Source organism: Macrobrachium rosenbergii, chromosome 52 (assembly GCF_040412425.1).
Source record: "Macrobrachium rosenbergii isolate ZJJX-2024 chromosome 52, ASM4041242v1, whole genome shotgun sequence".
In the NCBI taxonomy this organism is placed as follows: domain Eukaryota; kingdom Metazoa; phylum Arthropoda; class Malacostraca; order Decapoda; family Palaemonidae; genus Macrobrachium; species Macrobrachium rosenbergii.
Genome location: NC_089792.1, coordinates 28,415,034 through 28,487,122, shown reverse-complemented (window position 1 = coordinate 28,487,122; position 72,089 = coordinate 28,415,034). Strand labels below are relative to the sequence as shown.

Here is a 72,089-nt window from a genome sequence, read left to right as displayed (position 1 = left end):
TAAGGGACTGACTCTCTTCAGAAACAAGTTTCTCTCGGTGGAAACCGATTCGCATTCTCCTGTGGGATCTTGCGTTTTTGGGGCCGCGAGAGGCGGCCTCTCGAGGCCATGCCCATTTTGCCAGTCTTGGAAGTCTGCATCTAAGACTGGTTCTGTGCTTGGCTCTTTCGATCTATTAGGAAACAAAGCAGCCGCTCCCGATTTATGGAAGTCTCGTGGGTAGCTTGAATTTATGAATCACGAGCACTCTCCTTCACGAGGCACAGGATGAATCGAGACACCCAGGCGTCTCTGCCCACCCAGAGAGAGCCCAGAAAGTGCCTGGGCGGGTTTCATGAGACCCAGGTGTCTGCTGCAGGATAGGACACCCGGAACCTTTTTGGAGTGCCTCAAAGGAGTTTAGCCAGATGTTCATGGCGATACTGCCCGCCAGCTGCTTGTTGCTCGGCGGGCCTGGTTCATGCTCTCGAACTTTAGGGTTCCAGACATGCAAGCCTCCCAGTCTGCCGCAGACACAGCTGGATTCTTGGTTTTTTTCCGAACCTTCTTGTTCGAGGGCCTTTGCCTTGAAGGAAAGTGCTTTTAGAGTCTTCTTCCCCGTGTGGCAAACTTAGTTGATTATTGGGTTCTCCAGCATCTTACTGGAGGACAGGTCCGGCCTGCCCAGTTATGATTGTGTTCGAGAGGCGCGACGGACAGACAGAGGCTCCGATGTATTTGCTCGGAGTTTGGCTGCCTGGCGTGCTTTGGGTATTGGACTGGCTCAGTATAACCAGGTAGCCAAGGAGGGTTTCATGGGATCTGTCAAGGTCTCCCTCCAAGGGGGAACAGGAGTTTCACGATTTGGAAACAGTGATGGTCTTCCTCTTCAGGTTGCATGCCCTGTGTTCTCGAGAGGATTGAATCAGACAGGATCCCGAGACAGGGCTCCCCAATGAATAACCTTCATCACTTGCTACCCTTGCAGTTTCCGAGGGGCGAGAGTGTCAGGGACCGCCACGGTCCTGGCTTCGAGCATTCTCGACCTGATGAATTCTTTTCTTCGAAGGAGTTAATTCAGGTCAAGACACCAAGCTTCCACCCCTGCCTCGACAGAATATGAATTCTTCTTGCCTCGGAGGGTCTTGCCGACTGCAGTTTTTGGGCAATTCTGGTGCTAAGAAGAAGGACTTTGTCCCAATTCGGATCTCGGTTTAGTAAGTTCCGAGTTGGCTCGACCCTTGGGAACGAACCTTTACTTGGTTCTGCCTTTCTCTTTCTTTGCCAGATACCCGGTAATCAAGGTTCCCACCAGGGCACTGACTTGTCCTTTGGACAATGGCCAAGAACTTTGGGTCTTAGTCATCTCAACTCGACCTTGAGTTCAAGCCAGCCCCCCCTCAACTCCTTAGCTAAGAAGTCCTAGGTTTCAGAAGAAGATTGCAACTGCTGATGTCTGGACGAAATGATACTTATCGAGTCTCTGGAACTGGCAACGACATTGCTGAGACCTGGGAATGGATTCCTTCAGGAGAAGTATCTATTTCCCTTATGTCTTGGCAATTCTTTCCATGGAACTTTCATCCCACCCACCTCTCCCGTGCTCCCAATTCGGGAAATGCCAGCCAGGCTAGAGCTAATTGCCTCAGTACCCTGTCATCTTGCAGAAGCTTCCCATGGTGGAATATGGAAGTCTGCTTCCTTTTTCCCGTTCTTTCCTCTTGATGTATGAGGAAAGAGTTAGGCTAATGCTTGATTGAAGGAACCTTCGAATATGCTTGCATATTCCCCTCACATCTTGTGTCTACTTAACGGATTCACAGATTGAGGAATAGGCGCACACTGGTAAGACCTTGTCTTGAATTTGTGTGACCGAGACGATTAGTACCTTCTCGTCACCGTCCTGGGCTCAGGGCAGTCTTTTGGCCATCCGAGAATTCAGGATGGGTTTGCGGCACTCACTGGTTTCGTTGAACAACAAAACCACAGTAGTGGCATTTGTCGACAAACAGGAGGCAATCGTTTTTTCCCCCGTTTCATCTCGACATTTAAAGGTACTCTAGTGTTGTTCTATTGCACACTCGACAGCTCAATTAACCAGATGCATTCCTGGTGGGAATGTATTGGTAGGCAAGCCTGGCCTCGGGTTTGAGTGATCGGGACGGAACATGCTGCTCACTCTTTCTTCACGAAGATTCATGCAGAGACTGCTGGACTAAGAAATCCCTACCGTCCTTCTGTTGCCTCCCTGCAAACAAGTCGGTAGTGTTTTCTCGCTCCCTCATACCAGACCAGGGGCCGCTCTGTTGAGGCATGCTGTCTTTTGGTGAAAACTCGATATCGACGTTTTTTCCCTCCGTATTTGTCCGTTTCGCTAGGGGTTCACAAACATTGCTCACCCCGAGTTACAGACAAATACTTGAAGACTTCGCCTTCATCCAACCTGATTGCCGAGGCATCGAGAAGAATTCCGCTTGACCCATCCTCCTGTGCAGCTACACAAGAAGCGGTTCTTGAGGCAGTACATCCCTGTGTGTTCAGGACTGGGAGACTTTCCAGCTTTCTTCGCAAGCACAGGCTTTCTCTTGAGCAGCAACGGATATAGCTGGATATCCCTTGAAGTCCTCTGCAACACTGTCCCATGGACTGGATCCGTCTTCGCTGGTGGTGTCGTTGTCGGAACTTCTTCTCAGGTCAGAGTCGCTTGTCAAGTCTGGACTTCCTCGTCTTCTCAGCCGAGGGCTGCTTCTCTCCCTTTCATTTGTGAAGAATGTAGGCCCTTGCGACCTAGTCTTCTATCTGAAGTAGCCTTCGTCTCCTCAGTCGAGAGTTAGCTATGGACGAGAAGCTTCTTCAGTCATGCTCTCCCAGGGAACTGTTTCCTGGGTGGCATGCGACTCTCGTTTAGGGTTCCTGTCCGTGCTCTGCACTCGCCCTACGAGAGTCGTCGGATAGAGATATGCCCTCTTAGGTCCATCTCTCATCTTACCCTGGCCTTGGCATAGGAGATGGAAGAACAGGGATGGGGATCATATCACGACATCCTTCTCGGATGTTGTAGGTGGACTCCGAATCCATTGGCATCGACTGTCGGGTTCGAGTCCTTCTTGTTCCCCTCCTCCTTGGACTTTGTATCGATGATCCAGATCATTCGTTACTTTGTCCTATTGGGAACTGTGGTACTTTCCGAAAGGTTCGACATTCCTAACCTGGATGTCGTCAACATTTTCGCTAGTACTGTCTCTCCCAAGGAAGAAGTGTCTTAGGACACATCTTCCTCCTGACTTCGTGAAGCGATCAAAGGAGGTACTTGACAACTGACAACGTCGATACCGGTACCTTTCACCCGAGAGCTCACGAAGTCGATGGCTTGGTCCATCCCTCGCATTCCAGAAGAATATGTCGGTACCATAGGTGCTGAAGGCGGGTGTGTGGTCCCAACGGACTACCTTCACCTCCTTCTACCTCCGGGATGTTGCACACAAGTCCTTGGACACTTTTTCCTTGGGTCTTGTGGTGGCTACTCAACAAGTTGTGTAGCTTATCCAGCTCCCCTAACGGGACAGGTTGCATCTCGCCTATGTTGTACGGTTGTGATTAGGAGAATGAATGTTGAGTGACTGGCCTCTCTTCTTTCTCCCCATCCTGGCTCTCTTCCCACGGGCAGGAGCGGACATGCCATTACTGCTGGACTGGGTGATCAAGGCAGATAAGCACATAACGGGAGCTCCCGTTCTATTTTCCGTTCAGATTAATAGAAGCAACCCCACTCCTTCCTCTTGCAAGGGGAGGAAGGAGACCATGACTATGAGACAAACCCAATGCTTGTATTTGCCTTATTGTCATCTGACGTCAAATTCTTCCTAGCCTACTTTGCATGAACTGACGTTTCCTCTTTCATGCAAAGGGACCCAGAAGTCTGACAACTGATCCTGCGTTTCTTACAACCCGATCTTTTGTCAGAGGCAGTTTTCCTTCCTCGCTCTCTCACGACCAGGAAGGGAAGACAAGTGTGGTGAACTCCAGTCAGTTCAGAGAGACTTTATCAGATTCCTCCCTCCAATCAGTGAGTCTCCTAATGTAAAGGACCGAGGGTTTGTATATTTGTGTCGGAACAAACAACAATTTTTAAAAGTAAATTGTATTTTTCCTAACTATACAAACCCGAGGTCCTTTACACTTTATGCCCACCTCATGCCACCCCTCAATCTGTACCTGGGCTGAAAGGCAAACTGGAATGTTTACATCCTGGCAGGCGAGTATCCCGCCTACCTGTAGGTAGTTACTGCCTAACCACCTTGCTCAAGAGTTTAATGGCCGTTTCAGCCTACGCCTGAAAGTAATCCCTAATGTAAAGGACCTCAGGTTTGTATAGTTAGGAAAAATACAATTTACTTTTAAAAATTGTTATTTTACTGCAGATTTACTAAATAGACCCCATCAACATAACTTTTCTGCTACTTTGTTCATGGACAACTTAAATTGGCTTTACGTATTTAGCGTGAATGTAATATTGATGCAGTAATTGGTCTGTGGACACTTTATTGCATCACTATTGCATTCACGCTAAATATGTAAAGCCAATTCAAGTTGTCCATGAACATAATAGCTAAAAACTTAATGTTGATGGGGTAAATTACAGCAAATTATGGGATAATACATGGGTGGGAATGTCATTTTCCATCATTTGGCTGACTGCCCTTCTCATAATCAACAGAAACACTCAGAGGGAGATTTTAAGTTCCAAACATTGCTGCGCAATATGTATTAACATAAGTATATGGCGCCTGGTACCACCTTCACCAGACATGGAGAAACCACTAACAGAAACGGTTCTCTTACCTGTGCCTGTAGCATTAAAAGCTATAGAAGACACCCTTTACCAGGTCAACAAAAAATGGATCTCTACTTCCATTTTGAATAAGACCCAAGTTGCTCACCAAGTAGCCCCAGCCTTCTGCCCCTTCACTTTCAAAATTATTAATCATGTGAAGGCAGATTTCCAGAATTTTTTAATGTCTAAAAAATGAGAGACAATGGCAGTAAAACCATTTGCCACAGTCATTCCAGTTTCAGGAAATTCCACCAAGGAATGGGCAATGCTACAACCCCCTTTTGAAAAGGAAAAAGCTCCCTTTGGATATGGCTACACAGCAGTTTGGGACCCCTATGAGAAGAATCTCAGATGGGACAGCATCGGCAGAATTTCATGCTAGGATCCACCTCTCCAATATTATAACCTCTACCACCTTGCTGGAAGTTGCCACCAAAAGGCTTCAGAAGATTCCAGAACAATTTTGTTGTTAAAAGTTTTGAGAACCCTATGGGAAGCACTCTTATGACTTTCTAGAGTGGCACATAAAAATGCAAATGGAAACTTTGGAGGGCTCCAACAAGTAGCTTCCCAATGTAATTTCATTATTACATTCTAACCCCTTCTGTAAGGACCTATTTGTGGAGTCTGTTGTGGCTAAATTTAATGCTCAAACCTGCCAACTGAATTGTACAAAGTACATTCTTCTGGGAAAAAAGGGAATTCAGGAAACAAAAAACCCAAAACTTCCCTTTACCCAACCCAAAAAGGCTCACTATGATAAAAAATCCTATAATCCTTCAGTCACCCAAAAACTTTCCTCAAAGACAGATAGGTGGTCAGTAGGGACAACTCCCTATAAAGGGACAACAGCAGCAGCAGCAAAAATCCCTTTTCACAAGGTCTGAAGACTCTTTTGGGGAAAAGAAAAAGCAATACCTGGAATGCCTATCAAGGCCAAAGGTAGGGAAGAGTCAGATACCAATTTTTGGAATTTTCTTTTCAGGGTCGACCGATGACACCAAAGGTAGTGGAGTTGTCTCACATGTTGGGCAATTAGGCCTCAGATTCCCGGGGATGCTTCCTACACATCCCCTGCGAATAGCTGAAATCCGTGAATACTTAAAACCCCTCTAAAACACTTAGAACTGCCTATTTTGATAGTTCAAACACATAAGTTAAGTATACCTTAGTTTTACCAGACCACTGAGCACCCTCTAAAAATGCTATAATATTTTTATCACAAAGTGCATTTAGTCGTGAAAATTATATGAAAATACAGTAATTAGTGAATATTTCTTAGTGAAAAATATCGCGAATGGGTGAATTTTCCACGAATAATGTATATATGTTCCATGAGAAATCTGGGGCGAGTCCATAAATCTTTGAATGTGAATACAGGTTTACTGTATTTTCAAACAGGCTGGGGAAACAGTCTCATCCTCCCCCAAGATTTGGGCTTCTTCCAAAAACCACACCCCTTCCTGGGAGATTACGTGCAGAAAGGCCCTGTTAATGGGAGCCATAGAGAAACGCGAGTATATTTGCCACCAAGCACATCTCTTCAGTGACCCCAAAAAGGATTTCTCTGAATGAAGAGTGATCCTTGACTAATCAACATTAAACAAGCACACTGTTTGCCAAAAGTTTCGCATAACTACTACCGTTGCCCAAGTATGTTCAGTCATTCCAAAAGGGACTTGGGACAGTTTCTATAGACCTGAAAGATGCATACTGGCACATCCCTATCGCCATTCCCTTCTGCCCCTTCCTAAGGTTCCAGATAGGGAAAGATACATACAGGTTCAAAGTCATGCCCTTTGGGCTAAGTATTTTCCCAGGGATTTTTTTTTTCAAAATTAGCAACTCAAACGAGGGAAAACAACTAATAGCTTACTTAGACAACTGGTTGATCTAGAGGCCCACAAGAAAAGAGTGCTTGAGAAAACCTAAGAGCAGTGGTCAACAGACTACAGCCAAAAGGTTTTATAATAAATTGGAAAAAATCCTGCCTCACACCAGCAGACGGTTTCGGTGGCTGGGACTGTGTTGGGATACTTTTCATGGCCTGTTGTCTCTCCCCATCATACTTAAAACAGAATCAGGCAAGTGCTCAAAAGTTCCTTGCATAGCCCAGAGTTTCCAGACAGCAACTAGAACACATAATAGGCCTGCTGCAGTTTGCATCAGTAATAGATCCAATCCTCATATTGCAACTACAAATGTGAACAAATTCTGGCTATTAAATGCAAGAAAAATGTAAGACCAACCTCATCAAAAGATTAAAAACGTTGGGGAGATACTTCGGCCTTGGACACGGAAGGAATCCCTGGCAAAACAGATCACCTTGAATCCTCCATCTGTACATGACAATACACTCAGATGCCTTGTTGACAGGTTGGGAGGACACTGGGAGGATCATCAGGTGGCAGGGAGGTGGTCAGCTACTCTGAGGAATTGTCATATCAGTTTCCTGGAGTGGATGGCTGTCTTTTTGTCTCAAAAAACTCAAATCTCCAGGAGAGAGACGTCAAGTGGATCACCTCCTCTCAACATGATAATGCTAGCCATCCTTTGGATGCCGCAAGCAAGGAAGTGGTACTTGTCTGCAATTCACCTCACAGGGTCTCTCAGCATAATAGCAGACTCTCTACCAAGGAAAACAACAGCCTCAACAGAGTGGATGTTGGACAACCACTCTTTTCAAACAAAAGTCAACATGCTTCCACAACCGGAAGTGGACCTGTTTGCCACATACAAGAATCACAAACTCCCAGTATATGTGTCTTGAATTTGGACAGTCAAGCAAAGCAAGAGATGCCTTCCTATAAGACTGGAACAAATGGAGGACGATCTATCTTTTTCCTCCATTGTCCCAGATTTTGAAGGTTTTGAGCAAACTTCTAACCTTCAAAGGAAAACCCTAAATTGGCCAAACAGACATTGGTTCCTATTACTTCAACAACAGGCAGAGATCAATTCCACAACCGTCCGCCGTTCTACCACTGACAGTAGGAGAGAAAGTCATCTACGCATCCTCCTTTCTGAGCCGAGACCTTCACGTATGGATTTTTTAAATATCTACCGTGAAAATTACTCACCCAACATTGCTAGGTACCAAGTGCAAAAATTACGGACATCTATCCGGCAATACCAGTCAGTATGGAAGATATGGTTAGATTATATCCATACTGAAAGCCCAGTTAAGATTTCTATGCAAGTACTTTTAAATTTTCTTATATACCTTTTTGAAGACAAACACCTTCCGGTTATAACAATATGGCATACAAGGCAGCATTAATGGAACCCTTGCTTTATGGATTCGGGATTGACTTTAGATAAAAGTTGTCACTTCCCTTCTGCGGTCTTTTGCTCTACAAAGACCCACTCCTGAAAGCTTCGAATTACTTGGTTCCTGAACAAGGTGCTTAGACTTCTATCAACCGCTCAGTTCAGCAGACCCAATACAACCACAACTCACATGCTACAAAAGACTATCTTGATTGCATTAGCATCAGGAGCTCGTATTGGTGAACTGGGCTCTCTTAGATGGGGACGATACATCACACAAACAGCTGCCTAACAATAATTATTGTTCCCTGGCCCATCATTCCTGGCCAAGATGGAGGATCCTTTAAGAAGGAAATCTATTGTGATAAGAAAACTCAATTTAGCAGAAAAGACATTATGCCTGGTTCCAGCACTTAAGGTTTACCTAGAAGTCACGGCATACATCCCAGAGGGTCCGATTCTCCTACACCCTAGCACAAACTAACCACTCCCTACAAGGGCTGAGAATGATTGTAGTGTCTCTCATTAAAAAGGCAAATCCACACTCCTTTCGTAGGTCACATTTAAGAAAGTAAGTACGTCATTGGCCTTCTTCTGAAATATCTCTTTCGAAAAAGTCCCTGAATAATCATCAGAGACAGTATTTTTAAAAAAACATTATTGCCATGAGCTCGAACAAATTCAACTACACTCTGTATCAGTAGCTGGCATGGTTAGTTCCTAACCCCTAAGTGCTACAGCAGAAAACTAGGGGTCTTATTGAGGGTGAGTATGCTAACTATCGCTGGGAGAAGGCCGACTGTACTGCAACTAAACCCAGCATGCTTAGGTAAGCCAGCCACTGTAAAAAGTACAGTTTTCCTAAGTTTCTTGTTTTTGGGATTAAACTGGGGCTTGAAAGCTTAATCCTTTTTGTCACCTGTCAATTTCTTTATAAAGCTCCTTGAGGATGAAACAAGTGACTACACTATCAAAAACAGGTTTTATCAAAAAAACAGTCCTCAAAATCCTCAAAACCCCTTTCCTGATGAAAAGGCATGGGATTTGGGCAAGGGATCAACCTGCATTGACCAACAGAAAGTAATGCTTCTTTTTTGTTCAGGTCTGTTGTAAACAAGATGGCAGACTGTGCATGCTCATTAATCTCTTCCTTTCTAAGCAGGAAGAACCTGACAGGTATACAGCCTCGCTTTAAAGATTGATTTGGAAAAGTGCCACCTTATCCTTGAGTCCATTATATACTCCATCAAGTGTTACAGTGCTTATCACTAGGACACAATACCTGGCCGCAAGGCCAGCTTTAAGAGAATTCTTTGATATTAGTTTGGTCACCCATGGAGCTCTGGTTAGACCATGGAGGGTAACTCCTTGAGGACTCAACAGCAACTGTCAAAAATAGGTTTTCCCCCATCAAAACCTGTTTGTAATTATGATTTTTTATAGTAATCAGATGTCATCCATTTTGATATTTTGACATCAAATGGAGCATTTTTTTCGTCTGTTGTCAATTGTTTGTTTATTTCTATACAAGCATCTGTTGTCAGTTGTTTATTTCTTTACTGTATGAAATTTCCTGTTTATTAGGCTGTTGTGTTAAACAGTATTTTTTTTTATTGCAGAGTTTAATAAAGCATGTATTACATCCACAATTGTTATTATGTCTCTGTCTTGTTTTTATTTATGAATTTTTGTTGTGGTAAGCAATGGTGATGGCTTGATTATGTCTCCCTTTACATATTCAGTTTTTCTGTTGGTTTCTTTTTCTTTTGGTATATCTTATTTTGAGCTGGGGTCTCTATTGTTTGGTTTATTGTTTGTGATTTGAGGGACTACTTTTGCTCGTTTCTTGAAATCGGCTGTTATTTGTATTTTTGATTTTGTTTGAAGGCTGGATTAGTTTCATTATAGCCATTAGTATTTTATTTCTTACTTTTAGGACATCTTTTTGATTGCCTTTTCATTTTATCTTAAAGTTTAAAAACATTGTTTTGATGGTTTTCTTATTTTTCTTGGGTGTTTTGGTTAGTTTCCTCAACTTCCATTTATGTTAGTACTGTACATCATGTAGGGTTGGTTTGTTAGTAGCAAATTATTTTTGGATTGTATTTTCTTCATACAATGTATATTTTGATATTTTATATCTTGTATATTATTCGTGCAGTATTTAATCTGTTTTATGTTTATTTTGATTTTGTGTAAGGTTATGCTTCTGTACATGGGTTTGATTTTAACTTAACAAGTAATTACATTGCTATTAGTTCTTACTTTTTGCAGCAGCTTAAGTTTTAAAATTTTTGAGGTAGCACTCATATTTTTTTGTGTGTAGGTAACAGACCCACCCACCAAGGGGAAGAATAGTCCAAGTACAACCGGCTCAGGTATTCAAGCGTTCCAAAGCTGCGTCGACTGAACATCGGTCGTTGGGTAGTTTTTTTGTTATGATTGGTTTCACCAGTTGTTTGTGGACATTGCTGAATTTGGTGAAGTACATGGTAGTTTTTGGTAGCAATAATCAGCTTTTTTTCCTTAATTGTGACTGGATATATTAGACTCTAAGTGCTCATTGTATTAGGCATTGCAGCAAGGGCTGCATGATGAGACTGACATGCATGATACTAAGTATGACACTCATACTATCTGCACCTCTTGTAGAGGGCAAAATTGTTCTCCTGACATTAACTGTGACGAGTGTAAGGAGTGGGATCAGGGGAAATGGATGACTAAATTTTCATTTAGCGAGACTTCTAAGAGACAGAGAGAAAGGCTCCAGAGGTGCCTGCCCCTTCAACTCCTATGACAGTTTTTTTCCTTTATTCCAAGTTCATTATCTTTACTTGTAACTCCTTTACCTGGCTGTCAAAAATAGCCAGCCTTGAATGCAAAGGAGAGTAGATAAGAAATTTAGCGCTATGGTAAATACGGTCATAACCCAATAGGACACTTCCATTAAGATCTTGATGAATCAATTGAGTGCAAAAAGTGTCGTGTCCGTGGAGGAGGTGGCTACTAGTCCCGCCGACGCTCCTAGACCTAGGTCCCTGTCAAACCCCTAAACCTGGAAGGAGGCAAACCGAATGTTTAAGGGAGGTCGATGGGGTTTGCCCATGGGTAATTGCCCCCTCAATCACGTCCTGCCAACGCTCCTAGACCTAGGTCCCTGTCAAACTCCCCTAAACCTGGGAGGAAGCAAACCAAACGTCCAAGGGAGTTCGGTGGGGTTTGCCCACGGGTAATTGCCCCCTTAATTGAGCCTCTTGACCATTCCCAGGACTCGCCGGAGGACATTGGAAAGGCATCCAAGTGGATGTGCACGCTTTATTGTCGAGTAGTTCTGATTCCAGTGTGGATAGGAGGTGCAGTCGGCACTTTTCCGACATTTCCAGACTGTTGGAAAGGTTAGCAGCTCCTAAACGCGCTCCTGTTTCCTATGAAAGCGTTCCAGAGATCTGGTTTGGAGTCTGAACCTTCTTGTAGCTTCTGGGACCAAGAAGATGCCCCGATGTCTCCAGAGTTGCTTATACTGTAATGCTCATCTAAGAAGAGCACTGATCAGGCAGTGTCAGCCGAGCACCCAGTAGGGGTGTGTTCAGTGTTGGCTGAGCACACAGTGAGAGCAGACAGCATTATAGTTGATCGCTCGTCTGGCGCAGGCATTCAGCTGCCATCAAGCGGCCAGTTGTTGATACTACCATGCGTTTCAAAGATTCAATAGCAGTCGAACGTAGTGATGTACGTTGGGGCATTGGATTTTGAGCACCCGAGTGGAGGTGAGTACGCTGTCCAAGCCAAGTGCCGCACTCACCGCCTCGTTTGGCGCCACATCCTGACAAGCGTTTAACATCTCATACCACTGCTTTTGATCATCCAACACAGCCAGTTTCAACTAATGTCAGCATTCCGGTGGTACAAGACTCCTCTCTGGAACCGATTCATCGTCATCATGATAACATCTTGAGCCTTTTGAAGAAGCCTTCGACTACAGTGCAAAAACAAAAGGACTTAGCTTCTTCAATTTAGTCCTTCGGCCAAGATAGGCTTTTCGTCAATGGAGTTGGATCATTTATTGAAAGGTTATTCAGTCTTTGAAATATTCAGCTTCCTTGATTGAACAGTGGGAGCTTTGACAGAGAAGACTGAAGATTGCACAGCTCTACCAGACAGTTTTACTGCAGACTGGCTAGGAGTTTTATCCTGTGTGGACAGTGCGGTTCGTGATGGATTGCAAGAATTGGCTGCTCACCTCTTTGCCTTAGTCATATTGAAGAAGAGGGAGCTGGGGTGTTCATTTATTACTAAAGGAGTCACTCCTCATAAATCGTCTCTTGCTCTTTGCCCCGTTAGACCAAGATAGTCTGTTTCCCAGGGCTACTTTAGAGCATGTAGCTTTGGAGCTTCAGAAGAAGACTACCCAGGACTTGCTAGTGCAGTCCACTAAACGCCCAAAGCAGCCAATTCAGACACCTGCGGCACCCGTTAGTGTAAGGGTGGCCTCTCCTTTTCAGCAGCAGCCTTTTCGTGGTGGCAGAGCAGAGTATCAGTCCCAACCACATACCAAGCCCCTTGCGGTGCACACGGTCATCAAGTCATCTACCAGACCCTCTTCTAGCAAGTGAAGATCCGGTCCTCCGTATGCCGGTGGGAGCAAGTCTTCTCCATTTTTGGAGGAAATGGGAAGTCAAGAGTGCAGAACCATGGGTGATAGAAGTTTTGAAAGAGGGATACTCAATCCCATTTAGTGCAAAGCCCCCATTGGCATCAGCGCCCGTCAACTTAACAGCCTACTCCATAGACTCACAGAGGCTTTTGGCCATGCTAAAGGAGGTTACCTCTCTGCTTAAAAAAGGGGCTATAGAAGTTGTGAAAGACGTGAACTCAAAGGGGTTTTACAACTGCTTCTTCATCATACCCAAGTCATCCGGAGGGTGGACGTGTTGTGGACTTGAGTGCTCTGAATTTTTTTTGTAAAGACCATGAAATTCAAAATGGAAACTAAATCAGTCAGTGCTGTCTTCCATTCATCAAAGGGATTGGATACTGACGATAGACATGGAGGACACATACTTTCATGTTTCAGCCCACTTAAAAGAATCCAGAAAGTACTTGAGATTCGTGTTCCAGGGCAGGATCTACCAGTTTTGAGCCCTCTGTTTTGGTCTTTCAACAGCCCCACAGGTCTTCACCAGGTTTTGAGCCCCAGCACCAAAGTGGCTACATTTGATGGGCATCAATATATGCCTTTATCTCGACAACTGGCTTGTACATTCCCCGTCGAGAAATCGCTGTACGAAGTGACTTGCTATAGACTTCTCTCCTTGTCCAGAATCTGGGCCTTCTGATCAGCTTTTCCAAGTCACAACCCAGTCCTCGATGGGTCATCATCTATCTAGGATGACGATTCGCAGGAGTTTTCAGGTTTGCTCACAGGAGAAGAATTCTTTCCTGCTCGCAGACGCATTCAGAAATCTCTGCTCTTTCTTCCCTGCTCAGCCAAAGAGGATGAGCCTCTCGGACACTCTTTCATCCAGAGAAGTTTGTGCCGTTAGGGAGACTGCACTCAAGACCCCTGCAGTTCTTCCCAATGTCAGCTGGCGCAGAAGATCTGACTCATTGTCTTCCCTATTACCCCGAAATCAAGGAGGACTTGTAGGGAAGTCTTTATTCCTCTGAACCCAAGCCTAACCTTGTTCTCAGACGATTCAGACTCTGGGATGGGGAGCTCACCAGGACTTGAAGTTATGGGATGTGGTCACAAGAGAAAGATTGCTCCACATCAATGTAAAGAGAGATTGCTCCACATCAATGTAAAGGAGCTGAAAGTGATACATCTGGCTCTTCAGCATTTTGCTAGAGTGACACACAACGAAATAATTGCAGTCCACTCACACAACATGATCGTGCTGGCCTACATAAGAAACCAGGGAGACACTCACTCTTTCTCTCTTTGCCAGGTGGCCAGAGATCTCTTATTTGGGTCCAGAACAACCATACTCGGATCGTCACCCACTTCATTCAGAGCAAGATGAATGTTCTTGCAGATGAGTTGAGGTGCCGCAAACTGGTCCTACCAACGGAGTGGACGCTGAATCAGCAGGTATGCACTGACCTGTGGAAACGGTGGGGAAGCCGTCGATAAACATGTTTGCAACGTCAGAAAATCATCGCCTTCCCTGTATTGCTCGCCAGTTCCAGACCCCCTCTGGCTTGGGCAACACACAATGCTCCAGACCAGTCCAATTTGACATGTATGCCTTCCTGCCATTCAGTATGGTGAGGGAAGTCATCAACAAAAGCTCAATCTCACAGCAACTGTCAGTGATGCTTAGTGGCCTTGTTTGGCCACAGAGGGAATGTTTCCGGGCCCTGTTTTGGCCGCGAGGGGGAATGGTTCCCCGGATTTCCGCCTCTTAGTGGACTTCTAAGACTTCTTCCACAGTGGGCGAAGTCTTCTAAAACAACTTCATTTCCGTTGATCATCAAGGTTTGTCCACTGCTTGCCTGAAAGTCAGACTGTCAGCAGCTTGTCAGAGCAAAAGGATTTTCAAAGGCAGTTGCGAAGGCTATTTCCAACTGTAGACGACAATCTTCATCCAACGTCTACCAGGCTAAAGATCAGTTTTACATGACTGGTGTCGAAGACATAGTATCTCGTCTTCTGAGACCACTTTAGCTCAAATAGCCAATTTTTTAATCTTCCTGAAGTCTTCTTGGGGACTAGCGACTTCGACTATTAAAGGCTATAGATCCATGCTCAATTCTGTCTCTAGGCACAGAGGTTCGGATCTGGCAACAAGTCAGGGTCCTAGTGACTTGATTAAATCTTTCGATACTTCAAGGGAACACAGACAGCCTTCTATTCCTTGGAACCTAGATGTTGTGCCTTCATTGGCTCTCAGGGCCTCCCTTTGAGCCTCTTCATACATCTTCCTTGAGAGACTTAACGAGGAAGACTCTTTGTGGTTGCTCTAGCGACAGCCAAAAGAGTTAGTGAATTACAGGCCTTGGACAAGCAGGTTGGCTTTTCACAAGGTAATGCAGTCTGCATGTTTGCCCTTGGGTTTCTTGCGAAAAACAAAACCCCAGCCAATCCTTGGGCCATTTTGTTCTCTATCAAGAACCTTACAGATATCCTGGGACCTACAGACCAGGAGAGAGTTCTTTGTCCGGTCAGAGCCTTTAAATGTTACCTGGAGAGGACTAAGAGCATCAGAGGTTCTCTCTCATAACCTCTGGTGTTTCATAAAGAACCCATCTCATTCTATGTCCAAGAAGCATTATCCTTCTTTCTTAGAGAAGTGATCTCTGAATCCCACAGGGGAATTCAGGAAGAGGCCTTACCCGTGTTGAAAGTTAAAGCCCACAAAATCCAGGCGGTCGCCACTTCACTGGCTTTCAAATGCAGTCTGTCACTGTTGGCTATACTGTACTTCAATCTATCTACTGGAAGTGCAGATCTGTGTTTGCCTCTCATTATTTGTGTGATGTAGAAACCACTTATGAAAACTGCATTACATTAGGACCGTTCTCCGTGGCTGGCTTGGTACTGGGGGAGGAAGGATAGGAACATGTCTCCTTTTTCTCTATCTCCTCATCTTGATTTTAGGTGATCGAGTTATGGGAGCCTGGGGGTACTATGTAACTGGAGTACCCACCGGTCATTATCTCCTTTTGGTTGGGTTTGGTATTTTATGTAAGGTGTAGGTAACAATATTCAGTCAAAAAAATTTTTCTTATACTGCCCCCAGGGCAAGGGCATATTCTTTTGTATGAGGCTTTGGCAACCATCGGAGTACTCCTTGGCGGCAAAGCACCCACTAAAGTAGAGGCAATTCTCAGCCTTACTGCTGCACCACTACAGGTTGATGATGAGCACCGACCAGAGGCGGTACCCATCTGCGGTAGCTCTCTCAACAGGTGAGGTTACAACAGGCATTGTCCAATGCTGGCTACCCTATTTGAAATTCATCTCCATTACTGAGTGTTTTTGAGTAGTTAGCATCCATGTATCTCACCTCCTTTCTCTCTGGGATTCAGCAGTGTAATTTCTTGGTAAGTTACTTACATAAAAGTGACATTTATAATAAAATAAAGTTTTATATATATTTACCAAGTAATTACATGATCAGAGCCCTCCCGCCTCCGCTCTAATGGACATTATGCAATCCCGCCTCCCCTCTAATGGACATTATGCACCTATTCTTCCCCAAAAGTGGCCGGGATCTGTTACTTACACCAAAACAATATGAGTGCTACCACGAAATGTTAAAATTTTTAAGCTGCCGTGAAAGGTAGGAACTAATAGCAATGTAATTACTTGGTAATATGTATAAAACTTTTATTATAAAAATGTCATCTTTTAGCTGGATCATTAAACCATCTTACTTTTAGTTCCATCTTTGAAGTAGCTTTCCATATAGTGGACATTCCAGACTTCTTGAAGTAGTTTTCAGATTCACCAATGGGCCGGAGTTCATTGCACATATAGTGTGGATTCCACAATAAGCTGTACACAATTGGTTTTAGATTGAGATTCTGACCACAGTACCACTCTTGGTGTGTCACATTTCCTCCACAGTATGTGACATCTAAAGTTGCCGAGGCATTTTTTATTTTTTCTTGTATTCATAGTTACTGCAGTTTATGCTTTGTAAGTTTTTATGTAACATATGGTCTTACTTTTCTCTTTTAACCTAATATGTTAAGAGATGATCTTGTTCTAATTTAATTTTTGATAGTTTTGAAGAGATTTCTTAAGTTTTTCATGCTTGGAATGTTATCAATTCTACAGCCTTGTACATTATTGTCTTTTTTTCACTCCAGTAAAATGTTTTTTTTTTTTTCAATTGTTATGTTGTCTTTATTGGGCAGTATGAATGTACCTTGGACATTATTCATTGTGTTTTTATTTGTAACTTTTGAGTTTTGTATAGATTGTATTGCAGGAACTCTGATTGATTTTTGATAGGTACTTCAATTAGTTGTTTTTGCTTTTAATTGTCTGAAAGGGTTTTGGCTGATGAATATCTGGTTAACAGGCAGTTTTCAAGACTTAGTGAAGATATGAAATTTTCACTTTTCAATATTGAGAACCTTGTTCAGTTCTTATTTCCAAATAAGGAATCATAATGTGGTAAGATTTAGATCCTGCATGAATTTAGTTTTCATTTTTGTTGTTATTACTTCAGAAGGTTTTAAAGTGATTTCAATTTGTTTATTTTGACTGGAAAAATCAAAGTGGAAAATCAAGGGCATATTGGAGATCGAAGATTGTAGGTTTTTATTCATGATATACAAAGGTTCCCTCTGTCCAGGGTGGCCTTTCAAGGGAAGCAGCAATAATGCTACCTATAAAAAGGCAGCTGCCCTTGTAGACCCACCTAAATATAACCTTACCCTCAGTGCCTTAGGGTTTTCAGTCCATCAAGACTGGCTCCAGCACTGAGAGCAAGGTTTGACAATGTTTCCCTCGCTTGGTTACATTAGGTACTCCAGTTTTACAGGTGGAGGGGCAAGCGGTCCACCTCCACCCTCCATTAAAGTTTCAAGAGCGGGATTTTCTGTAATCCAAGCCATTTTAAGGTCATCATGATGTGTTTTGATATTAGGAGAGAAAACAAAAAAGTTACTCAGAGAAGGAAAAAAGCCTTAACAAAACTTTGTTAGGTCAGCATCTAAGACACAGTTTCCAGAGCTTTGATATCTAGCATCATCAAAGCATTAGGACATTGATTTTCAGTTGCCATCCTCAAAACCCCACAACAGCATTGGGTAGAGGATATGGGGTAAGAGAAAACAAACCATTGCCTTTTATAAAAGAGTATTCCCAGCATAAGCTCGAAGACAGGTTGAAATAAAGTAACTTGGTGGTCAATTTGTGATAGGTAGGTGAGTGGCCTGGTATCACCTACTCTTTTATAATTAACCCAGCATTTTTTCCTTTGTCCACCATCTGGTGTATACATATGGCTGTGCTCTTCACAGGTTTGCAATCGAAGCTTTATGAAGTATTTCTCTTGGTTGATTGACTTTGCTTGTATCTTACTATGATGGGACTTTCTATCATGGAGGTTGTACAGAATAATTGCATTTTTCAGAACATCAGAGGTGGAGGAGATAAGTTTTTCTTTCTGTAAAGTTAGGGGCTACAGTCCAGATTTGCCCTGCAAGAAATGTGCTGGCTGATCTTTCCAGTGGAAGAGGTGCAGGGATGGTAAGAAGTGCTTACTGGTTTCTTAGAATGGGGTTTGCACCTTACCTTTGATACTGCCAAACCATTTTGGTTTCTTGATATGCCTGCTAGCCCTACCACTTTTCCACCCCTCCTGTTCATTTTCCCCTGGCTTCCCAGTCCAAAGGGGCTATGTGCACATAGTCTCCAAAGCTTTTGCTCTCTTACTATGAAAGCCCAGGACAGGAGCACATACAGGTGCATGTATATAGTTTTACTGTCCATTCCTGCTCTGCCCATTGTTCTGGGCATGGTGAGTCTTTAGATTACTTGAAGACAGCATGGCTTACCTTTGCTATTCTGGGTGAACTATAGTTCTCATCATTCTGGGACTCCCTGGCTTTGGTTGAATATTTGATTACTCCTGATGTTTGTGCTATTTTTCCTCAGAAAGTCAACAATACTTACCTTCCTATCACCACTGTGATTCGTGTTGGAGAATCACCTACTGTTCTGCCTGTACCAGGTACTCTTGATCTTTGTCATTGGCCTGAGCTGGATAAATATGAAGTAGTGCACTTTGTTCTCCACCTTGTCATTGCCAGGTAGAATTAGAAATATTATGTACATGGCTGACTGCACCTTATGAAGCCATATAAATGTTGAGAAATATTGGAGTCCTTCCTCTGACAGACACTGAAAGAAATGAGGATGCTGATAAAGCAGTTAAAGTTGGAATCACTGTAGGTTTGTGGTATTCATTTTTCCAAAGAGTGCCAACATTGAATTAATATTATCCCAAATTTGACCCATAGGTATTTGATATTGTTGTTGTTGTTATTCTGCTCCCAGCCAATAGGAGTCCCCCCACCATAGCTTTGACAACAGTCAAAAATTGCCAAAAATATCTGTAAGCCTGCTTGTGGGTATAAATATGGTATAGTTGTACCCCTGGCTTTGTTTGCTTTTTTAAGAATGATAGAAAGCTATACAGAAATGTCAACGAATAAATGAACTTTGGACAGCTGCTGTATGATTGACCTGCTGCTACAAAGAAACTCATTTGAGAGATTGAGAAACTACAAACTGAACGGCATCCAGACGGCCATTCTGTTCAACAAAAGGAGCTTTGTAGTCTTGCGCACCCAACAAACTCAGGCGTCTGGAATGGGATTACACTTGTGCTCAGAAGTCACCCAGGTACTATATGAGCCATTGAGGGAGGCTTTGGACTAGTGTGGTGCTTAAGGCTGGTTTTCTGCTTTCTTAATTTAATCAAAATAAGTAACGATAGATTTGAGTTTTTTTATCCCTCCCTCTGGGCTTCCATCAATGAGCATTGAGATGTGGTACTTTTATGCCTTGTGAGAGTTTTGTGGTACTCTGCACATAACAGCAGGGTAGACATGAGTGCTGACAACTGTTCTTTAGCACCAAAGGGCACAAAGGCCCAGGAGTAACCCCCCCCCTTTTTTTTAAGATATGTTAACCTGAAGTCTTTACAGTCCCACCTCTAACCATCTCCACATTTGATCTTGTTTACTGAAGGAAAAAGTGAGGGGTTGTCAGTCAAATGAGCTACTACCACTACTTAACTACCTTGTTAAAAAGCTTCAGTGATCAAACCAGTTGGAGCTGTAGTATATCTATGTAAAAGACTTCAGGCAACATACCTTGGAAAATGAAGTTTATCTTCCAAAATTACAAAAATTATTTTACTTCACTTTGAACCAAATTATACCTTCCTGAAAAAAGGACAGAATAGATATGGTGCACAAAGCTTGAAATTTATTATTAGGCTAAAGTAAGTGTATACAGTGTATATTATGAACATAATGACTAGACTTACCGGCACCCTGCAACATCAACACTTGAAAGATACCCAATCACTAGCTTTCATAATGGAAAATGCTTGTTTCCATGGTTAAATTGCTAAATAGTACAAATCTCTAAATTATTTATAGTTTCCTTGAATATTAAAACAGCTAAATCCCCAATTTGTCTTTTATGGGGTGACCAACAATAGTGCTAAATTACATTTATTTATCATACAGTATTGAACTATTTTATGCTGTATGCTTACATGATCCAAGATGAGCAATTATTTTGTAAGTTAAAACAGTTCATTTTGTAAGGTAGTTCAGAACGGTACAGTATATAATGTAATAATCCACGTACTAAAAATTTGACATGAGCTTGCCTCACTAGTATGCTAAGAAATTACAATTCTGGTACATGCCCAAAAGTTACCTTTTTCTTGTTATTGCAGATTTAATTTGCAGTAAAGGCTTTAATCAAAGATGTGTAATTCCTGCTTAACTATAGTTTCATTGAAGTGTTAGTTACAGCATTTGTGTAACTAGTGAGTTGTAAATATACTTACTGTAAGTGTTGTTTGAAATTAATTAAAAACCAGTGTAAAGTTCACTCAATAAATCTTGAAGGATTCCAATACACTAAGTTTAAATTCATTGTACTTTTTAAGGAAATTTGAGTGTGCAATGAAAATCCTTGCTCAAAGCTTTCTTCCATATAGAAAATAAGGTAACGTTTACCACAGAAAATTGAACACTACTAGGCACTGATGCTTTAGAATTTTCCCCTGCTGAATGTCTGAATACGATTTATTTGCCTCCTTGTACGTTTAATGGATGTGCAAAGAAATATTACAACTAGATTTTGAGATAAAGTTATTCATTCTAACACCATGAGAGTGCATGTTTTTAAATGTACAAATATTTTACTGTAATGATTAAATATTTAACAAGAAAGTATAAAATGTATTACAAAGTATTTTCATGGAAGTGCTCAATAACTTCACAAAAGCTCTTTAGCTGACTTGGCTCTTACAAGTAGAACATTGTTTTCAGTCAATAGATTCACTGAACATAATAATATGTTTAATACAACAAGGATTGTTTTGATCAATTAGCAGCACTGGACAGCTATTATGTAAATTAAGTTTTCTGCTATTGATAATCAGACAAAGCCCAATCATTTTACAATTATGTCATACACAATCAAAACATACAGCAACAGCAAAGCTTAGCTTATAAGCCTGAGAAACAACAGGAAGGTATAGTAACAACTATAACCATTTTATTCTTAAATATTCCAGTAAATTATAAAAATTTAAATCAATAAATTAAATCATTATTGTTAATATACACCACATAGAAATGAGACAACTTGTCTTATAAAACTAAGCTAAATGAGGAATGGTAGGAAGTAGTACGGCACTAATAAATTAACTTTATACAGACTAGAATGCTGGTATAAAATATTTTCTATAGTGTTACAGCATGGCATACTAACATTTTAAAAATGTGCAAATCCATAATAAAGTATTGTATTTGAACATTTTATGAGTCATGTAAAAGGAAATACTGCAGCTCAGCAAAGCCTTGCCTTGATATGGCACATAAGTGGTATAATAAACCAAAGATATATAGTAATTTTCAAACTTCCTAGCTCCATGGTGACTTACAACTACCAGATAGGAGATGGCTCTGTTATTTAAAATGACTGAAAATGGATAATTGCTGAAAATATATACTATCCCAAGAAGCTGATAAAAGCTCCTAACACTAGGGATAAATGAACTTCATATAGTAATACCTCTAGTTAAGTCGTTTCAACATAAGGTGTTTTTGATATGACAATTTTTAAAAAAAAAAAAATTATATAGGGAATAATAAAAAACAACTTATGATGTCCAGCTATATAGTCTCTCCATCCCACTCAGCACATCTATGTCACTCACCAAGTAGATATAGTACAATACAGTATACAGTACTACATTCTTGTAATTTTCTTTTGGTTTTTTTCTGCATTCTTTATAAATAATATGCATAAATTTACTGTATTAAAAAGATAGCAAAATATTTAACTATTGAAAGGTTTATTGTAAAGTTTACATTTATCAGTTATATTATGGGGTTGCTTATAGGAGTTTATAGGGTGTCTAAGTCATTTTTTCAAAGGCTTATTTGGCTTGGGTTGTTTTTTGACTTAAGTTGTGTTCTTGGAACGAGTTACCGACTTAATGTGAGGTATTACTGTACATAGGTAAAATAATGTACATATAGTAGTAAATAATAAAATACACAGAATATGTTGACAGGCCAGTATATCAACTTGATAACCTGGTTATACAATAACATAGTACAGTACTGCAAATGCTTTTAAGACTAGAGAGTGTTCTTATTTTTCCAAATTAACAATGAAGTATGACACATACTCGGAATTGTATTAACACAGCACAGTACTCTTTTCTGGACATTGAAATCGTAAACACTGTTGTGACATATTTATATAAAATTACGATAACATATAAAACTGCATGTTCACCTTAAAGCTGAAAACGTTATAGCCATTCATGCAAACACAGAAAAATGATTCACCTCAAGTTGAATTCTTAGTAATTCAATAAAGCATTTTGTGTTGAAATGATATATTTACCAATACTATTTCATGATTCCTGTTATTTATATAAAACTAGTATTTCCCAACTAATTACATACATATCTACAGTATATGCATCGTTAAGTAATTGCTATGTTACAATAAATTGTACAGTAAACCCCCTGTATTCGCGTTCTTACAATTTGCGGACTCGCCTATTTGCGGATTTCTCTATGGAACATATATACACATTATTCACGGAAAAATAAATATACACATTATTCACGGAAAAATTTGCCCATTCACGGTATTTTTCACGGAGAAATATTCATCAATTACTGTATTTTCATAATTTTCATGACTAAATGCACTTTTTGTGATAAAACTATTAAAATACTCAGAGTATAAGCATTTTTAGAGTTTTTTTTATTTGAACTATCAAAATAGTTCTAAATGTTTTTGGAGGGGTTTTAAGACTCACAGATTTTAGCTATTCGTGGGGCCACACATCTCCCCGAATACTGGGGTTTATTGTATAGCAATTTGTGTGGTTTTGCATCAAAGTGAATAATGCATTGCAACAAACTCTGTAACTGCACAATGCTAAAATATCTATAAACAGACAAGGTCTCTCTCTCTCTCTCTCTCTCTCTCTCTCTCATCTCTCTCTCTTTTGCCTCTTTAGCAAAATAAAAGAGGATGAAGTTCATCTTCTACCTAAAAGATTTTTTTTATTTATTTGCTGTGTCATGCTCATATATTGCTGCAATCATTCGGAACATCAAAACTGATAGAACCTTGTCTAAAGGATCCATACAACCACGTTGAAGCCATTTAGGAATGGTGGTTCTGGCATGACTGAAGCCAAGTTTCTGGAGAATGTAGTCGACACCATAAGGTTCAAGATTTTTAGTTGCCCATGATAGTAATCTGGAAAAAAGGAGAAAAGTTAAGAAAGCACAAACACACACAGGCAGTCCCCTGTTTACGTCAGGGTTCTGTTTTTATGCCGCGACGTAAGCCGAAAAATGGCATAACCCGAGAAATCGTCAAAAATCATAAGAAAACCTTACTTTTTCTCCTTTGGGTGTCTTGAAAATGATGTACCTGCATTTTGATTGAGCTTTTTGCCAAAAAACTCCAAATTTTGACCATTCTGCCATTTTGGAGCCACATTAAAGTTCCAGTCTTTCGTCGGACTGGCGCTGTAAACCTGGAATATGCGCTTTAACCCGGAAAATAATTTTTTATGAATATATTTAAGAACAATATAACCTCAGAACCATGTAAGCCGAGTCTGACGTTACCCAGGGACTGCCTGCATATAGCTATATCTATATACTGTATGTAAATATATATATTCTTTATATCTATATATCTATCTTTATATATAATCTAATCTTCATATATCTATATAAATAAAGGCAATGCCACGAAGGAAAGAGAAATGATGGAGTGTTGCTAGGCATTTCAACTTAATGTCCTTTACTTAGCAGATTGATAGAATTATAAAAATAAGTTTACAAAGAAAGCTCATATAAGTGACAGATGGGGATTACAAAGGAAAATATGTATCTGGAATCCAACACAGTTGCAGAATTAGCAGACCTACCAAAACAGAAGTTTATATTTAAGAGGTTTTACAAAAGATTAGGCCCAACCGCTCAAAAGTAGGGACAATTCAATTAAAAGATTATACAGGGAAAGGTACTGACCACCAAAATTTTTTACTTGACTTGTCCCTGCTTTCGAGCAGTTGGACCTAATCTTTTGTAAAAACTTCTTGAATATATACCTCTGTTTTGGTAGGTGTACTAATAATTCAACTGTGTTGGATTCCATGTACATAGTTTCCTTCATAATCCCCATCTGTCAATTATACAAGCTTTCCTTGTGAACTTATTTTTATACTTTCATCATTCTGCTAAGCAAAGGACAGTGAGTCGAAAGGCCTAGCAGCACTCTGTCATATCTCTTTCCTTCATGGCATTGCTTTCATTTATATAGATATATTATGGATTACATAATATAGATATATATGGATAGATATACAGATATAGATAGATGTAGATATATACATATCTAGATAGATACATATAGACAGATTTATATCTCGATAGATATAGATAGATTTATATCCAGATAGATATAGATATATTTATATCAACACATATAGATATTTTTATATCTAGATAGATATAGATATTTTTATATCTAGACAGATTTATATCTACATAGATACATATAGATATTTTTATATCTAGATATATATAGATAGATTTCTATTCCAAATAGATATAGGTAGATTTATATCTAGATAGATATAGATAGATTTATATCTAGATAGATACAGATAGATTTATATCTATCTACATATATATAGATATATTTATATCTACACAGATATAGATATATATATCAGAGAGATATAGAGATATATATATAGATCTCACACACACACACACACACATTATATATATATATATATATATATATATATATATATATATATATATATATATATATATATATATATATATATATATATATATGACAGATACCAATAGATATATATATCTTAGATCTATATATATATATATATATATATATATATATATATATATATATATATATATATATATATACACATACATATATACACATACATACATACAGGGTGTTTCGAAATTGAGCTCCCTCAAACTAAAATTGATATAGACAAAACAAAAGTAATTCAAAACAGGTATTTTATTTAAGTTTCTCTCTGAGTATTTAATATTTTGTGTGACCTCCATCTGCCTGTACCACAGCCTGCATTCTTGAGGGGTATGATTTCAGCAAATCGCAAACAGTTGAGCCTCCTCTACAGATATAGATATATAGATAGATATAGGTATCTAGATATATATCTCTAGATAGATATTTATATCTACATAAAGATAGATTTATACCTAGATAGATATAGATGGATTTATATCTAGATTTACATCTAGATAGATATAGATAGACTTATATCTAGACAGATATAGATATATTCATATCTACAAAGATATAGATAGATATAGAATATATATATATACACACACACACACATACATACATGCACACACACACGCAGTCCCCGGTTATCCGTCGTTTCTTTTTCCTTCGTGGCATTGCCTTTACTTACAGCATATATTCATCACATTCCATATTTTCGTGATTCAGTTATACATATCTATTTATCTATATAAACATATATACACATGTATATACATATACACATTTACACATACTGTATATACATACACATATACAGTATATACATAATATATACAATATATATGTATATATATATATGTATATATATGTGTGTAATATATATATATATATATATATATATATATATATATATATATATATATATATATATATATATATATATATATATATATATATATATATATATATATATTATTATATATATTCTGTATAATATAGCTCAACTTTTGCATCTTCTGTTGTATAATGTAGCTCAACTTTTGCATCTTCTGTTACAATTTAGACCTGCATACTAATGCATCCAATCAAATATTTAAATACAATTATGTGAATATACAAAAGTGCTTCATGTGTTTTCTCACTTGAACTACATGAATAAACCAATCATCTATATCATGCAATATTTACCACATGAGTAAAGTGCCAGCAAAAGCCAACATTAGTTAGGAAAGACTTCCCTCCATCAGCAGGCAATTACCATTTACTGACTCTAAATTCCTACTGTCCAATGGTGAAAAATTCCAAATATTCATCACATTCTGACACAACATCTTTCTGTATCTATATTTAATCAGTACTGTACTGAATTAGCATAGCAATGCAAATTTATTATGTACAACATAAAAGATCAATATCATAAGCTTTACCTGACAGTTGGCTCCAGGTGCCAAGTTGTGCATGTAAACTCTCGCCAGTCTTGCTGTAATAACTGGGTAGGCTCATTCACTCTAACAACTTTTGGTTTTTTGTCTATTCCATCCTTGCTGTCATTTTCAGACCCCTGTTAACATAAAGAAATATATACACTACTGTTTTTTTGTGAATACCACTGCATAACACACAGCACCAGATAAGTCTACTCTAAGCACATTATCCTGTGTTATCTTCTGAAAGTTCAGTTCTAACCAAAAAATAAATTTCTTCCCTCGCTCGTGAAGAGACTACAATCTTTAGAAGTTATTCCTATAATTTAATGTTTTTAATAAAGCTTTTCATTTGCATGAAATATTAAATACTGCAGTTATATAAATTAGCATGAAATGTAGTTAATGTTTGCCAAACATATTCAAGTCTTTGTAACATGCTTAATAATAATAATAATAATATTAATAATAATAATAATATTATTATTATTACATTTTATAAGAATAACTTACATTTCGATATCAAGATTTTTTGTTTATTTTCATGCTATTTTACATTATTTATTGATGATACATTGCATAAGAAATAAATCATCCTTGAGTTTTTTGTTTATTTTAGGTATTTTAGGTTTTATCAAATTATAATTATTATTAATTATTTTGAGTCTTCTCAATCTTCCTTATAATTCTTGTCTCTTCTGTTTATATCATGGTAGAGAAATACATTAGCAGCTTATTAAAGCACTCTTCATTCTCTATGGCACAACATGATTATAGTGGCCCAAGTGTAAGCCAAACCCGCTTGCTAGGACCGAAGTTATTATGAGAATACTATCATCCCCACTCTAACCATGTTATGGGCAAACCGGATAGAATGCTTAGAGTCCTATCCCCAGAACCAGACTCCCCCAGGAATCCGTGGTCCAGCCCTAAAGAATAGTTCCGCCTGAAACACATGGGATAAGCTTGTAGAGTTCAACAGCAGGTTACTGAGAGGTGTTTTTTCTAGCGTCATACTTTAGAAATTCCTTGTCATCAGTGTTCCAACAGTCAGATGGCTCTTCTCAAGATGGGCAAGATGATTCTGGAGACAAGGGGTGCGGGTGGCAGCATGTAAAGGTAACACTTACGCAAGGTTAGGTTCCAGAACACCTCGCACAAGGCGAAAATTTGCATAAGTTTGGTACGGTCCCTAAAAAATGGTAATACATACAGTAAATGCTTATCTCTAGAGTTTAAACCCTAAATATGACAAAATCATGCTCTCAAAGCATTTTAATTTCATTTAAATGTTAATACCATACTGTAATTCATATTTCATTACAGTACCGAGAGAAAGAGAGATGGGGGTTGTCCTATGTTAAGAGGTGAAATTATTTATGAATTATTACGGAGAAAGAAAATAAGAGAGAAAGAGAGAGAGAGATGGGGGTTGTCTTTACGTTAAATATCAAGAGTTAAATTATTTATGAATTATCATAGAGACATGTGAGAGAGAGACAGAGAAGTTATTCTTACATTAAATATCAAAAGATGGAAATTCATGATTTATGAAAGAGAGAGAGAGAAAGATTTTTTTCAGTACATAAACTTTGACAATCTGTGGGCAACATTCCCCTTCATCATATGTCAAGTTAATTGACAGTTAAACCCCCTCCTTGCTCGAAGTTGACAAGAAAAGATTTGGAAAATCCTGATATGATATGTATTTGTTTAAAGTTTTATATAAATTACTATACAAATGTGAGAAGTTGTAATTATAACATGGAAAATATGAAAAAAAAATTGATAGCAAAGTAACATCACATTTATGTATGCATAAAAAATCTCTCTTATCTCAGTGAGAGAGAGAGAGAGAGAAAGATAACAAAAATACAACCCATACATCAAAGAAAATCCCCCTCGATTTGGGACCACCTTGACATGGTGAGGGGGCGCTCTTGAACCCCAGGAATGTTCCCAGGTTTGAGTCCATGAGTCCCATATACTGTTAGATATTTCTTTGAATTAATTTTTGTGGAATTTTGCGCTTTTGCTAAAATTTATTGTACCTGATAAACAGGAAAAGATATTATATCTGGGAATGGGTTTATATCCGACGCTAAATAGTGGGAACTGTGGTAGGACCAACAGCTGCCTGATAACATTCGGACCTGAGAGATATCAGGCGGAACTATTCTTTAGGGCTGGACCACGGATTCCAGGGGGGTCTGGTTCTGGGGATAGGACTCTCGGCATTCTATCTGGTTTGCCCATAAAACGGTTAGAGTGGAGCTGATAGTATTCTCATAATACCTTCGGTCCTAGCAAGCAGGTTTGGTTTACACTTGGGCCACTATAATCACGTTGTGCCATCCCCTATGGGGTAGGGTAGGGTAAGGTTGCAGACAATTGGGAGTCAATTCTCACTTGTGCCATTGGTGGAAGAATAAACCCCATGAAAGGTTGATGATATCTTTTTACAGTTTTCAGGTTTATTATTATTTTTGTACCTCTCAAATCTTAATGTCCTAGCATTTATGAGGATTCCGTACCCTGGACCCTCTGATGGTGCTGTTCTGGCACAGATGATGAACTCTGCACACACCTTGGAGTTGTTCTCCAAATGTTGATGACTTATCCAAAAATTAATTGACAAAAGCAGTAATAACAAATATCCTGATCCCCCTCCCTTGGACCCTCTAGCGTACTTCACATGATGACTTTAAGCAAGGACATGGGCTTCTCTAAGAATCATCAAAATTAAATCCTCAGCACAAAGAAGAGAAAGCCAGGTTGTGTGAAAAATTTGAGAATGCTCCATATAGAAGACTTACCAGTCTGTTGTGATTATGAAATGATCTCGACAGCTCTGAAATCATTTGGAACTGTTGTAGAAATCAGGATGAACTTTATTGATATTGAATCTAAATGGGAAGTGTGGGTTACCTTTAGTAGCCATGATGAGGCTCTAAAGGCTAGTAGTATGATAAATGTCATATAAATAGGTCAAGCTACAGTATAAGGAGCCTTAACAGATAAAGTTCCCAAAGACATGTATGTTTATGTGCCATCTAAACGGGCTCAGGATAAACCAGAAAGAAACCAGAATGCAGAAGTAAGGACTCCTAAACCTCCTATGTGGGTGGCAGTTTCAGCCAAGGAGGAAAATTATAACTACTATAAATTTTGCAGGTTTCTTCAGAAAAAGGTGGGAGGAATAAAGAGCAGTGATATTTCTCGTTTTTGGAAGAACACTGTTCTTATTTATGCCAAATCCACAGCCCATGCATATATGCTGACCTTGTTGGACATAAAAAATGATGAAATGATTACGAAGATCAAGCCCCACTCAAGCTATTATGGGAGAGGAGTACTACTTGATAAAGACCTTTATGACATGACAGAAGAAGAAATTCTAGAAATGAGTCCCACTTCAGTTTGGAGTGTGAAAATGACTGGGTATGAGTACATCCTTTCCAGCAAAGACCAATGCAGTGCTATCATTGCTGTAAGTTTGGCCACCCATCAAAAAACTGTGAAAATGCTAAAATTTGTATAAACTGCTCTGGTGTCTGTCATGATGTGAATGTAATAGAAAAGCAAAATGTGTTAACTGTCAACTGGAAAATAAATCTAATAAAAAAAATCGTGAATTTACAAATTTGAACTGTCTGTACTAAATAAAGCCAATGCAGAGCATATAAGTATCGGTTTTGCAAAAAGACAATTAGGACAACAACCTAGGAGCTCTGCTCAAGTTCTTAAGCCACTACCCCTCTCTACCACAAGGGGTGCAGTGGCAGCACCCTCTAATGCAGCAGGTGCATCAACCCCTGTGGTAGTGGCCCAGCCATCTGGGTCTGGTGCACAATTCTCCAAGGAGGATAAGATGGCACTTAACCCAACCACCTTGGAATTTTCTCAGGCAGACTCTCTGCCTGATGTAATGGAGACAGAGAAACAAAAGTACCAAAAGAAGAGACATTCCCCCCTCATCCTCTCCTCCAGTTAAATATGCATCACTTGGTAATAGATACGAAGTACTAATCTCGATGCAAGAACCCCAGCCTGAATTTAAACAAATTGACAAGAAAGGGAAACAAAATGACACCAGTAAATCAACAGATAATAAACCAAACCTGTCAAGACCAGTCCTTTCCAAATCATCTCTTCATAATACTCATAAACAAAAGAGAGTGAATGAGAAAGCTCCATTCAAAGGGCCTTCCACCAAGCCCAAAAAAATAGTTTTCACATCAGTACTACAATGGAACTGTAGAGGTCTTAGGGCTCGAAGTGAAGAGTCATGAGAATGCAAATATGGGGGTTACTAACACTGATTTGCACAGTCTACACAAGGACACGGCATGAAGAATTCTGACAGGAACATAAACATTACAACACCACTTGATGGGAAACAGGTGATTACAACACCACTTGGTGGGAAACAGGTCCTAGCAGGTTGGCCAAATGTTATTTTTTTTTTTTTTTGTATGCTGATTACACCTAATGGCATGAATATATAAGCTACTTCAACAGCAGTAGGTAAGATCCATTCCAAGTAATTAAAATTATCATTATTCTTAATACATCTGTATGATTTGACTTTTGCAAATGGATATCTGTCAGTGTAACAACCTAACCAGGGCCAAGAGTTTTTCTATCACACACACATATGTGCAAGTTAAAGAAACAAAAGTGGCAGCTTTTTAGGTTTTTGCTGAAACAAAAGCCAGAATAGTTTGAATTGCCGGAAAACACTGAAAGGTGCCAGGAGATCAGAATTCGACAATGAGCTTATAAACTGGTTTAAGCTCTGACATAGTGAAGATGTAATTGTTTCCAGGGAGATTATTATGGAGCAGGCCAGAATTTTCATAAGGAACTACAGTCAACCTAACAAATGTCAATTATTCATAAGCTTTGTTCTACTTTTGAAAATACAGCAATATATATGTGGAATGAGCTGGCAAGACCGTTTACATATGGTTCTTTTTTTGGGGGGGTAATTTCTGTCATCCAGGATTTTCTATGGTCTGGTCCCAAGGGTGCCAGTTTAAGGGGTGCACCGACTACTGAATTTTGAGGAATTATCGAATTTTAGTTATTAACAGTTTTCAACTGTTTTATGTCTAAATAAACATATCCTGAGGCAATAATGCTAAAAAAAAACTTTTTAGATTGGTTTACTGACAATTTTTTTCATTGCTTGTACGGCACTGTGAACCACAAATTTTAAAAAGATTTGTAAAAAAAAGTCTCTATGAATAATTCTGGATAGGATTATGTAGGTTATACACTGTTTTGGACTGTTATGTGTAAAAATAAACATAAAAAGATTTGTAAAAAAAGTCTGTATGAGTAATTCTGAATAGGATTATGTAAGTTATACACTGTTTTGGACTGTTATATGTGTAAATAAACATATCTTGAAACATTATTGCTAAAAATAATGTTTAGATTGGTTCGTGGACAATTTTGTTTATCGCTTGTACGGCACTGTGAATGACAAATTGTAAAAAATTCTGTGTAAACCAAATTTATACAAAAATAATTGTTACCCACTAAAATATCCCATTCTCTATAGTAGTAGCATCATAGAGAAAATGGGTTATATATATTGATATAGGGATAACTTGCTCACGATGTCCTAATTCTCTCTGGATTCTTGAAAGTCTAAAAAGTATTTTGTTTTGCTGTTTTCTAAAAACTAAATGCTTGGTTCTCCAAGACAACAGAACCAAATTCAATGAAACTTTTACACAATGTAGTTTAACCATATATCTTTATTTTGTTGTTAGGAAAATAACTTTTCTGTGCAACTTTTATTTTTGCATATTATTTTTGAAAAGTGACGTCATGATTTTTTTTCAACTGCATAACAAATGAACTTAAGAGGTCAAATGTCAATTTCCCCATGAGAGAATTTTCATTATTAGTTGTAGAATAAGTGGTAAAAATCTGAAGCAGATCCCTTCAATCATAAGGTAGAAACAGTCATTTACTTTGTAATGGGACCTTATGGCGTCTGCACTCCCCTTAAAGAGGTTGGAATGTACATCATTAATACAGCAGCCAGCATTACCTAGTCAGCACTTCATTACTATTCAACATAGGCATTATAACATCTGAGCAGTGGTGTCTTGAAGTGAAGGTCATTCATCATTAAAGACAACCCAAAACTTTATACATCTTTTATAAAATATCAGGTCTGTATATCACACTGGCAATATTACTAAGCCTTCAAAATGACACAATACAGAAATAGACTACTTACCACCTTTATTTTCCTAGCCTATTTAATGCAGCAGAAATACAGTTCATATTAGAAATATTTCGTGTTAATATTGAACTTCTTTCATTCAAGCACTCAACACCCAAATATAAAGCTAACTGTTTCATGTTTTACAGACAATAATAAAGTACATAAATAAATCTTACCATTTTTTCTTTAGTGTCTTTCACATATGATGAAATAAGATCATGAAGGAAAAAGAAATTCTCTGCATCAACAGCAACAAATATGTGGTCTTGGAATTCAGTTACCAGTGCACATTCAACTTTAGGTTTTTCATCTGTTGAAAAAATGAGTTAATATTATTATCATTATGGAACAAACCAGGCTCTTTTAAGTTGCAAAGCAAGCCTCAACAAAGCAGAATGCCCATATGGGATAAAAGAAAAGAAGATGAAAGAAGAGGGATTAGGAATACTTATTAATAACAATAAAATGGATTTTCATGTATAAAGCTAATGACAAAAATACCCAAAACTTATTTAATAAATATCAACAAAACCATGGAACAAATTAATAATCTAAGCATTAATAATAATGGGTAAAAAAAAAGATAAACAACCCATACATGAACAAGCATTCTGACAGTGTTCCTAAAGGACTACACATTTCCTTTGGATCACACTCTCAACCAACTTCTCTTTACAAATGTTCGGACTAATGAGAACAGACAGAGACAGGTGAGCAACCTATTGATATGAATTTCTGTGCATGATGGTCTAGTTTTGTAGAGTTTGACTGAAATCGCTTAAACCATGTACTGTATAAGTAACTGTGATGTTATGGTAACTGCGACAGATATGCTGATGTATGAACATAAGTTCTTCCTTATTGCAAATCTATGTATGATGGTCTAACTGTATCAAATCTGGATATGAAATACCTTAAAGTGTGTAAAAGGGACTGAGATGACAAGGTAAGTGTGATGCAATGACAAATGGATGATATCCCTTAATGCACACCTATTCATGAGGTTCTACCTTTTTGCTGAATTTTACAGAAATCCCGTAAGTCATACAGGAATTGCAATGCAAAGGTAAGCATGACAAATACAATGACACACAGATAGAGGTACAATCTCTATTTATGCACATCTGCCCATGATAGTTTACCTTTGTATCAAGTTTGATAGAAATCATTTCAACTGTATGCTGAGCTGCGATGATATAAGTGTGACATGAGCACTGATGACAGACAGATGGACAACTTTCCTTCTTGCACACTTATGTACAAAGATAAACCATTTGTACCGTATCTGACTGAAATCACTCAACTGTGTAGTTGTGATTACAAGATAAGTGTGACAGACACAGACAATCTCCCTTTATGCTCATCTATATACAATGGTGCAGTTGAACCAACTTTAACTGAAATCCCTTAAACCATACAGAAGTTGTGATGACGGTAAAAGTCACACAGCAGGACAAACACATGGACAAAAGGATGGAAAAACCAAAGATACTTTAACTTTGTCAAGAGGGGGCAATTAACACACAAGTTTACTACCCATAAAACCAGTGCAGTGACCCTTTCAGCTTTGAGCCACATCAAAAGGTGTCTGTGGTAGAGCATAGTCATTCACAATCACTGCTTAGGCAAATAATGATGGTTCCCTTTGATAATTCTCTCTCTAGTTACTTGTCAAATTACATGAAAGTTCACCATCTTCAATTTACCTTGAGTAAATTCACTACCTTCATTCGCTTTGATGAAAATTCACCATGAGGAAAGTTCACTGCCTATATTGTGCCAAAAAAGATTTGATGAATTAAGAAAATATTTTATTTCAATTTACTTAGACTTACATTTAAAAGCATAAAGGATTTAATACTGATATGTATACTATTTAAAAGTATAAAAACTGTAATAACAAATATATCCTAACCTTCTCAAACAGGCAATGGTACAATCATCATTTTCTGTACATGAAGGACTTCAAGTCAATCTTTACTAGTCAAAGCAGAAAAACTTCTGTGACTGGTGCTTTGAATAGGCACAGATCCTTTAAAAGAACTTATAATGATGTGATGCTAGAAATGCATATCTTTAGCTATACATTTGCCTTGGCTTACATTTTTCACCTTCAGCATTTAGATATTTCCTCTTCATTGGCCCTCAAAGACACTCTACCAGCTATTCAATAAGGAAATGCCTTCAAGATCCATTAGGCCAGCTAACTGGGACTTCTCTCTAATTTTAAAGAGCTTGGCAAAACCTTGATATGAACCAGTGTCTCAAGCCTCTTTCCCTGATCTCACTCTAAAAACAGCTTTTCCCCTGATGTTTGCCTCAACAAAAAGAATAATAATGCTCATGACATGTCCAGCAATGTCTGGCATTCCAAGAACTGGAAGATGAATGACATCTTTGCATCTGACTTTGTGGCCAATAATCGACCTCTCAAACATCACAATCAAATTGCAGCGCATTTTTTATACTAATCAACTTTTACAGAAAGGTTACTCCTCATAAGTGTTTAAATCCTAACACTTTAGTACAGATAGTTGTGTAGGTCAAGTTTTACCATTAGTGCTTGAAGTACAATATTGTGGTCAGGATCAAGGAACTTGTTTACCTCATCTTCATAACTCTTTCATTCTGGCATCTTTCTGAGTATGGATTTCCAAAATCTCTTGCTCCTGTATCTTACTCAGATTAATGAATGTAAATTCCCTTTTTTTGTATCAACTACCATACATTTCCAGTTCTCCTAATCTATCAAAAAGCCGGGTCTAGCCCATAACTTGACCCTGTGTTCACTCTAGATTTCACAGGTTCAATTATCTCTCTCTTTCCCAAGCACTTCTACTGGTTCCTTCATCCCTGACTTTTCTTGCCGGTAGCTCCGCTCCTTTTCACGAGCTGATATGCGGTGATGGGTTTTTTAAACAAAATTAGTGTTTCTATTCTTCTTCTCAGCTTAATCCCTAGTTGGGGTCTTGTTTTTAATGAGCCTTTTCCAGGAGTTTCTTACTTTCACTGAACAACTGATTCCATAACTTGTTTTTGTTTGTTTTTTAAGATGTTTACGGGTGGATGCTCCCAATTCCAATCCCCTCCCCATTTATTCATGATTATTCCTATCAATAGCAATACAAAACTACAAACAATAACCTCAGAAGCAAGTCCCTTACCCAAGGTAAATTTCTCCCATACACATGCACATTTTTGCATACAACAATTTTGTGAGGCTTCTCTAACCAAATTCTTTAAAATCATTTGAGTTCACTTCACCTCCAAATTCTCCTCCATTACATTTTTATTCAGTGGCCAAGTCAAAAGAAATCTTTAATCCCTATTTAGGATCACTTGATTTCCTCTTATTCCTTCCCCTTCCCCATCTCATTCCTCATTGTATAAATACTGTACACATTAGTTTCAACTTAAAACTAATTCTGTTAGAGCCTAATTACTTTTTTCAGTATTTTCCTTGAAAAATTATTTCCCAGTATAATATTCTCATAATGAAAACTTTGCCATTTCTATCTTCAACTAAGCCTTCTCTCTTTACCACATTTCCCCTCTCTATTTCCCAATTTGTCTTTTCACTTTCAAATGTTGCCCATTCTTGCTTCCACCTAACCACCTCCTCTTCCCACTTCCCACTTTCTTTACAATGTACCAGTTTCTATAGTCTAACCAGGCCATGGTCACAGTATGTGAAAATGTTCACAAACACCCACAGTTACTTTATGAGTATGGTGCCAAGCCAATGATGGTGCCTAGAGCAAGGTGATGCATTTATAATGGCTCTTTGAATTTCCTTTAAAATTAATGATTTCATTACAAACCTATTACATTTACCTGATTTGCTCATCCCGGGCCCCACTGTTCTGTCACAGCTTCTCAGACTTCAAAAGAAATAAGGCATTGGCCCTCCAATGTACTAGCCTACAAGTAATTATACAAAATCTGGAGTTTCTGGGATCCATGCAGATGCTCAAACAGGCTATGTAAAAGTAATGGGTTTGTACTGAATACAACTGATTAAAAATTTTTTTTTTTTTTTTTTTAGACAGAATAACGTACAGAGGCTGAAAAAACTAGATGAAGGTCCTTGACTGCTAAAAAGAATTGATGTTACAATGAAACTAGCCAATATTAAGACCAGCAGTAATTTAGAAAATAACATTTATCTATTAAAATATATTGCTTGCCTCTCATGAATCCTATTTTCTGAGCTTCAGAGCTGTGAATTACTGTATAGGTGTTTTGAACTGTGACTTAAGCTGTTACTCACTGGGAGTTAATAAGACAAATGAAAATTATAACCATAGGAATAATACTATTACTGTATATTATTGGCTAAAAAAATCTGTTTATCACAGCTTCAGCAGTCATATTTACCCATAAAATCTGGTGTTGTTGCAGATTGCAAATGCTTGGTATTCAAATGAATCTGCATTGAAGGAAGAGCAAAAATGGTTTCAGAAGAATGATTATGATCTTGTAGTCTAGTTGATGCTCTTTTTCCTTCAGAAGACGAAGAAAGTAAGCTATCACTGCGATCCAGAGATGGAAATCTGTCAACATCTGTATAAAAAAAAGTAAAAAGTTATCAATTTACTATACTAGTGTATCTAAATCATTAAAATAATTTTCAATGATAGTTATAAAATTCCACAAAATTAAGACATTTTTATCACATTAATTCTGAAAAAACATGTACACACCTCCTTAACTTAACTTAAAAGTCTAGGAAGCCTTATGTCTCTATTGATCTCATTAACTGTTATCATCAGAAACATCTATTTTAAGTTCTCCACTGATAAACATTCCCAACCTTGCATGCTCTTGACACCTTTTGTTCAACTCTTAAATAATTTTTGCAGTTTGTTCCTTCAATCCTCCTACTACTCAATAAAATTAATTATTTGGATACTTACCTACTGTTAAAGTTAGCTTACATCTTCGTGCCATTAGGTGTGATTCGCATTTAAAAAAAATTCAAAAAAACGCTAACTAACATATTAGGACTGTCTCTGCAGTCACCTGTTTTCCCACCAGGTGGTGGTGTCTGTACAGTCAGAATTCTTCATAACCACCCACTAAGATGTGGGGAGGCTGGGTGGGTTTCCACTTTAACAGTAGGTAGTACACAAATAATTAATTTTATCATGAAAATTCTCATTATTTGGAATGACTTACCTAATGTTAAAGTTAGCTGACTGCCACACTGAATGAGGATGGAGGGTTGGTGCAGCCAGAGAAACAGCGTGCAGCCAAGCGAGCTAAAAGCTTTTTCAAAAGGGGAGGAAAAAGCTTCTCAACACTCCTGCCTGTTGTGTGATCCTTACTGGCAAGTACTGTAGCCACACGTTGGAACCACAACAGGGTGGAAGTTCCTCAGAGCGAGACTTGTCAAAGGATCCTTACTGGGAAAAAAGGACTCTATCTCGTAGAGTACTAGTGACTCCTGTGCCTGAGTCGAAAGCCCATAGCTGACAGTCCAAAACTAAAGGTAATACCAGCTTCATATACAAAGGTATGCTCCTATACACTAATGTGTACCTTCATGCTCCCAAAATTCAAAAACAGGATTTCCTAACAACTAACGATAAGATACAAAGCAAGGTTACTATCATATTTGATTCAGGCATCCCCAAAATAAGGGACTAAGGGCATTTTATACCTCATGTACAAACACAGTTGCAAGTACACTACACTATTCGTGTTAAAAGCCAAGCTATTAAACACTAAACAGTTTCCTATCTTGCTCTTTTGACTGTTCACCCATCCCAAAGGCTCTACAGTACATCCATGAAAATGCACCTTACCATAATCAGCGTTAACTTTTTATTCGTTTAACAGGAGCCAAGCAGAAGTAAACTACAGGGCCAGTTAACAGATTCATCTTCAGCAAAAGGAAGTGAAAAGGGAACCACGTGAGCTAAGCACTGCTTAAATACTAAAGGGGAATTAAAACAAAAACATGGTTGAAACTCCTAAAGTCTAAACAGAGGAACTCAGACAGAAAAGGTGACAATGCCAGAACATCAGCAATGATGCCACGAAATGCTGGGAGACAGTACTGGATTGAGAAAGAGAGGATTCTTGTATGATGTCATCATGTAACCTTGATGACAGTTGGTGTCATCTGCATGGATGGGGAAGTTAGAGGTTTCTTGCATGTCACCACGTAACCGTGATAACAGATGGTGTTGTCTGCACAACATTTGCGAGAAGCGAGAGTTGTTCCACCACCCAGCTAATTCACTCTACATAAGGAAGTGGCTGAAGAGGAATAATTGTTACAAGATGATACAGGGGGGAAATGAGAAAGAGGGGCGGAGGGATATCGTCTGCACAGGGATGATATCAGGAGAGCAAAAAAACAGAACTGACAGTGCGACTCAGAACTACTGAAGCAAATGTAATATGTCTACATCCTTAAATAACTCTATGGTTTATACCCATCTTTATCACTCACTAAACAGGTGACATGTGAACTAGCGAATGCGAGAGCCAAACAACAAAACAACTCATAAGGAGAGACAACTGAAAGAGTTGGCGAAGGGCACAGACCTTGCTCCCGATACTGCCATGGTTCCCATCCGCAGAGAAGAACAATGGATGCAGGACTACAGATAGATGCCAAGGCTCTGACACCTTCTCTCTAATTTAATGACATACGAGCAATATTGACAATATACATGACTATGATAGAAGAATATATCTTAATTACTTATTATTTGTTTTCCTGAACCACATAGGAAGCAAATGAACATGGAGCAGAAGGGGTGAGGGAGGAATTAACCTAGGCGACCAGGTAGGCTAATGGAGGAGGAGGAGAAGCAACACCAGAAGACAAAAGGAAAAGACTGAGTAGGCTTCTGTCTGCCTAAAATTAAAATTGTACTACGCCTAAAATTGTTAGAAAACATAAACTATCTGCCTAAAATTAAACATTTTGCAAATAATGAGGCAAAAACAATTACATCTCCCTGAGCTGCATGACAAACTTTTCTAGAAACGGGTATTAAAGGAAATATCATAAATAAAAAGAAAAGTTTACACGGTACTGAAGCTAGGAGGATTATTTCCAAAAAAAGGTAAAAGCTCAGGAATCAACTCCTGTGTGCATTGACTTTAGCTGTCATGTACATTGGAGAGTTTTGCCTTTAACACCACAGAAAATAAAAAAATTCCTTCTCCTGAAGGTTTATGTCTGTCCAGGTAAACCCTTATAGTTGTTCTAACTGGACATCATAGCCTACCTAAGGAGTTGAATTAGGCACTGTCAATTCTGGGAAGGGCTTTCACTTCTATATCTTTTCTCTAAGCAAAGAAAGAAAAGAGAGCGGCTGTCATAGAACAAAGCCCAAAAACAAGAAAGGGCTTATAGCTCACTAATAAAAACTCTTTAATAAGTCCAACTGGACTTAAAGATAGCCACTTCTTCAATTACTATCAAAGGAATTAGGTACTGTCACAAAACTGGGAAGGGCTTTCACTTTTATCTTTTCTCTAAGCAACTAAAGAAATAAGAGAGTTGTCCTAGAACAAAGCCCACATACAAGAGAGGGCTTGAAACTCATGATACACTCTGCCACAGCAAGAGCTAAAAGAAAAGTGTCTCCAAAGATCTTAAGTGATGCCTTATCAAAAGGCTCAGCTGAGGTTAGGTAAAATCTGAAGGACTACATCTAAATTTCATCATAAATCATGATAGGCAGATGAAGTTTCCAGCACAAAAGACTGAAAACCTCTTCAAACTTTACATCGTGAGCAATATTGCAGTCAGCATAACGCAGAACTGAAAACAGAGTAAAGTGGTATCCTTGATCGCCGAGACAGAAAACTGTTTAGCATACCTGAGATGCTAGTAGAACTTCAAACAAGATCTCTAGTGGAACAGGTGCTGGATATCACTCTGGACAAGCACCAAGATAAAAAAAAAAACTAACCATTATTGATACACGTCTAACAGTGGAGGGTCTTCTAGATTTTAAGGATTGCTTCCTTGGCCATTCTAGAAATGCCCTTAGCTCATGACAATTGACAATCTGTGTAGGGTAGATGAAGCATGTCTGGAATAAAACTGTCTAAAAAAAAAATCTTTTCTGGAAGTAAGAAGACCAGGAACAACTAATGTCAGGAAAGAAGTTAGGGGGAACCAACCCGTTTTGGGCCATGAATGAGCTATGAAAATCATCATTGTGATCTGCAAAGCTCACAACTTGTTGAGTATTTCCTCAGACTGCTAACAGAGGAAAAGCATATGGGTCTAGAATTGACATTCTGAAGGAAGGCATCAACTGCCCATGCAGAGGGCAGTAAACTGGTAGAGATGTGTTCTGGGCAGTCATGAACAGAAGGGGGTGTTGGGTCTCCCAAAGGTTGGCAAACCTGAGGAAGAGAAGAGACTATCTGACTTGAGACTGTGCCTTTTCTGCTTGGTCTTCAATAACAAAGGTTTTTCCTAGAAAAATGAGGTAATGAAAAGATCTTTGCTGGACTGTCCAAAGGATAAGAAGTTTCTTTGCTAGTCTGAACAACTCTTGAACTTGAACTGTCTCTGTTGTCTGTAGAGTTTAATCAAGACTTGTCATAAGACCATTGTAAACTGCCAAGAATGAGTTTAATCTTCCAACTCCAGACATCTGAATGTTTCTCAGAATGGGCCCCAATCTGCCTCCGAGACATCTGAGGACAAAGTAAAGGTTCTTAGGACTACAGGCCAACCCATAGAAAATTGGCTATCCATCTCTCTGCTGGCAAACCCCTAACAAGAGAGAGCTGATGTTATTCCCAGATAAGCAACCAACTGGGTCAGAAAAGTGTAGTTTAGTCAACATAGGAAAAAAAAAACCCTGAAGTTAGACATAAAACAGTTCTTCACCCTCAAGGTCATCATAAAAAACCTTTGGTGAGAACAAACCAGTCGTCCAAACAAGAGAGAACTACTCTGATATCAAGCAGATGACTCCATACTGCTAAAACTTCGACTCACAGGAGAATACTTTACTTCGAAGGTGTACTGGGAAATGGAAGTATGTGTCTACACACAGACAGAAATTATCCTTTGCCCTTCTAAAAGACTGCCAGGAGCAAACTGAAAGACTCATCGAAAAGGGAAGCATATGAATAAACTTGTTGAGGCAGGAAATGCCCATGGCTCAATGGCCTCATTGCATAACAACTGTCCAATCTATCTTTCCAAACTCTGAACTTATCTGCGTGAAGAGTTTGGAGAGAAGGATATCAGAAGATGGTAAGAGTAAAAGAAATAACAAAAGGTACAATGTATCCTTCCGTGAGAACAAGCACTACCAAAGGTTCAACTTCATGCTTTGCCAGGGACTTCTGAAAGACTGCACATGGCCTACTGAGGATCCACACAACCTACTTGACCTGGGAGTTCAAAACATCAGTTATGATTACATGAGTAAATTTTTCCACTCAGAATGTGAGCCAGAACACTACTGAAGCAGAACTTGAGAGTAGTTTGGGAAATTCTACAAAGAACTGACATGCATAAAGGGCTGTAGGGGCAAGACCTTAGAGGGAAGACTTCAAAGGTAGTTCTAAAAATCAAATACATATCCTGATTCAAGGCATTTAGGTGATATCCTTAAACACTTAGGGGTTATGGAGACAATTAGGAGCCACTTTCAAAAAAAAAAAAAAAAGCTACTAATGGTTGAGCAGGGCTACTTAAAATGATTTTCATACAACTGTTTCTGCTCCTTAAAACCGAGTTGAGAAAAGGAAAACGACATTCCTCCCATTAGCCTCGCAAGTAGGTCTATCAAGGAGAGGTTACGAGTCTGATGCATCATCAAGAAACTCTGCCTCTTCGGAACTAATATTTAACTACTATTATTATCATTAAATATATATATGGTGACAGCATAAGGTGTAATATCTAGTATAGATTGATATATTCCCTTCCATCCTAAGGTTGGCCATGAAGCCATTGACCAGTACTGTATTTATTTTGGAGTATGATAATAACCTATGAGTGACCCAGGCCTACAGTACCCTAACACAGATATTGTAAACATGTAGGATAGCTTAGCCCTGCTGTACCTGTAGCCTATGTTGATTTTTGACCTGTAGGCCTTTTAAACCCTGGCCGAAGTAGAGGAGGATGTAGCCGACAGACAAAACAGTGACACCACACAATAATATATAATCTACTTATATATAACATAGATTAAAGTATAGGCCTATCTACATATGCATGCAAAACATTACACACACACACACACACACACACACACACACACACACACACACACATATATATATATATATATATATATATATATTGTAGGATGGTTGATTGTGTGTGATGTATGTTGTCAGGAGGAGGAATTGGCGCCAATGTTTGCTCCCGCGTGCATTACTTTCAGTCACACCTCTGTACTGACTGGACGTGTAATAAAGCACTGGGTGTCCCACTGGTTTCCTTCTGCCTCTAACATGGCGCCAGTGAGTAGGAGTGTTGTAAAGGATAAGGATGTCACACCAGGAGACCATCTTTCAAGGAGAGACACGGCGATCTCAGGTACCCACAGTACTCCTGTTGGAGTGGCACCAAGATCACCAGCTCTTCAGCATGTAGTTGCCGAAGAGGGCGAGATCACGTTGCAAGCCCTTAATGACTACTTAGCTGCAATGAGAGTGGCTTGTGTCTACAAAGCAGTCCCAGCCCCACCACTACCAGAGAAGTGTGCTTTGGAAATGTCATGAAACCTCCTTCAGGACTTGAAGCGGTCAGTGGTTTAGGCTATATAAGCTCAACCAACTTGGATGCAAGTTCAACACATTAAACTACTGCACCCCAGAGTTGCAACGTACACTGGATGCAGGTATTGTGATGCTGATGGGCTAATTTGTCTCCAGAAGGGTCTTTGGATGCTATAGGGACCATGGTTCTGCGTGCTTCGAACCAGACCTTGCATTGGGCTGAGTTTTTGTGTATATGCAGGACATTGAGAGTCAATTAGTTCATATTTTGCAAAGTGCTCTCAAAAAGCCATGGATTGTGGCTTTCAGTATCCTAGCTGTAAGCGATTTATCTGATATATGCTATTAGGAAGCCTATGGTAGGTCTAGGGATGAGATATTGAAAAGAGACCTCTACAGGTCGTGTGATTCCATTTGTAGTGTAGATGCCTTGGGGCAGTGTGTGCGACATATGGGCAGCCCACAAAAGATGCTTCCATGCCCCAGCATGATACATGGCATCAAGAGCCCCTTGCGGCTGATGTGGAGACAGACCCCAGCCCCTGGTGTGCAGCGGTGAAGAGTGGTGAGAGGTCCTCAGTTTCCATCAATTTCTCGTATGTGGGAACGCTGTGGAGTCAACATGAGCCAAGGAAGGTCTTGTGCCGGCGAGAAATAGTGTTTGTCATGGCTGTCAAAAAAATGGCCCACTTGAAACGGTTCTGTAGAGCAAGAAGAGTGTTGATGCCCCTGCTTCGTCAGTAACACTGGGATCAGTCACGCCGGGGTACAACCCAGTGTGCAGCCTACTATACAAGTGACAAGTATCCTCACATGGTGCATGGGCCCCTGGGTCTAAGGGTCACAAGCCTGTACGGGCTGTGAGTAGACACAGGGCCCAAGTGTGTGTTGCAGGCCCCACCTTGCTGTTGACCCTCATTGAAAGACCTGCCCTTTCTGAAACACTGCAGGGGCCTACGTGATGTTGCCAATATTGATTCCAGTGTATGGGACTGCCCCTCTTTGCATTCAGTACAGTGCCAGGACAGCTGTCAAAGAAGTGCACTTTATCAAGTCTGCAAAGGTCTTGCTTCCTTTCTGGCTGCTTGTAGGACCTTGGCCTCGTGCTCCAGTCCTTTCCCCCCACCTACCAGTGTCAGTGAGCCTCACATTGGAGCAGGAAGTCCCCCACCCATTGGAGCCATCCCCCTGCCCAAGCCCTCATCATGCCCTTTCCACCAGTGGAGGAGAACGTCCCAAAGTTGGAGCAGTGGCTCTTGCGCCATTTTCATCATCAACTTTCAATACAGAGAGGAGCCCTCCCAGTCATGGGGCAAGCCACACCATATTCATCTACTGCCGGGCAACCCTATGCATGCCACACCCCAGCATCAGTGCCCGGCATTGGGAGTCGAAGTGAAAAGCAGTTGGACCAGGACATCAAGAGAGGGCATCATTGAGGAGGTACCTACTGGTGAAGCAACAGAATGGTGTGCGCGGATGGTCATTGTTGCCAAGTCAAGTCAGCCCCGCCGCACTGTGGACTTTCAATGCCTTAATGCCTCCTGCAGGAGAGAGACATCACACCCCTGCTCCTTTCGGCATGATCTTTAAGTGCATCTTTACATTCCTTCAAGACAGTGACAGATGTGCAATGGACTTCCACAGGTGAGTTAGATGAAGAGAGCATGAACTCACAACCTTTATCACACCCTGGGGTGTTGCAGTACAGAAGAACACCCCATGGGACACCGTTCAGCTTCAGATACCTACACCAAGGAGTTTGATAGCGCCATCAAGGACATCCCCAAAAACACAAATGTGTGGACGATACTCTTTTCTGTAACCAGACAACAGAGTCAAGGAGGCCTTTGGCACACCTATAATTTCTTGGACACGTAATGCTAAAAGGGCATAACCCTCCAAGCCAGAAGTTCAGTTTCTGCCGAAGAAAGTGAACCGTCAGTTCAGCTGGGATGGGATTCCTACAGGCCCCTGAGGAGAGTCTAGCTGCCATGCAGATTCCCTATGCCAGACAACCCCTCTGTCACTGACATCCAGGTCATGATGGCTTTGTCAACCAGTTGGCACCCCTTCCTTGCCATTTGCCCCCACTGATGGAACCCTTTAGAGCCTCCTGAAAAGTCTACAAGCAGAATGTGTACTGGGATAGCAACCTACAAGAGAGATTCTGCCAAGCACAGGAGGCCATAAGCAAGCTGGCCAAGATGGGCTGGTATACTATGACAAATCCCAACCTACAGTGGCCCTAACAGATTGGAGCAGGGATGGGATTGGGTTTGTCATCCTGCAGCGATACTGTGCTTGTACCTCGGCTGATGTCCCCATTTGCTGCAGGGTGGGTGGCGTGTTGCCTTATCACGGGGCCGCCATTTGTATGAGCTGAAGCTGGGTATACCTTGATGAGGAAGCCTGAGCTATCACATGGTGTCTCAAGAGGCCAGGCTACTCCTGTTGAGCCACCAACTACTGATCGTGACTGATCACCCGCTGGTCAAGCTCTTGGGTGATAGAGGCTGGAAGGATATAATAAACCAAGACTCTCTTCGTCTCATGAAATTTACAATACAGGTTCCAGGTGGATGCTTGCCAGGAAGAGGTGCGCTGTGACTTCTTATCACGCTTCCCTGCTCTCCGTTGCAAACCAGATGACAAGGATTCTGAACTTGAGGACACTGACTGCACTTCAGCAAGAATGCCTCATGCTGGATGAGAGAGGGTCAAAGAAGCAGCCTCTAAAGACCCTGTGTACCAGCTGCTGGCAGCTAAAGTTGCAGTAAATGACTGGTGCCTGCAGAAGGCACAGGAGGTGGCCTGCCTACGTCAGTTTTACTCAGTTAGGGACAGGTTATCTATGGTAGAAGACCTGATAGTCTACACTTACGAACAAGGATGCCCACGTCTGCTCATCCCAGAGGAACTTCGCTGTCAAGTCATTACAGGCCTTCATGCAGGACATCAGGGGGTAGACTCCATGCTCCGCAGGGCTAGACAATCGGTTTACTGGCCAGAGATGGAAGGTGACCTGCAGAGCCACAGGGATGGATGTGCCTCTTGTGATGTACATGCTCCATCACAACCTGCTGAACCATTAGTACTCACACCACCCCAGAATACCCATTCCAGTCGACAGTGGTGGACATGCTACAGTTGAGGGCCATATGTACATGGCTTATGCAGACAGGCTCACTGGGTGGCTGGAAGTGGCACACTTCCCACATGGCACAACGTCATCAAGAATTATATCAGTCTTGAGGACATACTTCACAAGATGGGGAGCACCAGAGCTAATCTCGACAGATGGGGGCACAAACCTCATTAGTGAAGAGACCACATCATTCTTCAGAAAATGGGGGGTTACGGTATGCCTGTCGTCAGCCCATCACCCCCAGTCTAATGGAAGGGCCGAAGCAGCAGTCAAGACTGCCAAGAGGATCATCAGGTCTAAAATAGGCAAAGGAGGCAGCCTCGATTGCAACAAGGCATCCCTGGCAATTCTTCAGTACCTCAATATACCCCTAAGGGGTTTGACAAGTCCCCAGCACAGCTCGCTATTGGCAGGCAGCTCAGAGATGGAGTGCCAACACCCAGACAGCATTACAAGGTGGAGAGACACTGGGATGAGATAATTCAGCGGAGGGAGCTACGAATGGCAGAGTCCCAAGAGGAGACCCCACCATATACTGGTACCAGGAGCTTCTACCTCTGGTTGTAGGCTGCAGGGTAAGAGTGCAGGTTCCTGTAACCAAAACCTGGGACCGATCTGGGTTGGCAGTGGAGTCTAAGGGCCACCGACAGTATCTCATTAGGCTGGATGGAAGCGGTCGGGTGTCACTTAGAAACAGGAAGCACCTGAAAGTGTTAAAACGGCAACCCCAACGTCCTCAGCCATTCCCCAAGCCTGGAACCTGCTCCACCTCGTCCAAAAGGCGCACAGTGCAACCCTCATGGATGGGCGAGTATGTCATGGGTGATATCGAGCGTTAACCCATGCTTGTGCTTGTGTCACCTTGTACAGTTACATTTTGTTGTCCCTTATGCTCATTTTATCTTTTGTTTTCAGTAAGCTGAACTGGATAGAAATTCTGTTGTGCAAACATATTTTATGCATGTACTATATATTGTTGCCATGCATGTCCTTGTATGTTGTGACACTCAGTGTTAACCATTGCTTTTGTCCTATGGGATCTTCCTTTACAGTTTTCTTTGTCTATATATATGCATTTAATACATGTTTACTTATTATTTTCATTTAATATTTTGCCATTCTGCCATGCCATAATCTTAGGGGGGGGATGTAGGATGGTTGATTGTGTGTGATGTATGTTGTCAGGAGGAGAGCGGAATTGGCGCCAATGTTTCCCGCGCCTGCACCTTACTTGCAGTCACGCCTCTGTACTGATTGGACGTGTAATAAACCACTGGAGTGTCCCACTGGTTTCCTTCTGCTCTAACATTATATACAATATTATCAATATATATATATATAAATATAATTAATTGGATTTATAATATATATACGCTATTAATAGTGATTAAAGTTTAGAAACCATTCTTCCAGGTGACCGGGGTGTAGGTCCTGAATGGTGCGATTTTTATTTCAAGCCATTGACGAAGGACTGATACAGAGTGTGAGAAGTCACAAATATATATACTACAAGAACAGTAGTAATGACGAACATACAAAAACAAGTGTTAAGCTCAATATCCCCAAAAGTTCGGTGTCGAGGTAGGAGTGGCCTTTAAAACTCATTTGGCTAAAAATCACACTGGTACTGCTGAATGGGGACATTGCTGATAAACAGACCATACCCACTCAGATCCCATCTGACAGGTGTCATGGAGGCGGAGTTTGGAAACTCATTAACATTACTACCCTAGACTGTGTTTCAAATATGATAATCCTATTTTCATACATCTCTAATGCCAACTCTGATAATTAACCAATTTACAAATTTCTTTTGATATTAAAGGATCAAGTTTATACATCTGACTGAATTAATTATGGTTGTAACTTTCTTTTATCAAAATAATTCAATGATGTTCCTTTCCAGTGCATTATTAGAATATACAACCTTTGCCCCTTCCCAGTTGATAGCATGATTGTTCTCACTAACATGTACAAATATACCACTGTTCCCTTGTGAATATCTCACACATTTCTTATGTTGTTCAATTCTTTTTTCCAGTAGCGATGGTTTGGCAATATAAAAGTTGTCACAAGACTTACAGAATTTTATATACACACGTTTAATATTGTCTGGGAGTTCTGATAAGTACATTTTTCATTGTTGTATTGATTCTTAAATGCGACATTAACACCAAAACCATTAAGAAGATGAGGGATATCTTTCATACTATTATTATAAGGCAGAACAAGCAAGTTTTTTTGTGTTGCCTAAGGTTCTGTTCTGGTTTTGATACATAGTCTTTTTGGTAAAATTCAAATGCACTGTTTAATACACTATCAGGATGATTTCAATTTTTTGCCTGCATTCCTAATCTTATCTATTTCATCATCAATAATTGGAATACATAGACAATGCCAAAAACATAGATGAAAACGGCATGGACTTTTTAACCTTATTGCATCGGTTGTCCAGAATAAAATGACATAGGAAGAAATATTAGTGGGTTTTTATACACACTATATTTAAACCCACTACTATTCAAAGAAGATGAGGAACATCCAGATAACGGAATAAAGCATCCATCATTTTCCATTTCCATCGTGAATTTAATTGATGGAAAGTGTTGGATTTAACTTACAAAAGAAAAAGTTTTTTAAAAATCTTGAAAGATTTGAAAAATGGTAGAAAAAGTCAACATACCTAAACCATGTTAAATCTGGGATTATGTTTTTAAATGTATATTTTTCAAAAATTCCATATATGTTACTTTAAACTGGGGATAAGGGTTAAACGATTGCCAAACAAATGTGAGTAAAATTTATGATTAAATTCAAATTGACAATCTTCCAACACATAATTTAATCATATTTTCAATTAAAGTAGTTTTTAGAAAATGGGATATCCAGCTGTGTGTTTCTAACAATTCAGATAAAAACTTCATCAGATCATCTATTGGCATTTTGTGAAAGTGATACAACATCAGTTATTAACTAAGCCTGGATTCATGGATAATATCAAGAATAATGTGGACCTGATAAATAAACTAAATAGTGTAGAGATTTATAGTGAATCCAGGCTTGTAAGTTTTATGTTGTATCACTATTCACAAAGGTGCCAATAGAGTGATCTGATGAAGTTTTTATCTGAATTGTTAGAGAACACACAGCTGGATATCCCATTTTCTAAAAGTACTTTAATTGAACTGATTAAATTATGTGTAAAAGATTGTAAATTTGAATTTAATGTAAATTTAATCACAAAATTTTGGTATGGCAATGGGAAACCTGTATCCCCAGTGTTAAGTAACTTATATATGGAATTTTTTGAAAAGAAGATATTAAACAACATAATCCTAACGTAATGTAACATGTTTTAGGTATGTTGACGACATAATTTGTGTATGGCCAGTAGGGAACCAAGATGTAAAAACTTTTTTTGCTAAGTTAAATCAATTAGTACCATCAATTAAATTCACGATGGAAATGGAAAATGATGGGTTTACTGTTTCTGGATGTCCTCATACGAAGAAATAGTAGTGGGTTTAAATATAGTGTGTATAGAAAACCCACTAATATTTCTTCCTATGTGCATTTCTATTCTGGACAAAGCAATAAGGTTAAAAAGTCAGTGTTTTCATCTATGTTTTTAAGAGCATTACGGGTATGTAGCCCTGAATATATTGATGATGAAATAGATAAGATTAGGAATGCAGGCAAAAATTGAAATATCCTGATAGTGTATTAAACAGTGCATTTGAAGCGGCAAAAAGACTATGTATCAAAACCAGAAAGAACCTTACAACAGGAAAAAAATTTGCTTGTTCTGCCTTATAATAATAGTATGAAAGATATCCTCATCTTCTTAAGAATTTTGGTGTTAATGTCGCATTTAAGAACAATACAACAATGAAAAAATGTACTTATCAAGAACTCCCCAGACAATATTAAAGGGTGTGTATATAAAATTCTGTGTAAGTCTTTTGACAACTTTTATATTGGCCAAATGGGAAAGCACTGGAAAAAGAATTGAACAACATAAGAAATGTGTGAGATATGCACAAGGGAACAGTGGTATATTTGTACATGTTAGTGAGAACAATCATGCTATCAACTGGGAAGGGGCAAAAGGATTGTATATTCTAATAATGCACTGAAAGGAACATCATTGAATCTAGCTTCATAAAAGAAAGTTACAACCATAATATGAATATCAGTCAAGGGATGTATAAACTTGATCCTTTAATATCAAAAAGAAATTTGTAAATTGTTTAAACTTTAAGGTAGGCAGTAGAGATATATGAAAATAGGATTATCATATTTGTAAACACAGTAACGAGGGTAGTAATGTTAATGAGTTTCCAAAATTTCTCCATGACACCTGTCAGGTGTGGATCTGAGGTGGGGTATGGTCTGTTTATCAGCAATGTCCCCTGAGAGTCTATTGTGATTTTTAGCCAAATGAGTTTTAAAGGCCACTCCTACCTCGACACCGGCCTGAGTGGGGATATGGAGCTCTAACGGTTTTGTATGTCAACCCTCAGTATTGTTCTTGTAGTATATATATTTGTGACTTTCACACTCTGTATCAGTCCTTGTCAATGGCTTGAAATAAAGTCGAAACCGGTCAGACCTACACCCTGCTTCTTATTTTTCACCTGTGGTAATGTGTGATAAATGAATCACTCTACAAAAGTGTTAATAAGGTTATTTTATAGGATACCTTTGTATATAGCTATATATATATAATAATATGATATAGGATATATATATATATATATATATATATATCACTATTCATACATTATGCTGATGATTCATACATAATGTCATCTTGCATGAATCAGTATGTGACTAAGAATACATACTGCAATCAAAGGTACTTCAGTTTGAGCAAGCGCCTGGTGCCTGTCCTAAATAAAGGTGACTTAAACTATTATAATGGGCAGTGGTAAATGGAAAAACTTTAAACTGCCGTTAAAACTGGAAAAGTCTGAGTATGATTCTCTAGCATTAAATTTTAGGAAAAAATTCCATCATCTCCTCAGATCACTCGTTATCTTGACAAGAAAAACCACACATGCCTCAGCTAGGCTATGTGGTCAAGCTGCAAAACTGAAATATTTGGTGTAAATATTCTTATACAACATAATGCTTTTGTCTTTGCTTGTTGTAGCTATAATCAAAAAAACAGAAAACAGGCACAATTAAAGTACAGGAGAAATTCAGCCAGAAATCATCAAAAATATGTCACGAAATTCAACATCTGTAGAAGCAGATGGTATGAAGAATTCTGTTATCATATATATTCCAAAACCACTTTGTGTGGAAAAACAGGTGACTGCAGAGGACAGGAATAATAAATGTACATTTTATTTTATTTTAATGCCGACTGCACCTGATGTTTAAACGAAGATAAAAGGTAACTTTAACTATAGGTAAAATTCATTCCAAATAAGATTTTTGTTATATAAAGAATAAATTGAATTGTCATCTTTTAACAGCGATCTGAATATTACACATATTGTTGTCATGGAGATTGGTATAGAGTATACAGTATTCTGATTTATCATGAAGTTTTTTTTATGAGTTACATAAACCATTACCAAATGTTGATGAACTCATGCCACTCTTTTGGATTTCACATTTTTATGATGTAATTTGTGGTATCATATGTGGCTTAAACAGAATTGAATTCCATACCACTGGACAGTCTATCATAAAAGGATAGCAAAATGTGGACTTTACTGTACACCAACCAAGCTAAATATCATTATGGCATTACTAATTATTAGCAAATGTGGGGTTGTGAAACAGAATTTATAGGGTGTATATTTTATTTTTTAAAAGGGTTTGTTCAAATTAGGTCCCATGTCTTGGAACAATTTCCAAAATGACTTAGTACAAGGCATTACAGCAGATATTTAGGCATGGAATAAATTTATAACCAAAGTTACAGTTTTATCCAAATTTACAACTTTAAGAAATCTTAGAAAAGTTATACAATAATGCAGTCTTTGGTTATATACAGGATTCCAGTCTGACAGTTTGGATAAGTGAAAAACAAATAGACAAAAAAAGAAATTTTGTGCGCTTTATGAACTGATAACTGGGTTATCGGCGGGTGGTTGTTAGGCTTATATATTGCCCAATTATTGCAAATGTATTCAGCGGAAAAGCAATTTTGGCACCGAATTTTGATTTCTATTTTTTTAAATAGATAATAATGCCCTAAAAATTTTTGGTATATAACCAGGGTAATATCTTAGTAATATCTTCTTTTAAATGCTCATTGTAATAATTTCATTTATTATAAATGAAATTTTCATTTTTTTATATTAAAATTCTTATTTTCTAAAAAGATAATTGAAATTAGCATTAGGTTTATTCCAATGCAACTGATTTACAGACTAAATGTAAAAGTCTAAAATCTAAATCCCTCAAAATTAAACCAAAAATGCAGTTCAGTGTGCCAAGACTAGTTACTTAATTCTTTCAGAGGTGCAAAAAGCATAGTGAAACCATTCTTGTATTGTTCTAAACTGTGAGGGAAGACCATGTTTCTAACCTGTATTATGCAAACAGTGCTTGATTTAGATGATTCTAAGTCTTTGGGTCTGCTCCATGACTCCTAGGCTGAAAGTTATAACTGAACAACTGGGTTATGAGGATTGAAAACAGAAATACATTTTTGTGAAATAATTTCTTGCACTAATGAATTTTCTGCATATTTTTCATGTTTTACTTCTTAGTGTACTTTTTCTAACAGTATTAAGATATTTATGATAGCAAGTGAATGTACTACAAAATTTAAAAATTTCTCATTTAGATTATTGCTGAAACAATATCATTTCTTACTTCAATTCTCCTTGAACTTCTGATGTGAAGCATTGATATAAGGCTCAGCTGCAGGCTCTTTAGAGCCCATGATTTGCTCTTGAAATTCATCCATGGAAGCAGGCAAGGGAGATTGTTTTTCCATGTAACCACAAAGAAAGGACAGTCCCCGAGTCTGGGAGGGCATTAACAAATTAAACAGAGTTGGACTTAAAGCCCCTGATACTCTACTCAAAATTCCTTGCCAATGTCGGTGGTGACGTGCATCCTGACCTGTTGAAATACCTAAAAACTGGAGAAAAAAAGATGCCATGAAAAAGTTTAAGAAATTACCATATTCAATAAATGGCCTGCATTTTTTAGATCTTGGTCAGACACTTAGAACACAGCTATGTGTGCAACTTTAACATATCAAACAATCATTTTCAACATAAACATTTACAGAATAGTACAAAAATCTACAACAAATTACTACACATAATTCAAATAAATGGTCATAATTAAGTACATCACAACATACATCAGCCAATTACAGACAGTAACTTATGAAAAGTTTATATGTGCTAAAAGTGGGAATTAAAAATTAATTGAATTAGAGATGTCATATCAAGACATAAAACTACAATACGTAGTAGGTTCAACACACTGGCTACTTTAAAGTTATATGCTACAGCAGACAAGCAATTACAGCAGTCTGATTCTTAGTTGACAATGCAACCTTTTATGAAGAGGAATTTTCAGTTCATTATGGGAGTTATAAAAAAATGAACAAAATTCTAAAGATCATGCTATAATTCCAGAATTCAACAGAATTACACAAAAAACAAAAAATTTTATGCTATTTTCACATCTTTTTACTTAGGTTGAACAGCTACTTGGAAGAAGGTGACTGACTCCAGAGCTATCCAGGTGTCATGTCATCAGGCTAGTAACAACTACCATGACTCCATTAAGCATTACTGATTATGATGTGCATGCAACCTATGCTGTTTATGATGCCCTCTTCTTCTCACTCACACCATAGCCCTCGGTGATCCTGTGTTTCTGGAGACTGTTTTCCAACCCTTTATTTACATAGTCGATAATCACACTTCACAGAATAGTGTAAAGGATTTATTTAATCTTTTCTCACTGATTTCTATATTTGGCATTTTTGATAGCATAGCGACTGTTCATCCTCAAAAGAATAACTCTCATGGTCTGACCAGGGCTTCATAAGACAGACCAGCCAATCTTAAAGAATTCTCTTATAGTTGGTCTCAGCCAGAATAGTACTTGTTGACACAGTGATAAAGGACTCAAGGCATGAGAGCTCTGTCCCTTGCCTACAATGACTGCCTCAGTTTTGCCTTCATCCTTCTTGCACAGATGTGGCAACAATGTACAGGTCAACCATTTTTTTCCTCTCTACCCTCTGGTGTGTCTCACAAGCCAGACACCCACAGCTGTTTGCTCCAGAATTTGCTTCTGAGAGCTTTTTCGGTCAACATGTCAGAGACCTCTACGGAGGAAAGTTAAGTGCAGTCTTAAAAACCAATTTAAAAGTTTTAGTTCCTTAAAACTGTAATGGGTGGGCTTATAACTGCTGAAATTGGAAGCCAGTGGTCTCCCACAAGGTGAGGAGTCAGAACTAGGGAGCTAGGCTCCGCCATAAGTGACATGCTGCTTTTTCCTGGCTAACAAAGCTATAATTACCAATATTTAGACAATATTGTTACTGAAACCAGTTAGTCAATGACTTTTTCAACGCTGGTAAATAATTCGAGATTACAGCAAAAGGAGAAATTATGTTAACCCAACTTCTTGGTTATGAAACAATAACCATGAATTGTGGTTCCTAATAGTGTTTGACTTAAAGCCTTGCTGTATAGTAATGGTTAATTTTTCTGCTGTAGTATTTTAGAATCAAAAGTACATTTTTGTAATAGTTAGCTTTATCAAACAAATTAAAACCTTTGAGATACTGATTTTACATAAATTTAGTACAATAATTTTCATTATTAATCATTTTACTTATGGTACAGTCATGCTCATAAGTGATGCAACATGATTCTTTTAGTATCGTCCATACTCTCAGGCTCAACAAAACGGTTGCCATGTAGTGTTAAACTTTTTTATTTCCAAAGTCGTAAATGTCGATAAATTTGTGATTTCACAGCTAACATTATTTTCCCTATGGGTATACATATGATCTCTTAAGCACTGGTATAATTCGTATTATATGTGAAACAATTAGTTTCTTTTTTTCAGTGCTTGGCTAAAAGCAGTGAAATTGATAAGGTTAGCAATACTCTTGTCAATGCCAGTGCCTTTAACATGCTACTAAGCTTGGTTATTGTAACTAAGTACCTCTCTTTTTGGCCATGCCCCACCTAATCATCTCTAAAATCCTGATGCGCATCTGTGGTGATATGTAATTATACATTACAGTATTCACATGGAGGAAGCCTAAAAAGGCCATTAACATTCTTGAATTTCCCCCTTTAAAATCAAATTACCCCGTGTTGGATTTTACATCCCACGTTGGAAACCACTGCTCTACAATATACAACAGTAGACCTAATAAGCTTAATAGTCATAGCAACATTTTCAAAATAAGAATACGAATTACAATATGTTTTCTTCGAATTTTGAAGTTTTGGGGTATGTTCAAACTGTCTTTATGTTGCAAAATTATTTATAGGCCTACAAAAATAATCTAAGGTTTCTGAGATGTAATCTTTTTTACTAAAGGATTTATTTTTAGAGATTACTTGTTCTTTGAAGAACTAAAGATAATGATGATTTAAATTGTATAGAGAAGGTAGACATTACAGTAATCCAATTATTTATTTGTTTAATGCCACGGCCTATGCAACACATTTTTTAACTAAAAGTTATTTTCTTGAAAGCCCTTTTTTCTTGCTTTTGGAGTGTAACTAATTCATTCACAAGGTAACCTAAAGTAAATGTATAGATAACTTCATATGCTTCCTGACCAGAAATTGTTAATACAGGATTGTGAATGCTAAGTGTAATGCTTTTTTATTAAGTAAAGAAAACTAACAAGCTTTGGCCTAGGAATAAAATCTTGGCATTAACAAAAGTGTAATTGCATAAGTGAGTATTTGCTAGAAAACCAATTTCTTTTAAGTGGTTAAGAACTATAAAAAAATTTTTATTTTTTTACGAAAATACAAATATTCCTATAATATATATAAAATAAATATTTTCAAGATCATATTGTCCCTACACATTGTAGATCTGTGTTCCAGCTGGTTCATGTTGCCACCACTCAAATGATTGCATCACACAGGCTCCACCCACACTTTGATATCGGTGGATGAGTTTTAGCCACAGTAATTCTTTCATACATACTGATTTATCTTTTTTTCTGCATTAAGACATAAAACTAATCAAATTATTATTATTATTATTATTATTATTATTATTATGCAGGAGATGAACCCTATTCATATGGGACAAGCCCACAGGGGCCATTGACTTGAAATTCAAACTTCCAGAGAATAGTGCTCATTAGGAAGAGAGAAGTTAAAGGGAAATACAGAAAGAAGAGATCTCACTTATTAAAAAGAAAAAAATAAATTAATAAATCGATAAAACTGTAATAAAATGCAAGGAGAATAGCATTAGGGTAGTAATGCATTGCATCTTCGGCTGAACTTTTGAAGTTCCAATAGCACAACATTGTCAGGGAGACTGTTCCACAGTCCAACGGTGTGAGGAATAAAGGACCTCTGAAACTGAAAAGTTTGACAGCGAGGCACATTTGCTGCATAGTGGTGCTGCTGTTCTGCAAATCTGGTTGCTCTCGGCAGGAAAAGGGATCAGGGACCAAATGTGAATGTGAAAGATCTCTATTAACCCTTTAACGTTGAAGCCCTATTTACAAAAAACGTCTTCCCATATCCCTGCGTTTTGAGTTATTTTTGAAGCGGAAAAAGTTTTTTTTTTTTTAAAAATCACAGCACGCTTTAGTTTTTAAGATTAAGAGTTCATTTTGGCTCATTTTTTTTTTTGTCATTGCCTAAATTTTAGTATGCAACCATCAGAAATGAAAAAATATCATTATCATATATAAATATTGGAATATATGACTGCAAAAAAAAAAAAACTCGATATATAATTGTATACAAATCAAGCTGTAAGCAAAACGGTTAAAGCTAATGACTTAATTTTTTTAGTTGTATTGTACACTAAATTGCAATGATTTTGGTATATAACAAATTTTAAAACGATCAAAGTAAACAGAGAAAATATTATCACAAAAATGATGCATAAAATAGCTGATGATATAAAAAATTTTTGTTTTCAAAAATTCACCATAAATCGAAATATTGTGCTAGAGACTTCCCGTTTTGTTGAAAAATGAAGCTAATTGATTGAATATTACTAGACTGTAAGTGTTTTAGCTATACAATTGCAGTTTTCGACCATTTCGGTCGAGTTAAAGTTGACCGAAAGTCAAATTTTTTCTATTTATCGTGATTTATATGAAAATATTTCAAAACTGATAAAAGCTACAACCATGAGTTATTTTTTGTTGTATTGTAAATGAACTTGCGCACATTTTCATATATAAAACTTTATGTAACGACTAATATAAAATGGTGCAAATATTACGACAACGAGACGAAAGAATTTCTGGGATGTTCGGCCGAGTTACCGCAAGCAGACGTAATGAAAATGTTTTTTAAAAATTCACCATAAATCGAAATATTGTGCTAGAGACTTCCAATTTATTGCAAAATGAAGGTAAACGATTGAATATTACTAGAATGTAAGAGTTTTAGCTTACAATTGCGTTTTTTTTTGACCATTTCGGTTGAGTTAAAGTTGACTGAAGGTTGAAATTTTGGCAGTTATCGTGATTTATTGAAAATATTTCAAAACTGATAAAAGCTACAACCATGAGCTATTTCTGTTGTATTCTACATGAAATTGCGCACATTTTCATATATAAAACTTTATGTAACGACTAATATAAAACAGTGCAAACATTACAACAACGTGACGAAAAGAATTTCTGAGATGGCGCGGACGTAAGGAAAAAGTTTTTTTTCAAAAATTCACCATAAATCGAAATATTGTGCTAGAGACTTCCAATTGGTTGCAAAATGAAGGTAAATGATTGAATATTACTAGAATGTAAGAGTTTTAGCTTATAATTGCATTTTTTTACCATTTCGGTCGAGTTAAAGTTGACCGAAGGTTGAAATTTTGGCAGTTATCGTGATTTATATGAAAATATTTCAAAACTGATAAAAGCTACAACCATGAGTTATTTTCTGTTGTATTGTACATGAAATTGTGCACATTTTCATATATAAAACTTTATGTAACGGCTAATATAGAACAGTGCAAAAATTACGACAAAATGACAAAAGAATTTCTGAAATTTTCAGCAGAGTTACCATGGGCGTAAGAAAAAAGTTTTTTCAAAATTCACCATAAATCGAAATATTGTGCTAGAGACTTCCAATTTGTTGCAAAATGAAGGTACATGATTGAATATTACTAGAATGTAAGAGTTTTAGCTTATAATTGCGTTTTTCGACCATTTTGGTCGAGTCAAAGTTGACCAAAGGTTGAAATTTTTTGTAGTTATCGTTTGATTTTGGCACCCAACAGACAATTTTAGTCGACGTATGATACGTCCAGTAGGCGTTTAAGGGTTAACCCCAAAAGTGAAAAATTGTGCAAAATCATACCTTTAACCCCCAAAAATCAAAAATTATGCAAAGTTTACAACACCATTACATAATATGATAAATTAGGAAAAGCATGACAACAAGTGATTTTGGGACTTCCAACTAACGTCCTTTACCTGTTAACTACCTTGTCACAAAGTTTCAGTGACAAACTCGCAGCTTGCTCAGAGGAATACTCCTACATAAAAGGCTATGGTTTGTATTTTCCATAGGAGCAAGTAGTGAGTGTAATTTAAAAATTGTACTTTTCTCATGTCCAAACACTTCTCCTCCGATGGAGAGCAGAGAAGCCAGTTGTCCAAGTACAAGTTGATGTTGATTCCCAGAGGGTGAAGCCAATTCCCAAGAGAAGCAAGGATTTGGGTGAATACTTGCCGTGCTGTGGACAAGCCGAAGCATAGAGCCTCAAACTGTAGTACTCTGCCCTGAAAGACGAAGCACAGAACTTTCCGTGAGCCCAGATGAATAGGGACGTGGAAATACGCATCTTGCATATCCAGGGTGACCATCCAGTCCCCCTGCTGCACTGAAGACATGACTGAGCACACTGTCTCCATGTGGAACTTCGTCTTCAGGACAAAAGCATTCAGGGAGCTGATGTCCAAAATGGGCCTCCAGCTCCCTGAGACCTTCGGAACCACGAAAAGGTGGTTGTAAAAATCTTCTGAGTGGCAATCTACGACCTCCTCCACTGCTCCCTTGATGATCAGGGATTCAACTTCCTGAGAGTGAGCCAAAAACTTTGTGGAACCTTCTGAATACACCGTCAAGGCGATCGGCAATGTTACCAAGGGAGGATCTTTCATGAAAGAAAGGGTGTAGCCCTCCTTGAGTACCTTGATTACCCAAGGTTCCGCTCCTCTGTGCGCCCATTCCTTCCAAAAAAGTAGAAGTCTGGCTTCTACTTGGACATGGAGGACTAAATTCTCACTTCTTGGGGTTGGTCTTGAATGACCACTTCTTGATGGACTTCGTGGGAGGTCATAAGTTGGATCTAGGTCTTGGCTGGATTTTCAATTTCCCCTGTGAAAGGGCTGGCTGTAAGGGTGAGAACGATCTTGATGTGGAAGGCGCAAGTTCTCTCGAACGTCTGGTGGATTGAGCTAAAAGGTCAGTTCTTAGACTAGGCTTCTTCTGCAAGTCGAGTCCTTCACAGTGACTTGCGAGAAGAGTGAGACTTGTCCAAGGGGTGAAAAGCAGAGCTGATTTCTGTGTTGGCGAGACTCCTTTCAAGGTAGTGACCACCAAGCTCCCCTCTTTCAACACACCCACTGAAAAGAGGAGGTGAGTTCTGAAAAGAGCCATCTCTTACTGCCCTATCAATGCACAAAAGTACCCCAGCCAATCAGAGGCAAAGTCTTCAGTGAGATCTGGACAGTCTTGATCTTTCTAATAACACATAAACAGTAATTCTAAAAAGCTAAAAATCTTGAGAACCTTAAAAATAGTCTTAATAAGGTAGAAGGGAGGATGAGGAGGTGGAAAACATTCTGACTGTAAGAGATCTGCTAATCAATAGCCGTTCTATCAGGGGTTCAGCCTCAGAGGGAAGGCAAATTACACCATTCAAGATCTGAGGTCCATCCCCCGAGTGGCGTAGAAGCAGTACATTTCTCTTCATGAGTTACTGGGTGGAACAAGTATTGTATCATACTGGCATACCAGACCATCTTGTTTACAGGCCAACAACCATATCATGTATATTACACCAAAAATAACAGTGGACCAAAGGAACCTATCTGTGGACCTCCAGACCGATAGGTCTTGGTTCACTAAAGATCCTGTCCACAGCAATTTACTGCTGCCTTCCTGTGAAATCTTGGAAGTAATCTAAACATCCACACTACCAAGGTTACAAGTTTATAAACGAGCCTTCAGATTTACTAAATCCAAAAAGCAGCACTAAAATCTAGTTGAATTACTCTATAAAACCGCATATCCACTCAAAGTACATATCAAGATTCTTCGAAATGGCATGTCAAGTCGATAAGAACATCGCTGGAACCTAACTGCTTTCTATATGCATACTAACTATCAGCTAACAATCCTTTAGATTCTACTTATGTATTGGCTGGCAAAATAAGTTTTCAGCAACTTTGGAGAGCACAGGAAAGAACAGAATTATTGGCCAGTAGTTACTGCAGTCTGCAGATAGACCACTCTTTGGAACAGGCACTGTATTACTAAGCTTGTGTGCTCATCCTGCAAAAGATATTTGTCGACATGAAAATCTATAGACTCTACTAATCTTGAAAAACAACACACTAAAAACTTTTTAAAAAACAAAGGCAAGAAACCATCAGGATCTTCTCTGCCCCAGCTATCAAGATTATCCAGAATTTTCTCAACATCCCAACAGCAGAAAGTACATTTTTTGTAAGAAGAGGTTCAGGAAGACAAGCATCAGGGAGAGGGACATCTCAGCTGATTGCTTAGCTTGGTGTCTGCTCCGAAGCAGGTTCAGCCTTTTCCCTAAGGCCAGTAACCAACCTACCATCATCTGTTAGTAGTGGTGGAATGGAAGGCGAGCCTGACCCAAAGATAGATGATGCCAATTTGGTTAACCACAGTTGAGGCTGAGTAATTCCTTCAAGTTTCCTCTTCAAGGAATTATTGTAATTTCTCTCGGCTGTATGGTAAGTTCTATTCACAGCACGGTGAGACTCAACAAAAACAGTATAACTTTCATTTGAATGATTTCGTCTCCAATGTGTTGAATATGGTCTGTCTGTCATGATAAGCTTGTCTACATGTATCTCAAACCATGGCTGGTCATTTGTCCTGAATTTGCTGACCTTTCTAGGGACGTACCTTATTAAAATAGCTATCAGCATTTCATTTAACTTCTTCTTGGGATCAGAATCTAATATAGCATCTGAAATAATAAGTTCCTGACAAGCTTTAATAATGCGATCCCAATTGGCTCTAGATTTCAGCCAGACCTTTTTTCCAATGGGGGCATTAGGAATGTACTGATCGACAGATATGTCCATCTCGATGGGACAATGATCACAGGTTACATTCACAGTTTTTGGACTTGACAATAGCTGACCATCTGTGAATATGAGTATACCAATAAAGAATCCAAAAGGAGATATTTCAGACTTTGATCAGAGCAGAAGAGAACAATACTGTAGGTACATTTGGAAATAGGATTGAGACCAATAGGAAGGACAGCTTAAAGGTCAAAAGGAGAAATTTCGTGGCTGAAGACCTGCACTTTAACATTCAACCTATCCCACAGCAAAGTCATTTTTTCATGGGTTTGCCTAGGCTGTACCTGGCATAACATTTATCATGTCAATTATTTTTATTACTGTCATTATTATTCACTTTGACCAACCCATATTCAACAGAACAAGCCCAAAGGGGCCACTGACTTGAATTCAACAGTTCAAGAATATTATTTGAAAGAAGTAACAGAAGGTAATAGGAAATAAAGAAAGAAGAGATCAGTTATTAGTAAGGAAAAATAATAACGTTATAAATAAATAGATAAAAATGTAAGAAAGTTATTAAAATGCATGTAACCACTTTATCACCACCAACCTCCAAAGGTGGCATAAAAAAGACACAGGATGGTAATGTACCTCATGTGAAAATAAGTCTCCTAACCTTGGATCTCATGGTGCAATGCTATCGTGTCTACAAATATCAAAATACAATTATAATATGAAAAACCTAAAAGGGAGAGATAGAGAGAGGCAAAGCACAGAAAGCTCCTCAGATCTGTTCTCAAAATTTGATCTATGCATTCTCTCTCTTCATTCCTGGATATCAAAGCAAGTCCAAACTAACACTTCTTCCATTTATCCAGATCTTTGTTTCTTTAAATCTTCAGCTAAAGAAAACCCTGACGAACAGAGTCAACAGACTATAATAAACTCAAGAGGGCTTCAAAGAGAAATCGGCCTGCACAGAGAGAGAGAGAGAGAGAGAGAGAGATATCAGTAGCAGCAGGCAGCACAAATGAATCTGCTCATAACTTATATATTTTGAGACCAGAAGACTCCATAACTGCCCTAGGCAAGCTGTTCTCCATTTTAGTTGTTGCCAAGATAAAAACCCATTTACGAAAACAAAACCAAGAACGTAATAAACCAATAAAATGTTTAGGAGGCAGTTTAATCAGCAATCACAAAAAGTAAGTCAACTGTCAGAAATAGTACCCTGTTACAAACTTGAAGAAAAACTTTCAGCTACTTTAATATCTGTATTATACTTTTCAAGTTTTGTATGATGTATGCTAAACTTGGAATCTGTATATAGAAAGAAAAATAAGTGATGCATGATACATTTTAAATAAAATTCTTTTTTGAGAAGGCAAAAGTACTTCAAAACACAGTGTTATTTTTTAGAAGTCTCCCTTCAGAGGATCTTAGTAATTGAGCCTCAAAATTTCAAGATGACAGAAATCACCCTAAAGCAATATTTCTATTTGAATAATCTACTTCTATTTTTCCACATATTCATATTCTTTCTTTTCTAATAACTAGTCTTCCTGTATTTCTTATTCATTTCTGAATATTCTTTCAAATGAACACTGTAATATTCTTTGGAAGCTTTTGAATTTCAGTCAAGTTAGTATCTTCATGAATAATAATAATAATAATAATAATAATAATAATAATAATAATAATAATAATAATAATAATAATACCTGTACTCACTCTGATAATGGTTCATTGCTCTAATATATGCTATTGGGGACCCAAGATGGACATATGCTATAGTTCACACTTCTACATTGCTGTACCTGTACACACTTCAACAGTCAGTTTTTTTTGGGATATCTGAAATGGGAAAATGCAGATCATCTCAGTCATCTTCAAATGAAAAATGGTTATCTTACAAATCAACATCACAGAATCAAGATAATGCCATTATTCTTAAGATAAACATAACAGCCTCTTCCAAAAATCGATTCCTATTTTCATCTGCAAACTAATTCTAAGGAAGCCAGTGACCAAAATCAATAAATTAGGTTACGAGACCATGAACTCACTGTATGAACACATTGGCCTCCCAAGAATTGAAATGAGAATGAGTAAAGAAATATTAGCTGGGTATTATTAGTTGGAATGGAAAGGAATATAAAATTGCCAAAGGCAAGTGATGGAACTTCAGTGGGGTCAATCAGCACCGAAAAGGAAACTGGGAGTTAGAGAAAAGGTTTGAAAGGAGTAACAAGAAGAAAACCTTTTGCAGTTACACTACGAAACAATTGTCAGAAGGTTGAGGTAAAATGTTGTAGAGAATTTAGGAGATGCAGTCAAGGAAGGGGTTATGGTAGTAGCAGCTGGTTGTTAATTGGAAGGACTCTGCGAAGAGCCTCAAATGCAATTCTTCCAAACATTTTTAAAACAAAACCAGCCTACAGTAGTTCCAATATGCAATCTGCTCACTAATGCTTCATGAGCAGCTGCCACGGATTAAGTGTCATAGTTATCTAATGAACTGGACCAAATATAAGACATTGAACGCCCACTGAACTGTAATCTACTGAAAACAAATTGCACACCCAATCAATAAGTTTGTATTTTGCATGAATCAAAATTTTATTAACCAAACTGTTGAGGCAAGTTACAAATATACAGGTAATAACTCATTCGCTAAGCTAATTTGGTTAGGTAATCATTCTTTTTCCCTGGGTAGTTAGGTCAGGTAATAAATGTTTCCTTGGCTAATTAGGTTAGGTAATCATTCTTTTTCCTTGGGTAGTTAGGTCAGGTAACAATGTTTCCTTGGCTAATTAGGTTAGGTAAGGACATTTTTGGCTAATTAGCCTAATTCGATAAAACCAATATTTTCGCAAATTTAACAAATCCCGGTGCACTGAAGGCATTACTTAAGGTTCTTTGCAGCATTCAAGGTCGGACCCTAGCTGAATAACCAGTGATTAGTTTTACTGTACCTCCGTTCACCATTCTTCCACCTACTTTTCAAAATTCTTCTAACTGCTGTTTCACCAGTGCAAACTAGCTTGAGGTTTTCCATCCTTGTTGTTTCTGTTTTATATCGTCAATTTCGGTTTCAGTGCGTTGACCTCACAGGTCCCAGTGCTTGACTAAATTCTAGTATATTCAGTTAAATCCACATTTGTTCTTGAAACTTACCCTTCAGATATATATCAGCTGTATTCTGTTGATTTGCTTCAAATTTCGCGGCACACGTCCATGGTCCGGTCAGGTGGGATGAACCCATTCCCGCCGCTGGGAGGCGGAATAACCATTCCCATTTTCCATTCAGATTTTCTCTATAATGTGTTTCAAACTGTTGTCTGCACCCTGATATAGGATTTGCTTTTTCTAGATTACTGAGTATCTCATTGTCTTTTGGTATTTTGACTTTGCAAATTTACGATTTTGACTTTTCTTTGGGTTTTGATTAATTATCTTTGTCATGGGTCTAGCTCTGCTAGTTACCGTTAGTGTGATGTCTGAACAAGGTGAGGCTGAAAGGCTGTGTTGACCCTCACACTATTTGTTCTAACTGTAGAAGCTATATGCATGTTGGAATGATAGGTGTGATGAATCACTTTTGTCTGAAAATGAATGGAGAGCGTATGATAAATATGTGAGGAAGTTGAGCGTGATCGACTGAGGAGGTCTTCCTCCAGGAGTGCTTTCTTTGGATCTGTTGATGTCGGGCCCTAACTCCCCTTACCTTAATCCTAACCCTTTGGTTTTGTCTCCTGCCCCTGAGATCGTGCCAGTGGATCTTATATGAAGACTCATTCCTTAGCATGGAATCGAGGGGTCATTATCTAAAGTGTCAGCTCTCCAAGATAAGTGTTTCTGAAGTGACTAGTGCCCCCAGTGCAGTGGAGAGGGGGTCAGGTCAGACCGGCCCCATCATGCCTCTAGGCCTGGACCTCTGCTGGACCCCAGGACTCAGGGGAGAGCATACGAAAGCCGAAGGAGGGTGACGGGGAACCCTAACGGTCTGGCGTCCCTTCTCGGGCAGGTCCTGAAGACGTTTCCCAGGCTGCCCAGGCTCGATCGTGTTGGACCCTGAAGGACTGCTTTCGCCTCTTCGACACGCCCCCACGCAGGGTTGGAACCCCAGATAGACTCTCGCCCTCTTAAGCAGAAGCTTTAGGGAGGACGCCACGCCCTCTCTCCTACTCTGTGCTCCTCGCCAGAGTTTGTGGATGTTTCCCCACCAAAAGAAGTACCGGACGTCATCCCAAGAAGACGTTTTTGAGCGCCCAGAGCTCTCCTCCTCAGAGAAGAGGATTAGGACGCCCCTCGTCCCTTCTGCTCTGGGTTCCGTGATTCTCCAGAGAGGCGTCCTGCGCCAGGGACCTTATTGCCTCCATGCAGCAGCAACTCTCCTCGTTCATTGCAGCCAGAGAGTCCAGGTCCCGTCCTCGTCGGAAGGATGTTAGGCTTCCAGTGAAGAGATCTAGGCGGTTCCTTCTCCTGCTCATTCGTTCGTCACCTTCGTCTTCTTGTGCGAGTCATGGAAGGGAACCCAAGACTCGTCCCCAGAGGGTGAAAGTGGGAGGATCGCCTTAAAATTGAATTCTACCCCAGGACGCCCCCTCCCTTCTCGTTCTAGACGCATGTTCTCCATTTTGTTGATGACGCCGCCAATTTATGACGTTAGTCATGCTGCCAACGTGACGCATCCGGCTGGAATTCAAGAAGCTTCGTCATTTGCCAGAAAACGCCCCGATGGACGAATTTTTGGACTCCCTTCAAGACGCGCCCCACCTGCCCCGTTGCAAGTCGGCTCTGGTGGTTCTGGTTTGCATTTGCTTTGCACGCAAAGTTCCTCTTCCAAGCAGAGGTCCTGCGGGAAGACTGTCTCCAAAGTCCCCGGTGTGAGGAATAAAGACCTCTGGGTCTCGAGTTTGAAGATGAGTTGAAGGATTTACTGCGACTACCAGATCCGCTGCTGTTGAAGGAATCTGTTTCTGACAAGTTTCTGATAAAGTTCTCTCTCCCCTCCTTCTCAACTGAGATCTCTGTCTGAAATAAAACTTATGAAAAGTGACAAAATGAGACCATAGATGGCCTTTCAAGAAAGTCCATTTGTGGATGGAAACAGAAAGGCTCACCAGGAAACCGCCCTTCCCCTAAAAGATATAAATCTCTGGTGTGGACATCCACAACAGAAAAACAGACTCAGGCTAAAGGTCTTCCTTCCTCATCTAAAACAGGCTGCATTGATTTTATCACTGAGGGCTCATCTGTCGACGGCCAAAAATAATTAACTTACGGAGATGGACCATCTTTGAAATTTTCAAGACGTTTTTCAACTTCCTTGACTGGTGTCTTGGACGTTTCATTAAGTTAGAGTCAGGACTCGATCAGCAAAGTCGGATCTTTTGAGCGTCTTGTCTTGTATGGACAAATCGGTCCAAGATGGTTCTAATAAATTGTGTTTTTCATTTTACAACAGGAGTTGCTCAAGAAGAGGTCTCTATTCTGCACCATTCCCTGATCCAGTCCATGTCCCTTGGAGGCTGAAAGGAGAACTGTCATTTGCTCCCCTTTCCAGATTTTTTCCCGGCTTCGTTGGTTGGATCGCTGCAGCTTAATGAAGAACAATCTTGTTTTCCAGTCAACGAAACCATATCGGTTCCTGTGATACACTCAAACCGCAACAGTCTCCCAAGATGAACACTGCCCCAGAAACTCAAATACAATAGGTCTTGGTTCAGGAAAGAACCTCTCCACAGTAAAGCCCTGCTGAGGTAGGGCAAGAAGTCTTGAAGTTCTCCTCCAAAACATATCCAGGCTTCCAAGATTCTGGAAAGTGAGAGGGGCAGACAGTTGGTCCCTTCGGTTTTAGAGAAAGATACAAAATCCCTTTTAATTCTCCCCTCTCAAAACCTTTATCAAGACCTCTCTCTGCAAATGGTCCAGGAAAACAAGAGATCCATACGACCTGCAGCAACATGAAGCCATCTGTCAAGAGCAATAGAACATCAGCTAACAACCCTTTAGATTCTACAACAGGCTGTTCCTGGTTTATGAGTCGGGAAGTTGGAGACCTGTGTTGGATGTCAAGCCTGAACTGCTTCGTCGCGAAAAGAATCTTTCAAGATGGAAACCGCAGTCTGTTCTAGGAGCCTTAAGACCTGGGGATTGATGGTATCCCTCGACCTTCAAGACGCGCCTTCCACGTGCGATACATTCTCAGTCAAGGCCAAGTTCCTGAGGTTCGTCTTGAGGGAAAGGTGTATCAGGTCAAGACTCTTGCTTTGGCCTGTCCACAGCTCCAATGATTTTCACCTCGTCATCATGCGGAATGTAGAAAGGTGGCTGCATCTGAAAGTCCAGAGTGTTTCGCTCTATGGACGAATGGCTGAGTTCGAGCCGTCATCGAGGGAGGTGTCTGGAGGATCTTCAAGCAACTTTAAACCTGATCAGAGGAACTCGGCCTGCTGGTCAAGCCTTCAAATTGTCACACCGCCCCAACGCAGTCCATCGTATCTCCAAATTAGATGGACTCAGTGGCTTTTTCGGCTTTTGGAGAAGGTCAAGCCACTCTGCCAAGAAAAAGTCCTGGCCTTCCTAGGAAAGAAAACCTGTTCGGTGAGGGAGTGGATGAGTCTGCTGGGCACAGTTCACACTGGAAAAAGTTTGTTTTTCCTGAAAACAACTCACATCTCAGCCTCTTCAGTTCTTGAGTCTGCAAGACAACTGGGAAGACAAGGAAATCTCGAGTTGTCTCTCAAACTTTCTAAGTGAAGGAGCATCTCAGGTGGTGGTTGATCCCTCGAGGCTTTCAGAGGCGTGTCTCAGCCTTCCGAAGCCCGACCTAGTGTTGTTCTCCGGCTCAAGCGTCAATGTGCACGGGGTGGGGAGCAACACTGGGCAAGAAAGCCTGTGTAGAACTCTGAGACTGGGGAACAGGTGGCACTGGCATATCAATATGAAGGGAATTAGGGCGATTTTCTGGCCCTTCCGATTCTTCAAGATCAGTGTCCGGTCGCACAGTCCAGGTGAACGCGGACAATACCAGGTGCTCTATCTTACCTGAAAAAAAATGGACTCATTCTCGTTCCTGTTCATTCTTGCGAAAGAGATCCTGTTGTGGGCGAGTTCCAGGAACGTTACGATCTTGATGAGGTTTCGTAGCAGGCGTTCAGACACAGAGCGGACCTAGCAGTCGTCGTCATCAACTGCTGAAGGACAGAGTGGACTTGAACCAGGAAGTGTGCCAAAACTGTGGGGTTTATGGGGTCGTCCCTTAGTGGACCTGTTTGCAACGATCAAAGAACAACAGGCTTCAGAGCTACCTGCTCTCTTCCTGGATCCAGGAGCAGTGTCAATAGAGCCCTTCTTTGGGACTGGTCTGTCTGGACCAAAACGCTCTTCCCTTCAAGATCCTGGGAGAAGTGGTCAGGAAGTTAGCGTCGTCAGAGAGAAAACGAGGGATGACACTTGATCGTGGCCCGTATTGGCCAGTGAAAGAGAGTGGTTTCCGGAGGGTCAAGGTCGCTGCTGGTAGACTTTACAAGGTTACCTCTGCTCGCCATCAGATCTACTCAGACAGCCCCACTTCAACGATACTATCAAAACCTCTCGGCTCTGGGACTGACTGCTCAGACTATCTGCTAACGCCCCAGAGCGTCAATCAAGGAAGCTAAATTGGCAAGAGCGATGAAGAGCCAGAAGAACATCCTCGATCGCAGTTTATCAATCGGAGGGAAATTTAAGTGGTGTAGCAGAGGGATTCCTCTTCCTCGACCACTGTGAGCCAGATTGCAGACTTCCTTCTTTTCCTTAGGGAAGTTCCAAGCTGGCAGTCTCTACTAAGGGGTATAAGAGTATGTTGTCGGCAGTCTTTCGAGCACAGAGGATTGATATCGCCAACAATACGGACCTCCATGACCTCATTAGGTCCTCTGAGACGACTAAGGTGCCTCAGTTTTGGTTCCATCTTGGAACTTGACGTGGTTCTTAAGTTCCTGATGCAAAGCCCTTTTGAACCCTTCATGCTGCTTCTTGAGGAACTTAACAAAGAAGACTTTATTTTTAGTGGGCTTAAAAGAATCAGTGAGATTCAGTACGATATCTAAGTCAGTTGGTTTCAAAGGAGACGATGCAGTGTGTTCCTCTCCAACCGTCTTTTCTTGCCAACGAATGAGAACCCGTTCACCCCTGGCCCAAGTCCTTTGAAGAAAGGTTTGGCGGGTATTCTGGGCCAAGAACCAGAAAGACTCTTTGCACCCTGTAATCGGGCTCTTAAATTCTACTTTGAACAAGACTAAAGAGTCGAGATGCAGACAGGTTATGGTGCTTTCAGTGAGAAGACCTGACGCCCCCATGAAAGAATGCGCTGGCTTTCTTGGAGGTCCACCATTCAAGACGCGCATAAGAGTTGTCAGGAGAGTGACTTGGAACTTTTGAAAGTTAAAGCCGCATGAGGTTCGGTTGTTGCAACGTTAGTAGTTTTAGGCTAAAAGAATATGGTTTGAATCGACATTTGAGACCCAGACTATTCCCAAGTCGCTTTCATTACGGTTAAAGGACGAAGAACAGTGTGCGAGTCTTTGCTGTTTATTGGGACCTTACTGCCGCTGGCTTCTTGATCAGGGGAGAAGGAGGAGATGTCCTCCATCCTATCCTTTAATGCCAAGAGTTGAATAGTTTCTAAAATTTTTTGGTTGTGTTTTTATGGTTGTGGGTAGACTGTGGGCAGTCTTCTGAATATGACTTAGATTTTAACTAGTCACGATGTTTGGTAGGTCAGGTGGTTATTTTTGTCTCCTTTGCTGGGAGAAAACAGGCTTGCCAAATCTGGCGACATAGTGGTCAAACCCGTTGACCAGCCCTCCTCCAACCATCTAGGTCTCTCCGTGGTCCAGTAAAGCAGACGCAGATCTTGGGTGACAGTAATCACGGTCAGCTATGCAGTGTTGCAGGAACCAAGACGTGTAATCATCTGCACTGTTTTGCACTCAAACCTATGCAGGCTCTATCAACATAAGGTTTAAATTCAGCTAATTATTTAATCTGACGGTAAGTTTCATGAACAAATGATATTTTAAATGAGTAAAATAACATTAGCTGAGTTTCTCTGGCAGATATAATTACTATAAGCAGTGCCCAAAACTTTCCCCTTATTACAAACGGCATATTGAAAACCTAGATTTGAACTGGCAATGGTGTTGAGACCCCAGCGTATGCGGAATGGGCATTTGAGTACATGGTAACCAGTAGGGAGGGCGAAATTGAGACACAGTCGGGATCGGAGAATACAGCTATATATATCAACCAGGTAAGTATGAAGGCAAAGGATTTTATCATTAAAATATCATATTTTAACGATTTAGCAAAAGTATATTATTATCATCCCATTAAAGACACTTTGCACAAGTAACATGACATCACACTAATGATCTGGCCTCGTGAAGCAGTTAGCCCTTTTCATATCTGCATAGTTATCACATCACTGAGGGTACATGAGCCCGATGTGTCTGGGAGCGCTTCGACAATGCGAAAAAATAATTATTTCCTGAAAAATTCAGCAAAATTGAAATTTTATGCCAACAACGTTCATTTTGCTGTCCTTTTTTTCTAAATGTTTATTTTTGGTGGAATAGTCAGAATAAGAGTCCCAGCCCTCTAAATACAAAAATGTGAGTTATTTCACGAAAAAAATTATTTTACTTATTTTTATATTTTCGTTCGTAACCCAAAAAAATATGAATGTCAGGCGAATGAATTATTTTTTTATGAGAAAGCCAATAAAATTCTCTAAATATCGACATATAAAAAAGAATGGAAAACGAATAAGTCCAGCTGAAAAAATTGATAGAAAAGATGGCAAGAAACAGAGCGCCTGCCCGGCGTATGGTGAGAATTATCGCCAGAAAAAAGATTTTTTTGAAGAGCCTTATCTCGGTTATTTTTCATAGAAATT

The 72,089-nt window shown here is 39.1% G+C and overlaps 1 protein-coding gene across 1 annotated transcript; it reads right to left on the bottom strand.

The window, feature by feature from the left end:
- Window positions 1–20,019: 20,019 nt before the first annotated feature.
- Window positions 20,020–37,383, bottom strand: LOC136833779 (bridge-like lipid transfer protein family member 1). The gene is made up of 5 exons (XM_067096031.1): window positions 37,182–37,383; window positions 32,981–33,114; window positions 32,817–32,834; window positions 26,561–26,694; window positions 20,020–23,582 (listed from the first exon to the last, which is right to left on the bottom strand). Exons 1-5 carry the CDS (start codon window positions 37,237–37,239, stop codon window positions 23,384–23,386), a joined length of 543 nt encoding a protein of 180 aa, XP_066952132.1. The 5' UTR covers window positions 37,240–37,383; the 3' UTR covers window positions 20,020–23,383.
- Between the last annotated feature and the right edge of the window lie 34,706 nt (window positions 37,384–72,089).

Excerpts from the sequence above, each read along its gene's own strand:
- LOC136833779 (XM_067096031.1), bottom strand. The coding sequence starts at position 37,239 with ATGCAGATTCATTTGAATACCAAGCATTTGCAATCTGCAACAACACCA. Across the intron at positions 33,115-37,181 it reads AACAACACCAGATTTTATGG|ATGAAAAACCTAAAGTTGAA; the intron begins GTAAATATGACT and ends TTTTTTCAACAG. Across the intron at positions 23,583-26,560 it reads CACCTGGAGCCAACTGTCAG|ATTACTATCATGGGCAACTA; the intron begins GTAAAGCTTATG and ends CCTTTTTTCCAG.